This window comes from Meles meles, chromosome 18 (genome assembly GCF_922984935.1).
Source record: "Meles meles chromosome 18, mMelMel3.1 paternal haplotype, whole genome shotgun sequence".
Classification (NCBI taxonomy): domain Eukaryota; kingdom Metazoa; phylum Chordata; class Mammalia; order Carnivora; family Mustelidae; genus Meles; species Meles meles.
The window spans coordinates 16,275,298-16,347,131 of NC_060083.1; the positions used below are offsets into that span (position 1 = coordinate 16,275,298).

The window sequence follows — 71,834 nt, forward strand, 5'->3', positions numbered from 1 at the left end:
ACTCACACTTGTCTCCCTTCATTCTCGCCCTCCGACAGACCAGGAGCAGGTGCAGGGAGAGGGGACCTCTCGTAGCATGAAGGATCCCTGTGGAAGCGTCAGGGGCCAGCAGCCCGTCTGCCCATGGTGCTGGAGCCCCTTGGAGGCCCCATGTCTGCCATCCCAGGTCCAGGCATGGAGACAGGGCAGGTCTGTCCCTATGGCCGCAGAATATCAGACCAGATGGCCTCTCTGTGCTCGGACACACGTGACATTGGCTGAGCCCCGCGCCGGTAGTCAGACGGTCATGGCACTGATGGTGCCCCGCGTGTCCTTCTGTCCGGCCACATCGTGATGTTCCTGAACCATCCTGACCAACCCACAAACCATGGTGGAGATGTCCCCTCTGGGGCTACAAATGCCACTGACAGCGCGTGACCCAGACCGGTCCTCGAGAAGCCCAGCCGGACCCCTGCCTTCGCTCCACCGTGGGGGTCCCTGAAATCACTGTGGCCTCGCTCACCAAAGCAGAACACTGAAAACCACAGAAGTGCTACACAGTGGGGGAAGGGTCGCGAAAGCACCAGGATGTCTGCGTGAGGGAGCCCAAGATGGGGAAGGTTCTGCCCATGCCAGGACAGAGCGATCCCTGAGCCCGACCCACCGGGCGAGGAACAGGAGCTGCCCGTTCCCTCCCAAGACACTGCTCGGCAGGAACCGTGGCACCGTCTGGATGGGACGGGTGCCTGCTTCCACGGCCATGACCCCCTCTGGCTCAGGCAGCATGTTGGGGGCAGTGTGTCCCCCTCAGAGCACCGGGAGGGTAGAGTGGGTCACCCGCCACATGGGGCACCTCCAGGTTTGCAGATGGAGCGGCCAGGTCTGGTACAGCCGAGCTCCTTGGACTGGCGATGGCAGTGGGCACTCCCAGGGCTGCGGACTTCTGGCAGGTGTGCAGAAGCCCTGGGAGGGCCCGTGTAGCAGGTGCACACGGCCTTCCACCCACAGCTCTGCTCCCACGTGGGGAGCATGGGAACGCGGGCCTCAGCCGGATGCTGTGAGCCCCCAAGGACAACCCAGATACCCCGAAATGCTAGAGCCACAGAGAACCACTCCAAAGGCTGCTGCTTGGGCTGGAAAGTGCAGGAAAGGCTCCGTCTCTGCCCTAATGGGCGCATCTCAAGAGGCACCAGGTAGGGCAGGCTCCCTGGCATCCCGAGAAGCCCACTTCCACAGCTCCGAGCCAGCAGCGGGGTCAGAACCAGGGGGCCTATCTGGGTCCAAATCCCAGGTCCCCCACGTAGGGGATAGGTGACCTTGGACAGCATATGTGACCTTCTCCGCCTCTGTTTCCTCAGCTACAATCACAGCATGTCCCAGCACCTGCCAGACATGGCCGTTAGGAGGGCAGAGTGACTTCCTACATGGCGAGGGGTGTGGCTTCCACCGGATGAACAGGGACATATGTGCCACCATCACCAGGACGCTCCCGTCCTAGCCCCATACTGTTAACGTGGCCTCCGGTCACAGTCCCCAGCACATGGGAACAGCCCTGACCTCGGCCTACTGCCATACCCCGGGGCCCACATGTGGACCACTGGACCGCACACCAGACCTCAGCACTCTGAGGGTCCCGTTGCTTACCAGCCCCACCTGGCCTTGACCACCGTGTCCCACCTAGAGCTCTCTCACAAGGCCTGGACAGAGACCTCTGCACCCTGCCCGCCCTCTGCAGAATTACCTCCGAGCCCCGGCTGAGACAAAGGCACACGTGAGACCATGGCCCTTACGCCGGGTTCAGCGCCCAGCCCTGTCCATCGGCACAACTGATAAGCCGTCCACTCTCCCCAAGCCCGAGCCAGCACGTCCCTCTAACAAACACTCAGTTTGACACCTGCCATCGGGGAAAGCATGATCCTTCCAGCCTCGTGGCCCAGGGGACAGCACTCCGGCCAGCCTGGGGTGCCCACGCAAGCACAGACCACACGGCCATCCCAAACCTGCGTCCGGCCCGGGCTCCTGCCCCGTGCAGGGCACCGCACATGTGCACGCATCACAAGTGCCCTTACCTTCTGGGAACAAAACCCTGAGCATGCATCCACCATCATGTTGGCCTGCTCCGGGGAGTCTGGGAAGGTGTGGGTACCGTTCTCCGGCAGTTGGAAGCACCCACGGTACCTGACAGTCCTCCCTGTGGGGACGGAATGGGTCTCTGGTGAGACACGGTGCCCCTGGCTGTTGGTGGCTGTTGGGGGGAAACGGTGGGTTCAAGGTCTGGAAAGTGGCAAATAGAGTCAGTGGGGGTTTCAAGCCAGATAGCAGACCACTCTGGACAGCGTGTGGTGGGCCAGGCGCCTGAGACCCTGGGCACCCGAACCTCTCCACCACAGTCACCGACAAGGGGCCACGTGGCTGCAGCTGCTGACCTCAGGCCACTTCTGCCAGCTCCGTGGGATGGTTTTTGCCCCCTCTCTGTCCCTCCTTCCTTCTTCCACCAGCTCCGCAGGATGATGTCTGCCCCCCTCCATTCCTCCTTCCTTCCGCTAGCTCCCTGAGGATGGTATCTGTCACCCCCTTCCTTCTCCCACCAGCTCCTGGGGAATAGTGTCTGTCCCCCCTCTGTCCCTCCTTCCTTCTCCCACCAGCTCCTGGGGGATGGTGTCCGTCCTCGCCCCATCCCTCCTTCCTTCAACAGATCTGCATTTGGCCACCCAAGCTGCTGATATTCTGGAAAATTTTATGTCCCTGCCATGCAGGTACGAGGAGAAAAGTAGATCCAGAAATGTGAAATGCCACTGCGGCCCCTTGCTGTGCTCCAGGGTCCAGACCCGTACTCCCACCAGCCCCAGGAAGGCTCCCCAAGCCCACAAGCTGTCCTCTAGCCCAGGTGGAGTGGTACAGCCCCGAGTAGGGTCCTGGCTGCTGAGCCTTCTGGAATGTTCCAGCTCTGACAGGTTGTACTCTGGCCACACTCGTCAGGGCTGCTTAGGTGGGAGCCTTGCTGTCACGTGCCCGCTTTGCCCGCCCACCTCAATAGCATGGAGACCCTGTCACCAGCCAGTGCCCTGGGTGGCATCTCCATGCAAAACCGTAGAGCAGGACCAGGCCTGGAGTCTGGGAGCCTGTCAGGTGGGCCAGCACTCTGCAGTCCCGGTGCCAGTGGGCTGAGGGCAGCCCTGGGAGGCCGCGCTGAGCACCTCCCGCCTTCCTGCTAGGGGCCCCAGTCTCCATGAGCAGGTGCGTGGCCCCTCACCCTCTCCTGGGCTTCAGGGACTGTGTAAAGCTATGTAGATATGTACCAATGTACGTCCTCATACACGCATATACGGAGTTGGGTTTCGTTGTTCCTGTTTTTATTTTTGTTTTTCATTACATTGAATAACTCTGTAAAAGTTATCTTTAGAGAAACCTGGGTGGCTCAGTTGGTTAAGCAGCTGCCTTGGACTCAGGTCATGATCCCAGGGTCCTGGGATCAAGCCCCACACTGGGTTCCCAGCTAAGCAGAGATCCCGCTTCTCCCTCTCCCTCTGCCTGCGGCTCTGCATACTTGTGCTCTCTCTCTCTCTCTCTGTGTCAAATAAATAAATAAAAATAAGTTTTTAAAGTTATCTTTATAAGTTCTTACAAACTGGTACATTTGGTTCTACAGAATAGCTTTCTAGGAAAGGAATAGGTTTTTTTTCTTAGTAGGTATTGTCATATTCTCATTTTACAGATTAATAATACTGAGGCATTTTAGAACAGAAGGCTGAACTCAGTTAATTCACATTACATTTCAGCCAGCAATCTAAGCCTACCCTTTCACCTCCTGTCCATATCAACATGAAATCTGGAGCATTTAATCTTTCTCTTGGGTTAAATCAGTATATTGACTTCTATTTCCCTAGTAATTAGTCAGTTTCCTTTCTCCCAAGGGTGTTAGTCATTTGGATTTGCACTTGGTACACTGTATATTCATATCTTTGCCCATTTTTAGACTCTGTTTTTTTGTGTCTTTCCAGATTAATTTGTAAGAAATTTTTGTGTCTTACTGAAATGAACTCATGGCCCGTTATTTGCATTTTCATTTTTTCCAGATATATCACATCTATCTTGCTTGGTATATCTTTTTTTTTTGGATACAGATGGTTTAAATTTCATTTAATAAATGCTGAGTTTCTAGGTAGTCTAGGTGTCTAGCATTGCACATGAGCTATCTAGATTTTCCTGCACTATTGCCAGAAAACAATCAGTGTTTTAATTCAACTGGTGTTAATGTTTGTAAATAGTGTAAGACTGACAGGATCCCTTTTTAATTCCTCGTAGATCAATGCATTGCTGTTTCAGGACTGAATATGAAATTTGCTAGTCTTTTCTCATTGAATGCCTCTACCACGGTTGTTGTGTTAACTTTACTATTTTGACAAGGTATTCAGAGTCTGATGCTTATGGGACTGAGCTACCCAAGCGCCCCTCAATTCCTTTATTCATAACAACTGATTCTCTTTCTCTATTAACTTGTTTTGTCAAAAGTGAGAAAGACCAAGAAATATGTAGAAAATCTGTGATTTGTCTTCCTCATCCCTTCCATGCATTTCTGCCTTTTAATGTCTATTTCTCCTCTTTGCTTCCTGAGAACCTTCTTTCTACTTCTTCCCACCCTCCATTGGTATCACTCCAGCCTCCTGTCGAGCTCACCTTTCTTTATTCCTCTCAAATTAGTCATGTCCTAATGCCTTTCTACATGTTTTCCTATCATGAGATAGGTTGATATATAACTTTGTACTCCGTTATAGTTTTTACAGTGATCCCCCAAAGTAGGTATTATTATTCTTATCAATGTTACTGAAGAGGTTATACGACCTGTCCAAGAACCAAAAAATGCCAAGAAGTGGCAAAGCTTATATTCAAACACAGACATTCTGATCAAAAATGTCATGTGTTTTTTGCTGTCCTTTATTTGTAAATGACTGTTTTGTTTGATTGACTCATCTGAGTTAGGGTGACAGTGATTAAGAGTCAGTAGATAATTTTCCAAAGTTTATCATGTCAATTTTCTACATCAATTGAGAGGACCATGTGGTTCTTCTCTCCTTGATTTGTTCTATCTCATTTGTTGATTTGCACATGTTGAACCACCCTTGCAACCCATGGATAAATCCCACCTGGTCACAGTGGATAATCTTTTTAATGTACTGTCGGATCCTATTAGCGAAGGTCTTGTTCAGAGTCTTGGCATCCATGTTCATCAGGGATATTGGTCTGAAATTCTCCTTTTTGGTTGGGTCTTTGCCTGGTTTGGGGATCAGTGTAATACTGGCTTCATAAGAAAGTCCAGAAGTTTTCCTTCTGCTTCAATTTTCTGAAACAGCTTCAAGAGAATGGGTATTATTTCTTCTTTGAAAGTTTGTTAGGATTCCCCAGGGAACCCGTCAGGTCCAGGGCTCTTGTTTTTTAGGAGGTTTTTGATCACTCCTTCTGTCTCGTTACTAGATATTGGTCTATTCAGGTTGTCAATTTCCTCCTGATTCAGTTTTGGAAGTTTATAGGTTCCCAGGAATGCATCCATTTCATCTAGGTTGCTTAACTTATTGGCATGTAACTGTTGATAATAATTTCTGATGATGTTTCTATTTCCTTGGTGTTAGTCGTGATCTCTCCCTTTTCATGTATAATTTTATGAATTTGGATCTTCTCTCTTTTCTTTTGGATTAGTTCGGCCAGTGGTTTATCGATCTTATTGAGTCTTTCAAAAAACCAGCTTCTAGTTTCGTTGATGTGTTCTTCTGTATCTAGTTTCTATCTCATTGATCTCTGCTCTAATCTTGATTATTTCCCATCTTGTATGTGGGGTTGGCTTCATTTGTTGTTGATGCTCCAGTTCTTTAAGGGGCAAAGTTTAACTGATTTAACTTTGATTTATTTGTTCACAGAAATGAGTCTGTGTATGTGTGTGTATGTACATGTGTAAAGCAATTACTTTCCATCTCAGGTATTTTTTTTTCTTCAGGACATAGTTTTAAGTTATTACCTCTACCAAAAAAATCATATTTCAAAATGAGGCAAATAGGTTTAAATGTGGAAATATTTCACATGCCATAGGAGAGTGATTAAGAAACCAGAGTAAAGACTAGAAGTTGAAATTATTATTTATAGGAATATAATGAATAATAAATATCTATTATTTACCAGGGCCACCTACGGTACTCAGAATGTCACTGGACATCTCAGATGTACCCACACTTTACAATTCTAAATACTCAAATATTAGATACTACATTTCTTTTACATGGAACAGCATGCACTCTTTATGGCAAGGCATCATGAACATGTGCATTTGTATTAGAATCTCCATATGTAGCAAATAAAAACACAGAGGACACAGTTATATATGCTTCTCAGATAAAGGACAAATGTTACTTTTAGTATAAGCATGTGCCATACAATACTTGGGATTCATGTATACTAACATTATCCATTTTTATCTGAATTGAAATTGAACTAGGTATCATGTACTTTATCTGGCAACTATTTTTATGTATCTAACACTATACTCAAATCAGTGTTCATATTGATGTTCAAGACAACAACACCTGCTAACAGCTACATAGGATCATCACATTGCATTAACCTTTTTTTTTAATATTCGATAGAACCCATATAACATAAAGTTTGTTGTCTTAACCATTTTTAGGTATGCAGTTCAGTAGTGTTAAGTGCATTCGCATTGTGCCACCAATCTCCAGAGCGCTTTCCGTCTTGCAAAACAGAAGTTCTATACCCGTGGAAGAACCCGTCATTTCCCCCTCACTGCGGCCCATCAATCACCATTCTACTTTCTGTCTTTTTGAATTTAACTACTCTAGGAACCTCTTATAAGTAGAATCATGAAGTATTGGGGTTTTTGTTTTTGTTTTCCGGTGACTGTCTTATTTCACTAAGCATAGTGTCTTTAAGCTTTACACAGGTAGCAGGTGTCAGAATTTCCTACCCTTTTTAAAGGCTGAATAGTATTCTACTTTTAGTTCTCTATTCAGCTGTAAATAGATATTTGGATTGCTTTTACCTCTTTTGGTTATTACAAATAATGCTTCAGAGTTGGTGTCTTGGTCCCTTCGGGCTACAGTAACAAAAATCCACTGACTGGGTAGCCTATAAATAGCAGAAATGCATTTCTCACAGTTTTGGAGGCGTGTTTGGGTGAGGGCTCTCTTACAAGATGCAGACTTCTCACTGTGTCTTTCCATGGTAGAAGGGGCTGGGCAGCTCTGTGGGATCTTTCTTATAAAAGCCCTAATCCTGTTCATGAATATTCTACCCTCAACCTATTTACCTGCCAAAGGCCTCACCTCCTAACACCATCACATTGGGTATTACAATTCTAACATTTAAATATTGGGGGATCATAATAATTTAAAGTTATATTTCTTTTTTTATTATTTTTTATTTATTTGACAGAAAGAAATCACCACTAGGCAGAGAGGCAGGCAGAGAGAGAGGAGGAAGCAGGCTCCCCGCGGAGCAGAGAGCCTGACGCGGGGCTCCATCCCAGGACCCCGGGATCATGACCTGAGCCAAAGGCAGAGGCTTTAACCCACTGAGCCACCCAGGCGCCCCGGGATCATAATAATTTAGATCATAGGTTTGATTTCTCCTCAGGCTCTTCTTCTTATCCTATCAATGGCCATTTTCTCCTTGTATTGTCTGTCTACTAGGTAAATCTATATCCTAACTTCCTTTTCTTATTAAAACACCAGTCATACTATGTTAGGGCCAAACTCATTTAAATTTAATTATCTCTTTATGGGGCGCCTGGGTGGCTCAGCGGGTTAAAGCCTCTGCCTTCAGCTCAGGTCATGATCCCAGGGTCCTGGGATCGAGCCCCACATCGGGCTCTCTGCTTAGCAGGGAGCCCCCTTCCTCCTCCTCTCTCTCTCTGCCTGCCTCTCTGCCTACTTATAATCTCTATCTGTCAAATAAATAAATCTTTTTTTTTTAAAAGATTTTATTTATCTATTTGACAGACAGAGATCACAAGTAGGCAGAGAGGCAGGCAGAGATAGAGGAGGAAGCAGGCTCCCCGCTGAGCAGAGAGCCCGATGTGCAGCTCGATCCCAGGACCCTGGGATCATGACCCGAGCTGAAGGCAGAGGCTTTAACCCACTGAGCCACCCAGGTGCCCCAATAAATAAATCTTTAAAAGAAATTTAATTATCTCTTTAAAGACTGTATCCATATACAATCACTTTCTGAGCTACTAGGATTTAGGAATTTGGAGGGACATAATTCTGTTTGTGATAGGTATAAAACCAAAAGTGAAATTCCTAGATCCTGTGGAAATTTTGTTTTTATTTTTTGAGGAAACTCCACACTGGTTTTCACAGTAACTACACCTTTTTTAATATAACAGTAGTGCATAAGGATTCTCTTTTCTCCACATCCTTCACAACACTTGTTATTTCTTTTTTTGATAGTAGCTATCACAGTGGGTGTGAGGTGCTATCTCATTTTGCTTTTGACTTGCATTTTCCTAATGTTGAACAACTTTTCATGAACTTATAGGATATTTCTGCATCTTACTGCAAAAATGTCTATTCGAGTCCTTTGCCCATTTTTTGGTTTTATTTTACTTATTTATTTTTTAGAGATTTTATTTATTTATTTGTGAGAAAATGAGCACAACCAGGAGGAGCAACAGGCAGAGGGAGAAGCAGACTCCCTGCTGAGCAAGGAGCCTGATATGGGACTTGATCTCAGGACTCTGGGATCATGACCTGAGCTGAAGGCAGACCCTTAACCCACTGAGCAACCCAGGCTTCCGTGATCATTGTTTTAATTGGATTGTTTTGCTGTTGAATCGAAGGAGTTTTTATGTATTCTGGATATTAAACCTTTATCAAATATATGATATGCAAATATTTTCTATCATTCTGTAGGCTGCCTTTCACTCTATTGATTATGTCCTTTATGCACAAAAGTTTTCAATTTTGATGTATTCACTTTTTCTGTGTTTTTGCTGCCTGAGCTTTTCCTGTCATATCAAGGAATTCATTTCCACGTCCTATATCATAAAGACTTTCCCCTGTTTTCTTCTAAAAGTTGTATAGTTGTAGCTCTTACATTTAAGTTTTTGACTCATTTTGAGTTAAGTTTTGTATATGGTGTAAAGTAAGTGTACACTTCATTGTGTTGCTTGTGAATTTGTAATTTCCCTAAAAGCATTTGTTAAAAAGGCTCTCCTTTCCCCATTGAATGATCTTGGCACCTTTGCCAAAGATCATTGGACCATTTAGATGAGAGCTTATTACTGGATTCCCTGTTCTTTCCATTGACCTATAGGTCTGTCTTTTTTTTTTTTAAAGATTTTATTTATTTATTGGACAGAGAGATCACAAGCAGGCAGAGAGGCAGGCAGAGAGAGAGAAAAGGAAGCAGGCTCCCTGCTGAGCAGAAAGCCTGATGTGGGACTCGATCCCAGGACCCTGAGATCATGACCTGAGCCGAAGGCAGCAGCCTAGTCTACTGAGCCACCCAGGCGCCCTATAGGTCTGTCTTTATTCGAGTACTCCGTTGCTTTTAGTATTGTTGTTTTATGATAAGTTTCGAAACCAGGAACTGTGAGAACTCCAACTTCATTCTTTTTCAAGATTGTCTTGGCTATCCTTGTTCTCTTGTGATTCCATATGAATTTTACGATAGCCGTTTTTATTTCTGTAAAAAAAATGCATTGGGATTTTCAAAGAGATCACATAAGTCTACTTTTTGATGGATAGTTATTCTGTTCTTACTCCAATACAGTTCTTAGTATTTAGAGTCATTTCTAATTTTATTAGTTTGGATATTATCTCTCCATGGGAGGTAATGTTAAAGACACTACCAGGCAGCAAAAAGCAGCACTTCTGAGACAGGATAGCATAAAGAGAAAAATAAAAACCTTAATTTACAAGTAACAGAAGTTTAAAAAAAAAAGTGGAGATATATATATGTATGTATGTAAAAATCCATTCAAGCTACTTGACCTGTTTGGCACTCGAACACAACGCCCAACAAATGCAGAATACCCAAGGACGCAGGAAATAGTCATTGAGATCAACCACATTCAAGCCCAAAAAACAAGTCTCAAGAAATTTTTTAAAAAGATTTTATTTATTTGAGAGAGAATGAGTGAGAGAGAGCATGAGAGAGGAGAAGGTCAGAGGGAGAAGTGGACTCCCCAAGGAGCTTGGAGCCAGATGCAGGATGAGATCCTGGAAGTCGGGGATCATGACCTGAGCTGAAGGCAGTTGCTCAACCAACTGAGCCACGCAGGCGCCCCTCTCCAGAAATTAAAAAAACAAAACAAAACAAAACAGGGTAGGTGCACCTGGGCGGCACCCTCAGTGAAGTGCCCAACTCTTGGCTCTGGCTCAGGTCCTGATCTCAGGGTCTTGCAATTGAGCCCTGAGGCAAGCTCTGTGCTCTCTTTGCCCCGCCCTTCCCCCCTCCCCCACTCACGTGTGCTCTTTCTCTCAAACAAACAAACAAACAAACAAAAATCATTAACAAAAATGAACAATGGTTGAGAGTGGGAGGGGTGGGGAGAGAAGGGGGCGGGGGCTGGAGGAAGCTGCCCCAGGGCCCCGCTGGCTACTCGGCCACCACCGCCACCAAAGGGAGCCAAGGAGCGCCGTGAGCCAGGAGGATTGCCAGCCGGCCGCGCCCTGCTAGGAGCGAGGAGCGCCTCCAGCGCTGGCCTAGCGCGCTTGGTTGGTGGCCACAGGGCCGCAGGCCCGTCCAAGCAGGCAGCGAGGGCAGCCTGGGGGCAGACAGGAGGCATGGAGACCCCGGGGACTGACTGAGATGCTGCAGGGCTTTGCGCGGTGCAGGTGGCAGGTGGCGAGGCACCAGCCTGCGAACCTGCTGGAGTTCCCGCTGCTGCACCTCATGCGCCTGCAGCAGGAGAAAGGGGGCAAAGACGCGGGGACTTTGGCCATGAGGGTGGGACCTGGGGGGATGCCGGCACCGCCGCTGGGGGCGGCACCCCCAGTAAGGGGGTCAACTTGGTGGAGGAGTCCAAGCACACTGACTCTGAAAACCCGGAGGAGGAGGAGGAAGATGCTGCTGCGGATGCCAGGGCGTTCAAGGCACTGGTAATAAACCTATTCACAGGGGCGCCTGGGTGGCTCAGTGGGTTAAAGCCTCTGCCTTTGGCTTGGGTCCTGATCCCAGGGTCCTGGGATCAAGCCCCTCATCTGGCCCCCTGCACTGCGGGGAGTCTGTTTCTCCCACTCCCTCTGCTCTTGCACTCAAGATCTCTCTCTCTCAAATACTAAGTAAAATCTTTACATAAAGAGACTTTGGGGATAGCTCTGACTGCCCCAACTCAGAGCTGTTGGGAAAAGTGTGAAGACACAGGCAGGGCAGTGCTCATGCAAACAGACAGCTCCCCAGGACCCACCCTGCTTCCCTGTGCGTACGGGGTGGTGCTGGTATCGAGGGGACACTGGAGGCTCCCTGCCTGATGCAGGGGACATGGGGTCACATGATGGCACCGTTTCTCAACCTGAGGTGTGTGCTCCAGTAGCTTCTGGAGTTGAACGAAAGGGACACCTGAGGCCGGTGTTCATGCCCTATTTCCCTGGAAATAGTTAAAGAAGCAGCATTCAAATGACTTATATTCCTTCTATTTGTTCTCCAAGTCCACTGTTCAATAATATAATCGTAACTGGTTTGGTCGCGTGTTACCGGCTCCTGTTTCAGGGAGCCTGGGTGGCCAGGTCCACTAGCATCTGCCTTGACTGCCTGTCATGAACTCAGGGTCCTGGGATGGAGCCCCAGTTTGGGCTCTCTGCTCACCAGGAAGTCTGCATCTCTCCCTCTTCCGTGCCCCTCCTCTCTTGCACAGAGGCTCCCTCTCCAAATAAATAAATAGATAAAAAATTAGATAAATAAACAGATAAATAAATAAATCATTCAAAAAAGTAAATAAATAAAAGCTCATGTTTTGGCAAGCTTTCATGTTGGAAAGCACTAGAGAGAAATGACATGTTTTCATTACCATAGCATAATACCTTTTATTTTAAGCACCTTCAGATTTGGCTGGGGTATTAGAAAGGAAAGGATTCACAGAAGGAAAGGGGAGCTGCAAGAACTGTGCACTTTGACTGTGTTGGTCTCATGATGGGTCTTTGTGTGGGGGGGAGGGAGGGAGGCAGGCGCAGGTTGACCGTTTCCCACACTGTGTCATCTGGGCCACTGCTGCTCTTGGGGCTTAGGGGTACGACGAGCTTGTTCATCCTGAAGCCTAGAGGCTCCCCTTTCCTGCACATCACATCACTGTCCAGGGGACCAGTCCCTTGAAGTCTGCCCAACCAAATGCCTAGGTGAAGTCTTTCCTGGGGAACATTCATAGACACTCTCAGCTCCAGGAAGCACAGTGAGCTGAGACCAGCGAGGGCCCTGGTGCCCTGTGGCTCTGTGCCCTGGGGATGTCAGGGCCAAGGTCCCCTTCTAGAATCTATGGGGCCGCCTGGGTGCCAGACACCCAACCAGGGGGCCTCCTCCATCCGTCTCTGTGCCTCCCCCATCATTGCAGCACCTGTGTGTGCCTTCCAGGTTCTGGTTGGACAGCTGGGAAGGGGGGGGGCTGCAGTTTTTAAAATGGATGTGGGTCTTCCCAATCATTGAGACCTATTTTTATTCAGTATTTAAACCCTATTTTCTCTCCGAATTATTTTGATCACATCAGTCCTTCCATCTTAGAGTGGCTACTTTCGAGTGCCTTCTGCTTTGTTTCAGTCATGTCATGCCTTTGCTTTTTGATATTGATGTTTGAGTCATTTGACTTTCTTATTGTTCGTTTTCACTTTATTTTTGGAATTCTCTATTTTCAGAGGGACCTGCTTTTAGCTCTGGGAATGTAGGTTTAGTTAGTCAGTGACTGTTCTTCATTTCTGATTCTTTAGGTCCCCAGATACATGTCCAGAGGGCCATTTCCACCTTGGCCTACAGTTCTATCAGCAAATGTTCCTATTTACAGTCCCAGACAGCAGGCTCACGGCGGGCCTGGGTGAGTGTCACAGACTCCCTAAACTTGTCCTTAAATAGTAAATAAATAAGAAAATAAAATAAATACTAATTAATAATAATAAATAATAAAATAAATTATAAAAAATTAATAAATGAAAAAATTAATAAAATAAAATTAAAATTAACAAGAATAATAAATAAAATTAATAATAAATAAATTGATAATTGCCAGGTTTACAATTCAAGGCAGAATTTTTGGGACCCCTGAATGTCTATGTGTGTTAAGCATCTGCCTTTCCTCAGGTCATGATGCGGGGGTCCTGAAATGGAGGCCCGCATAGGCTTCCCTGCTCAAAGGGGAGTCTGCTTCTCCCTCTGCTGCAACCCCTCCCCCCTGCTCGTGCTCTCCATCTCTCTCTGACAAATAAGTAAATAAAATCTTTAAAAAATTTTGAGGCCAAATTTTAGAAATAACCTCTAAAAAGATGAGCTGCCCGGATGGTTCAGTTGGTGGCGTGTGTGATGCTTGGTCTCAGGGTTGTGAGTTTGAGTCCCACCCTGGGTGTAGAGATGACTTCAGGTAGGAGAAATAACCTCTGGAAACAAAGACACCTGTTGTGATAGGAGCAGCAAGATAATGGTAGCCTACATACTGTGTCCTCCCAGCTAGCTGAAATACTGTACACAACATGTAATGCCCATGAGATAGTGGGGAGGGTTGATCTGTGCTGTGTCCAGGAGGCCAGGATATTTAGTTTGCTTTTGACAAAGAGGATTTTACCAAAGAGCTCATACCTAGTCTTCAGAAAGTCAGAATTGCAGGTAGCCACCAATGCAGCTTCTCAGACCTTGCCACCTCTGGAAAAAGTTGGGGGAGCAGCTGAAGACAGTGGTTGGGACAAGGAAGGCTAATTTCAGTAGGAGGGCCCAGGCGGCGCCTCTCCCCTGCTGACCGCCAGGGGGCGTGCCGGCTGGATCGAGGCAGAGCCTTGGACACGTGACCACTCTCGGGCCGTCCAGTTTAAGGCTGCTGCCCTGGTGGCAGTTATCTTGGGGCGGGGCTTGGGGGTGACAACCGCAGGTAGGGAGCTCTGGAGGAGAAAACCTTGGTTGCCAGAGGAGTCCAGGCTATGGGAGGGCAGGGCCTTTGAGGCCATTGGAGGGCGCACTCTGTGAGTCAGGGTTGGGGGTCCTGGTGTGGGAGGGCCTGGTGCCCCGCGGGGTTTGGGGGCGCTCGCCCCACCCGGGAAGGGGCCCAGGGCGGCCACAGAGAGACCTAAGCTGGAGGAAGGAGCAGCACCTCCGCCTTTGTGTCCCCCTCCCCTCCCGCACAGACCCCCCACACTTTCCTCCCCTCCCTTGGGCCCCTGTTCGAAATGCACTGGCAAAGTTTGCAGTCAGAGCAGACCCTACAATCAAGGCCCTGGGCTTGAAATCTTAGCAATGCTTTTTCCACCTGGAGGAACCCAGCATTGGAGAGGTCTGCCTCTTTCCAGTGGTGTGAGCCCATTATGTCATTTCAACTCCCAGAGCCTCAAACCCCAGGTTGCTGAAAAAAATGAATGAGAGACTATGTTAGAAGGCTGTTAAACTTTGTAAACGATCGCTGCCTTTCTCAAGCCCTCTGCGGCAGCTGCACTGAACATTTTACATAGGTCAACTCAACCCCGGAATTTAGGGTTCTTGCTTTTATCCTGCCTGTGTGGAAATATGCACTCTGAGGGTACAGCGACTTGTCCAAGTTCTCAGAGCAAGTGAGTGGTGGAACCAGGATTGGGTGCTAGGAGAGACCGACTACAAAGCCCACGCGTTTAACCACTAAACCGCTGCTTCTGTCCTTATTTACATTATGAGAATTGTTGTTAATGCCTGGGTTATCATTTTGCTTGCCTGTGGGAATATGGATATATACAAAGTGAGTTAGAGGGCTCTAAATTATTCCTGGAAAGGTGAGAGGCCCTGGCATCACTATGCTTCCGATTTGGTACAGGCGTTCCCAGAAGTATGAAATTCTTTTTATTCCTGTGGAAAGGAACCAGAGCAGGTATTGCACTGTTCATTGATAGGTTCATGCACTAGGAAATTAAAATGGGAAACAGAGTGAACTGCTAATGGTTATGGTCAATATTTCTCTAAAGGAAACTCCGCAAAGAAGAATGTCAGGTGCAGGGGAGATACTTACCCCGACTGATTCCCAGTCAGTCATGTCAGGAACATCCCTAGTAAGTAGTAATTTTAAGTCATTCATCTATTCATTCATTCGTTCATTTGTTCTTTCATTCATTCAGAATCATGGAATGCTCACCATTTGCCATGCTATGGGGATAATACAAATAAGATACAGTCCATTTCTTAAGGAGCTCTAGGGTGTGTAGGGAGGTAGACTGATACATGAACACCATAAAACAATATCCTAAGTGCAGTGATTGAGTGATGCATGGGAGATATTTACAAAACAAAAATCAAGGACACTTAGCCCAGCTAGGAGGATGGTCAGGGAAGGCCTCCTGGGGGAGGTGTGCAGAGGAGCTGACAGAAAGAGTTCCTAGGGGTTAGTTGGAATGCACTTGTCTTAGAACAGAGTCAGCGTGATCATAGTAATGTAGGCTCTCCCCCTGAAGGAGAACTCAGTTGTGGTCCAAGGAGAAGTGACTGTGACTCGCCCATCCTTGGAGATGACCAGTGCCACTTAGAAGAAGGGTTTTGCTGTGTGGTTCTGCTCGGAGGCCAAGAATAAACTTGGCACATGCATGATTCATGTTATTTAAGTACGAAGTGTCCCACGCTCCTTTTAATTTTTTTAAATTATTACTATTTTTAAGATTTTACTTTTTTATTTGACAGAGAGAGTGAGAGAGAGCACAAGCAGGGGGAGAGCAGGAAAGGGAGAAGCAGACGCCCCACTGAGGAGGCAGCCCAATGTGGGGCTCCATCCTAGACCCCAGGATCATGACCTGAGCCAAAGGCAAACACTTAACCAACTGAGCCCCCCAGGCACCCCCCAGGTACCTTTTTGAAACAGATCAGAGTTCCAGTGTGAGGCGAGCACTAAGGCTGGCTGAGTAGGAACAGAAAGAAACGTAAAGGAGGGAATGAAGCAGCTCTGTACTGTCTTTGGAATCACAATCTTCTTTTATTTCTTTTTTAAGAGAACCCTTGGCGAGTCAAAGGATGCGTTAGAATCAGAACATTTGGAAACAAATGAGCTTTTAAGAGACTTGAGCTCAAAAGGAAAATTTCTTGATTTGGATCAAAGCGGTTCTGAGGAAGCAGAGATTAGTTTCCCTGAAACACAGCCCTCAAGCAAGCTTGGGGAGAAAATCGACCAGATGCCCCAGGATGAACTGGGACGGGAAAGAAGAGAGGTAAAAAGATGATAAGACTTAAGTGAGCGACGAGAGGAAGAATTCCAGTCCATAGAAGAGATCCCCAAGAAATCACTGGTGTCTACCAGCGAGGACATGTTGTTTGAAAGGATGACCGCGCCAACGTGTATCCTTTGGTAAGGGAGTGTAACATGGTTTTTCATGTCCTCTAGTGCTTTAAAAGCATTGTGAAATAAGGGGATTTTATGCATATGGAAGAAAAAAATACCACCAGAAATATCCTTTTGAACTAATAATAGACTTGTATGTTTTGAAGTTCAGTGCTCTGGCGGGACATGGGTCAGAGGAGTGCTGCGTCTGGGCCTGACATCTGGGTCCGACAGGGTTGCTTCCCAAGCACGAAATTCCGGACGTGCTTTGTCTGTTACCTAGGGTGCCCTTTCTTGTGGGAGACTCAAGGTCAATCTCTCCCTCTCCTCCCCATTCCCCTTCTTTCTCACTTCCTCCTCCGCTCCTCCATGCCTTTCCCCTTTCCCTCCTCTCCTCACCTCTTCTGCCTTAGATGGCTTGATACCTCTTCACAAGTTCCTAAAACTCTTATGGGCTTCTCAAAATGTGCATTCGGAGATGGACCAGAAAGCAAAAGGTATGAAAAAGGGAAAGGCACTGAGAAAGGCACCAGGGGCTCGACTGGCATCTGCCTTTGCCGCACAAATATTACCATTTACCAAGAGAAGGAAGAGGAGGAGAGTTTTTCCCTTCCTCCTCCACGTGGCACTGAAAATTGCTTCCTAGGATTCACCTCCCTTTTTTCCTGTAGACTCTGCCTTTGGAAGATTTGTAAGTGATCGGATGCACGTAAAGTGTTTAATGTAGTTCCTGACACATAGCGAGCACTGGACGGGTGTTCACATCTAGACGATGACGGTGGTGGTGGCAAGGATGGTAGTGATGAGGAGGATGATGGGAAACTCCTAGTGGGAGATGCAGACAACTGCCAGCCTCGTTTCTGTAAATGGGGTTTACTTTGAGCAGTGGATTTCAAGGTCAAAACTTGGGCTTGCCCAGGATGAAAGATAGAACAAGTTTTAGAGCCTGTGAAGACTTTTGGCTTGTTTAGCCAGTTAGCATGACACCCGGGGATATCGCTAATGAGAGCAAGTGTCCTGCGTGCCAGGGGTTTGGGCCCCTGTTAGCTTTGGGCTCACTGTAGAACTCAACTCTTCTAGATCACCTCCCTCCACAAATTTGTTTAGCACCTTTACGACACCTCCTTTCTGTTCCTTTCTCTTCCCGTTCCTGTATTGGTTTTCTCTCTCTTTTATTTTTAAAAATTTTATTTATTTGACACAGAGAGAGAGATCACCAGTAAGCAAAGAGGCAGGCAGGGAGAGAGGGGGAAGCAGGCTCCCTGCTGAGTGGAGAGCCCGATGTGGGGCTCAATCCTAGGACCCTGACATCATGACGTGAGTCAAAGGCAGAGGCTTAACCCACTGAGCCACCCAGGTCCCCCCCTTTTTTTCTTCCTGTTAAAAATAATAGGTGCTCTTTAGAACTACAGACCAATATCCTTGATGAACACAGACGCAAAAATTCTCGCCAAAATACTAGCCAATAGGATTCAACAGTACATTAAAAGGATTATTCACCACGATCAAGTGGGATTTATTCCGGGGCTGCAGGGTTGGTTCAACATCCGCAAATCAATCAATGTGGTAGAACACATTAATAAAAGAAAGAACAAGAACCATATGATACTCTCAACAGATGCTGAAAAAGCATTTGACAAAGTACAGCATCCCTTCCTGATCTACCATTGCAGTGTCCTACAGACTTGTGTCACTGCCTTCAAATCCCTCGTGCCCCACTCTCCATCCCTGCCTTCACCCCCTCGCTCCCCGGCCACCACTTTTCCCCCCTGTCTTCATAGTTTTGCTTTTCCAGAATATCATGTAGTTGGAATCATACAATGTGAAGTCCTTTTTTTTTTTAAGATTTATTTATTTATTTGTCAGAGAGAGAGAGAGAGGAAAAAAAAAAACACCTGTTGGGGGAGGGGTAGAGAGAGAGAGGGAAAGAGAAGCAGACTCCTGGCTGAGCAGGGGGCCCAATGCAAGGCTCAATCCTAGGACTCTGGGATCATGACCTGAGCCAAAGGGAGACACTTAACCAACTGAGCCACACAGGTGTCCCCACTGTGAAGTCTCCTTAGGTTGGCTCCTTTCACTTAGCAAAATGCATTTAAGATTTCTCCATGTCTCTTCCTGGCTTGCTAGTTCATTACTTTCTATTTCTGAGTAGCACTCTTTTTGTATGTATCCACAGTTTTTATAAAGTGTTTTCATCACATCCATGATTTTTTATAAAAGACTTTGCAAACAAAAAATATGCAGAAGTAAGCTACTATTGAATTAAAAGTAATAGATTTATAATACCTCTAATTTTTCATTTCAGAAAATTTTTATCTTGGATTTATTCCTGGGAATATGGATTTTTAAAAAGATTTTATTTATTTATTTGACAGATGGAGATCACCAATAGGCAGAGAGGCAGGCAGAGAGGAAGGGAAGCAGGCTGAGCAGAGATCCCGATGTGGGGCTCGATCCCAGGACCCTGAGATCATGACTTGAACCAAGGCAGAGGCTTTAACCCACTGAGCCACCCATGCACCCTGAATATGGAATTTTTTTTTCAAAGATTTTATTTATTTATTTGACAGATAGAGATCTCAAGTAGGGAGAGAGGCAGGCAGAGAGAGAGAGAGGAGGAAGCAGGCTCCCTGCCAAGCAGAGAGCCCGATGCAGGGCTCAATCCCAGAATCCTGGCATCATGACCCGAGCGAAAGGCAGAGGCTTTAACCCACTGAGCCACCCAGGTGCCCCTGAATATGGAATTTTTAATCATGCTTAGGTAATTTTGTCCCTTTGTGCTTCATTCTTCCAGAGGAATTGGTATATGAAGAACAAATACAAATATTCCCAGCTGAATAATTGTCTTTCTTATGAAGTTCCTTAGTAACTATACTGTAACTTCCCCCTTCCATATATTTTCATAAAGTAAATTGAATTTCACAATATTAAGTGCTCACTGTGTGTCAGGTACTGAGCAGTCTAGGTTCTGGGGATTAGGAGGATAGGACGTTCTTTCTGTTTACTGTTGACTTTCTTTTCTTTTTTAAGCAAGGTATAATTCAAATACCATTAAATTTACCTTCTTGGGGGCGCCTGGGTTGCTCAGTGGGTTAAGCCGCTGCCTTCAGCTCAGGTCATGATCTCGGGGTCCTGGGATTGAGTGCCGCATCGGGCTCTATGCTCAGCGGGGAGCCTGCTTCCCTTCCTCTCTCTCTGCCTGCCTCTCTTGTGATTTCTCTCTGTCAAATAAATAAATCTTAAAAAAAAAAATTTACCTTCTTAAAATTTAAAATTGTGGTAAAATACACATAAAGTAAAATTTACCATCTTTAAAAAAAAAAAGACTTTATTTATTTATTTGACAGAGAAAGACTCAGCGAGAGAAGGAACACAAGCAAGGGGAGTAGGAGAGGGAGAAGCAGGCTTCCTGAGGAGCAGGGAGCCTGGCAGGGGCTCGATCCCAGGATCCTGGGATCATGACCTGAGCTGAAGGCAGACACTCAATGACTGAGCCACCCAGGTGCCCCTCATATTTCTTTTAAATCTTTATTTATTTATTTGAAAGGGAGGGTAGGGAAGGGCAGAGGAGAGTCTTAAGCAGACTATTCCTGGAGGCCAATGTCGGGCTGGATGCCACAACCCTGAGATCACGACCTGAGCCAAAGCCAAGAGTCAGTTGCTGATCCAACTGTGCCACCAGGCATCCCTAAAATTTACCATCTTCACCATTTTGAAGTGTACAGCGTCGTAGTAGGTACAGTCACACTGTGGTGCAACCAACACCTGGAACTCATCTCGTGAGATGGAAACTCCCTACCCATTGAACAACTCCCCGTTCCCCAGCCCTGCCCCTGGCAACCACCATTCCACTTTCTGTCTCTATGGATCTGACTCCTCTTGGGACCATGTCCGTGGAATCCTACCGTATTTGTCATTTTGTGACTGGTGGATTTCGCTTACATGATGTCCCCAAGGTCCATCCACGTTGTAGAGCGTTGGTTGCCTTCCTGTGGAAGCCTGAACAGCACTCACATGTTGTTCATCCCTTCATCCGTCATGGGACACTTGGCGTCCTTTTACCTTCTGGTTTCTGTGAAGTATGCTGCTCTAAACATGGGCGTGTGACTGTCTCTTTGAGACCCTGCTTCCAGTTCTTTGAGCTAGGTACCCAGAAGTGTCATTGCTGCATGATACGCTAATTCTGCTTTCAGTGTTTGGAGAGCTCTCCCTGGGGTTTTCCACAGCAGCTGCACGATTTCACATTCCCACCAAGAGTGCCAGTGGTTCCAATTTCTCCACATCCTCATAAAAGTGACCCCTTTAAAGCGCACCATCCATTGCTTTTTAGCATGTTCACAAGGTTGTGCGGCTGTCACCACTGTCTGATTCCAGAACATTTTCATCCCCCACAGAAGAAATCCATATCCTCTCGCCGTCACTCCCCGACCACCTTCCCCAGGCCCCCAGCAGCCACTGGGCTCCTTTCCATCTCTATGGATTGGACTGACCCTGCACTGTGTGTGGCCCCTTTCACTCAGCATCATGGATTCGAGAGCCCTCCAGGCCCTAGCATGTGCTTGAGGATGTTCTTGAAGTGATTTCCCTCACTTTGGACTGATGATGTGAAATCCTTCCCCTCCAGAGACTGCACCAGGGGTGCCTGGCTTCACAGTTCTGGGTTCGGCACACTCAGTGTCTTGCTGGTCTTGCCTTTGTCTTCCAGACCATGACTTGGTCTTTCAGATGGACCAGTTCTCTTACCGTTTACTACATTCGAGGTGAACACTAGCGAGTCCTTCTGTGCGTCTGTGCTCACACTGTGGTCATCGACGATGTCTTCAAGAATACTCAGCAGCACCTTCAGGTATGCAAGTTCTCGTTGTTGCTTTTTAAGATTTTATTTATTTATTTATTTGGAGAGAGCAAGCAAGAGAGAGCAGTAGGGAGAAGCAGACTCCCCTGCTCAGCGGGGAGCCTGACGTGGGTCTGGATCCCAGGACCCTGAGATCAAAGCCTTAGCTGAAGGCCGACGCTTAACCGACTGAGCTGCCCAATATATGGGCATTTATTTGGGCATTTGACATATATTTTAATAAGGACCTTCCTTAAGTCAATGCGTAGGTCAAAAACATCACAGAGGGTTTCCCAAAAGCCTAGTCATATTCAGGGATCCATGCCACGTAGGTGCAGAATTTGCTCTCTAGATGTCCAGAAACACACACAGGCCCAGCAAGCAGCCCTTCTTGGAGCTTAGTTGAATGTGCAGCACTGAGCACAGTGCTGATGGGAGGGAGAGGGGGTAGTTTGTATCTGCAGAGTGAGGAAGGAGCAGCAGGCAGACAGGCTGAGAAATAAGGACCATGCCAGGCAGCTGTCCAGCCTCCTGCAGAGTCAGGTGGCTGGGAGTGGCTTTGACGATCCATCCATCCACCCATTCGTTCCTCCATTCATTTATTCCATAGGTATTTACCAGAAACTCTTTGTTTCAGATTCTGGGCATGTAGTCATGAACAAAACAGATCTAGCTCCCCCCCCCGCCGCCCCCCATGGAGCTTATACTCTCATAAATACACAATTATGAATTACAACAAGCACTCCAAAGGAAATGTGGGCTGCTGCAGGAGAGAGATCAGGAGTGAGAGATGGCCCTTCAGTGGGTTGCGCTGGCAAACATGCCCTTTGTGCCGAGATCTGACTCACTGAGGAGGATGAACCAGGGGCAGTTTGGGGAGAAGCAGTCCAGACCCAGGGAGCTCCAGGTTTGCAGGCCTGCCCATGGGGCCGAGAAAGAAGGCTGGTATGACTGACATGGAGTGAGCAAGGGGAGAGGAAGGAGGGAAGAAATGAACTATTTCCTGGCAGGGAGCACTAGCATCTTATTTGTTTCCAGAAGGTTCCTGAGTTACTGAGAAAGGATTGTGGGGGGATGGGAATGAAAGCAGGGAGACCAGCGAAGAGGCTTTTGCTCCAGATCTGCTCAGTGGCCTGAGTGGACACTGTTTAAGGGAGATGAGGCCAGCAGGGCTTCAAGGGGGCTGGAGGTGGGGCAGAACCCCAACATTTATTCCCCACCTGGGTTCAGAGTTGGGCACATGCCTACATCTGTAGGGAGCACTGTCCTTGTGGGGAGTGTGGCTTACACTTTAGGGGTTTGAGGGAGAGAAAATCAGAAAACCACTGGCTATGAAGAAATGCCAGGGGAAGGCCATCGGAGTGGAACTTTCAGCCCGATGAACCTGGAAGAGGAGCTTAGTTTTCTCTGTGGGGCTCCAGCCTCTCTGGCCATCCTGAATCTTTCAGAGCACTTTCTCTGCATTTCTGCAGGGCCACACTAACGCGATCTCCTGCCTCTGCATCAGTGAAGACAGGCGGTGGATTGCCGCGGCCGACAAAGGGCCCTAGTGCCTGATAATCATATGGGACTCCTTCAAGGGTAGGCGTGGCGCAAGCTCCCTTTTCCCTACTCAGTGTAGCATATCCGCAACAAATGAGAAATACCGGTCTGGGCATGCAGAAGCCAGCGGTGGGATGCCGGGAGAGGGTGAAGCGGCCTGGGGAGGCTGGTCGTCCTGTTGCCTTGAGGCCCGGTCGAGTGATATTACCTTCGTGAATTTCCCCATTTACAATTCTTGGCTCTTCAGGCTGAGAAACTTGGTTTGGCGATGTCCCAGAGTAGATGAGGGAGGTTAACACTAACGCAGCTTGGAGGCCCAAGGAAGTGAAGTGATTTTCCCCATCTACAAAAAAAGAGGCTGATCATACCCACTGTTTTAGTTTCCTTGGGCTGCTCTAAGAAATTACCATATGCTGGGGCGCCTGAGTGACTGAGCAGGTTAAGCCTCTGCCTTCAGCTCAGGTCATGACCTCAGAGTCTTGGGATCCAGCTTAGGTGGGAGGGCGCTCGTTTTCCTGAGAGCTGGGGTATTGTCCTAGGCATCTTTTTTTTTTTTTCCTGTCCTTCGTGCCTGACACGGAATCAGCGCTCAATAGTGGGTGACAGTCGACTTCATGAAGAGAATGAACAGCATGCTTGCATAATGCTGAGTTAGTTCTATTATTTATTAAAATGAGATAAAATTCACATAAGGTAAAATTCGCCACTGTGAAGCCTGCGAGTCAGTGGCATTGAGTGTGTTTACAATGCTGTGCCATCGCGGCTTGATTCTAGTTCCAACTGCTGTTTTAAAGTCATCTCTCTGCCCAACGTGGGGCTGGAACCTACAAACCCGAGGTCAGGAGTCACATGGTCCACCAGCTGAGCCTGCTGGATGCCACTAGTTCCAAAACCCCAAAAGAAAACCCCAAAGCCATCAGTCATCCCTACCATTCCCTCTGACACCACTGACATGCCGGTCCGTCCCTGTGGATTTTCTAATTCTGGACGCTTCATAGCAATGAGCTCGAACAACGTGTGGTCTTTGTGTCAGGCTTCTCTACTTCACGTGATGTATGAGGGTCCACCCCTGATACAGCAGGGGTCCGTGCTTCCTTCCTCTGTATGGCTGCATTGCAGTCTGTTGTATGGATGGAGCACATTTGTTTCCTCCATAGCTTTTGAAACGAGTCCCTCCGGGGAGCAAGGCAGACCTCAAATCGGGTTCCCTGGTCCTGTTTTGCAGCATTCCTGTGCACACAATATTTGACAGCTGCCCAGAAGGCAACGGCATCGGGGCCACAGCCATCACCCGGGATTCCAAATATCTGGCAACCATCTCCGATGCTGAAATCCAGGTATGGGGCACGTGGAGGCGGCCTCAGTGGGCTGGCTCGGCTTGGGCCACGTGGTGATGTGATGCTCTCAGGGAAGGACCGGACCCCATGGCCCCCCGTTGAGGGTTCTCTTCCTGAGGTATAGCTCTCGGTGCCATGTTCCCGAGCCACAGTTACATGGCTACCACGAGAGGTGTCGGGTTTGTCAACAGCCTTCAGGAACCTTCTCATTCTCCTCCATCTGCTGTCACTCGCAGGAAGTTTGCATCTGAAGGTGGACCTCAGCCGTGGAAACCCCAGCATGTACCCTCAACCTCCTCAAAGAGTATGGTGTTCAGGTGAGCTCAGTTTGAGTGTGTAAAGCTATGTCACCAGTCACACCGAGTCCAGGTCCAAACCTACTTTCGGTTTTACTGGCGTTCAGTTATGGTACACTAGTGCTTGTAAAAAAACACTGCCGTGTCCTTGATCTCACTTTAATCTTCCTGATAGTGAGTAATATTGTTCTGAGCATGTATTATGTGCCAGGTTCTGCTAAGTTTGTTACAGCAAGTATCTCCCGCAGTCCATGCAAACGTGCTGGGAAGGAGTTCTTTAGAAATACAATGGACTGCTACTGTTAAGTACTAGATAATTTGTCTGAAGTCACGGGCCAGCGGCCTTTCCTGTTCTAGACATGCTCTTAACTGCTCCTGAGACTCAGAAATTATTAGTCTCAGTTTGCTTGAAGCGACGTGTCAAGGGCACCCACCAAGTCTACTCTTCCATTCTGTGTCGTCGTACTCATCCTTGCACCCTTCGCTCACCACACGGCTGCTCGGTCCCTACGATGCACCAGACACTGTGCAAAGTGCTCACCTGGATGCAGGATCCAGAACCCAGTCAGAGGGCCCAGGTGACTGGGCTCAGCCGGGCACATGTCACGCTGCAGCTTCATGTCCGTGTCTCTCCTTCTGGCCCCCACCGTCCCTCTAGGTCTCCGCAAAAAATTTCCTCACAGCTTTTATAAGCTGAGCTGATACGGTAGCCACCAGCCATAGCGAGTTTTTCTGTTGCTGCCAGAAACCGCTCTGGGACATTTTAGAGCTTGCGTTGAATCTGGGGATTGCTTTGGGCAGTTGTCCTCTTAACAATCCATGAGCACAGTGGCGCCTGTGTGGCTCAGTGGGTTAAAGCCTCTGAGCTTCTGCTCAGCTCATGATCCCGGGGTCCTGGGATCGAGCTCTGCATCGGGCTCTCTGCTCAGTGGGGAGCCTGCTTCCCCCCCTCTTTCTGCCTGCCTCTCTGCCTACTTGTGATCTCTGTCAAATAAATAAAGAAAATCTTTAAAACAAACAAACAAAAAGCAAAACAATCCACGGGCACAGGCTGTCTTTCCATTCTCTTACATCTTCTTGAGTTTCCTTCAGCAGTGTCCTTTGCAGCAAACAAACCCTCCACCGAAGGTTTATTCCTAGGTCTTTTTATACTATCATAAGTGGATTGGTGTTCTTCATCCCCTTCGTGGGTTTTCATTGCTAGTCTTTAGAAACACAACTGCTATTTGTAGGATTGTGTGTCACGAAACTTTGCTGAATGCATGTGGCTGCTTGGATTTAAGTCGATTAGAGTGAGATGCAACTACAGATTCAGGTGTCTCTGTGGGGTAAGCTACTGCCTTTGGCTCAGGTCATGATGACAGGGTCCTGGGATCTGGCCCCACATCAGGCTCTCTGCTCAGCGGGGAGCCTGCTTCCCCGCTCTCTCTGCCTGCCTCTCTGCCTACTATGTGATCTCTGTCAATTAAATAAAATCTTTAAAACAAAACAGACAAACAAAACTGCAGATTCATTTCCTTGGGGTCACCACATTTCAAGTACTCCCCAGCCACCTGTGGCCAGTAGCTGCCATGTTTGACAACAGATGAGCCAATGTCTCGGTCACAGAGGAATGTGCTGTGGGCAGCGCTGCAAGGCCCCAAGTCTGGAAGCATTCTTCCTGCTCTGCATTCCTGCCACCCAGCTGGACTGAACCCTTCAATCTGGGCTTGAGTCACAAAGGGTGAGCGAGCTCTCAGCACAGCCCAGCTTTCTAGTAGGCTGGCTGTTTCATTTCTAGAGCGAACGGTCTCACACCTTTTCTTCTTCATCTCTCCCAGCCCTTCCTCTTCCTCTAGGCTGATGACCTCTCTCATTTTGCATTGAGAGAATGGGGGCCATCGGATACAAACCCCGGCCTGTTCTCACTCCCAGCCTACAACCTGCTTCATCCTCACCACCGTCTCCTGCCCTTCTGCGTGTAAGAGCAGCCACTGCCTGAGATGCCACTCCTCTCGGGCGCTCGAGGCCGTCTCCTGCAGCGATCCGCACCCCCTCTGCTGGGTGATTATACCCCGAGCAGACACACATGCGTTCCTTTCCCCCGTCTCTGGGACACCACTGATGATGCGTCTCCTTCCGACTCTGGCCCTCTGCGCCTCTTCACAGTTACATGTCTCTGAGGTGCTGTCTGTGCCTGCTTTCTGACTTCATCATATCTCATTTACTCTTTTGTGCACAAAATATTTGATCTCTTTATATTTTCATTGCTAAAGGAGGCATACATCCAAAATGTGTACATTTTAAGGCATGAAACAAAAGGTACAGGTGTGTTTACTGCCTGATCAAGAAAGAACACCACCCAAACCCTAGAAATCCCTTTGACCTCCTTCCACAATCCCATCCCCAAGTTAACTAGGGTTAACTAGTTAACTAGTGTCCCCGATTTTGTGTTACACATTCCCATGCCTTCCTGTATACTTTTGTCTAGCAAATATCTCTTGGTACTTTCCTTTTTTTTTTTTTTTTTCTGAGCGAGAGAGAGAGAGAGAGAGAGAGAGAATGTGAGCCGGGAGGGGCAGACATAGAGGGAGAGGGAGAGACTCTCAAGCAGACTCCATGCTTAGTGCAGAGCCTGATGTGGAGCTTGAACTCAGGATTCTGAGCTTCTGACCTGAGTCAAAATCAAGAGTCGGATGCTTGACCAAATGAGACCCCCTTGTCCCCTCCCCACCACCACATTTTTTAAATTCCCATGCTGGAACTCAGGACCCTGAGATCAGGAGCTGTGGGCTCTACTGGCTGAGCCAGCTGGTGCCCCTCCCCCAGTACTATCCTATTTTGTTTTACCTGGGTTTTTTTGGTGCATATGGGGAATCATAATTGCTTCATTTTGTCTGCCTTGTTTCTGAGATTCATTCATTTTGATTACTGAGTTATAATTCACTATTTTCACGCCTATCTAGTCTCTTCTTGTCTTGAGTATAATGTAGCTCATTTATCTATCCTACTGATGATGAACATTTGGTTCTTCTGATCTGTCTTCCACCTACCCACAGCTCTACCAAATCTATGCTTATCACAGTCACTGGCATTTCCAAGTGAAGCGAGCACTATTACATCGGCATGAGCACCATTCCCAGTGGGTGCTGAAGACACCTTTCCTGGGCTCATAGCCTTCCCTGGGCTCCTCTGTGGGCTTGTCCCCTTTCACTGCACACCTTCTAAATGCTGGCCGTCCTCAGGGTTGAGTTGTGGGAGCTCCTCTTAGGGCGACACCTTCTTCCTGGGTGTCCTCATCCATTCCCATGACTTTTAAGTCCTGTGCACTCCCAAGATGCACCCAAAATCCTTCCTCCCCTCTCCATTTCCACTGCCACCACAGCTCCCTGCATGACTACAACATCCTTCAGGCTGAGCTGTGTTCATTCTTGTCCCAGTCCTTCCCGCCTTCCTGCAGCAGCCAGAGTGATAGTTCTTAAGTGAGCCGGACAGATCATACCACTCTCTTACTTAAAGTCTTTGAGTGGCTTCCCTTTGTGATGGGGATAACCCTAAGCTTCCCCTTCACCCATCTCCCAGCATCTACCCTCCTGTTTATTAATGTCTGTTCCTTTGTATGCCCTGGAATTTTACAGAAATGGACTCTTTTTGTGGAGTGCGCTGACTTCTTTTATTCAATTTAATTTTTTTATTTGATTTAAATTTTGAGATTCATCTATGTATGCAAAAATGGTTTATTCCTCTTTATTCCTCTCTATGTGTCCTTTAAAATGTGAATGCTGAGTAGTCATCGAATGGATATGTCACAGTTTGCTGATTCACCTGTTAAAAGACATCTGCCCTGTTTCCTGTTTGTGGCTGTTGAAAACAAAGGTGCATGAACTTTCATGTACAAGTCTTTGTAGGATATATGCTTTCGTTTTTCTTGGTAATTATCTTTGTTTCTGAAGGCTATTTGCCCTAACTATAGGACTGTAGGGGGGTAGTTATTTCCATACTTTGAGGATATTATTGTCTTCAGACTTAACACCATTTCCCTTGAGAAGTCAACTATCAATCTTATTTTTCCCTCTTCTGAAAGTTACGTATGTCTTTCCCCTCCTGCCCCATTCTGGCTGCTTTTAAGGTTTTCTGGTAATTGTTAGCAGTTTTTAAGGATGTGTCTGTATGCATATGGATATGTTGTTGATTTTTTAAAAAATCCAAAACTGGTGCCTGGCTGGCTCAGTCAGTGGAGTATGTGACTCTTGATCTAGGCTTGTGAGTTCGAGCCCCATGTTGGACAAAGAGATTACTCCCGAAAAAAGGATAAATAAATAAAAAATAAAATCTAAAAAACAAAAATAAAAAAACATATCTTCTGGAGTTCTTTGAAATTGCAACATCATATCTTTCTTCAGTTTTGCAAAATTCTCTGCCACTACTTCTTTTAAAATCACTTTTACCACCTTTTTTTCTTTCCTGTCCTTTTGGTACTCCAATTATACAGACATTAGACCCGTCCTGTGCTATATGTGTCTTATTGTCTATATTGTCTGTTGTTTTGTGTCTTTGTCCTTCAGTCTGGACATTTTCTCCTATAATTTATCTTCCCATTGTACTGACTGATTATTTCTTTGGCTATATTTTATTTTCTGTTTAATCCTCTTTTGAAGTTTTTTAAATCAGGTTTTTTTTTTTCAGATCTAGATTTTCTGTTTGATTCTTTTTAAAAATAGAGTTACTGTGGAGATTGCCCATGTGGCCCTCTACTCTCTGGCACCTCGTGACCACAGTTCTTGTCAAGTCTGCGTGTGTCGATGTTATGCCTGCGTCTCCTGGGGTCCTTGCTGATGATTGCTTCCCTCTTGGTTGTCAGTCGTTTGGAAATGTCTCCTTCTTATGCCTGGTTGTGTTTCATCGGGTGCCCAGTGTCATGCTTTAAGAAGTTTAGGAATAATTTGAGTCTCAGGATGATACCTTCCTCCAAGGAAAACTCATTTTTGCTTCTTGCTGGCATCTGGCAGAGTTAACGAGATTAACTGATTAATCGCATCACAAATCACAGTGATTTGTCGCTGATTTCCAGCCTTTGTGAGGACTTGTCCATGCATTTGCTTCCAACAGTTCTGCCCACCCCTTCCCCCCACCACCCCATCCCCTACCCCTGCTGAGGCCATTGAGTTGTCCTGAAATTACTTCTCAAACATTGGCACTGGTCCTTCACTTTCCTGGAGCAGGCAAGGAGTAGGTGATGGTGTGGAGGTGGCAGGAAGGGAACTTAAGTCATGTTTCTAGAAGCTGTCTCCCAGGGCTGCCCCTTCACCTCAGGCCACCGCCACCCCCTCCCACACACATACCCCCACAGGACACGTGCCTCAGTCTCCCCAGGGAGCTCCATGGTGGTGTGGCTGTTTTTCAGCTTCTGCACTTTGTGGTTTCCTCACTTGCGTAGTTACCACAGGGTTGATTTATGGGAAGGGAGCCAGGCAGTCCAGGCTATTCACCGTGTTGGCAGGAATCAGAAACTCTTTCCAGTATCTGGCATTCACTCCAAGTTACCTTTTGGCCTTGTCAAATATAGATATGTGTATGCAGCAGTTTTTGTCCAAAAGGACACAGGGTAAAGGTTATTAGTGAATATTGTGCTACTTTTGCTTGTCCAATTTACAGATGATGAATTATAATAAATAAGACTAAAAATGGGGACACATTTGAGACCATTAATTTTAACACTCAGGGTTTCAATTCTATTCCTATTGCTTACAAAATGCTGTTGTCTTTTCTGTTTTTTATTCCTACTCAGCTATTTAATATAATATAAATATTATTTATTTTTAATGCTTAGCTTAGCCAGGGAGAAACAGAAAATTTGTCATAATGTAATATATTTCCATACTTTATATATCAGAACTATCTTACTTTTAATCCAGAAATATTTTGATTTGTCTTAAATGTAGGGACAAGTAGATGTTCATTCCCCGAGTAGAGATGTTTTGGTAATGTAACAGTACAGTATCTACTTAGGAAGCAATAAATATGTATTAAAATATTTCAATTTAATTATAGCATTTACTTTAATCTCATTGGAAACTAGTGTATTAAATCAGAGGCAGAAATTTAAATTTCATTTAATTTTTTTAAATTAACGAGTCAAATATTTATTTGAATGTATTTAACATGTTTAAAAAATACAGGGTTTTTCAAGACCTTGGTTTTTACCCCCTTTTAGAAAGGACATAGAAAAGAGATCAGCATGTATGTGCTGACACAGGGCAGAATTGTGAGATTAAAAAAACATCAAACTTAAACATAAAATTACCACATGCCTCAGCAATTCCTAAATCCAAAAGAATTTAAAAATTTAAAACAGGCATTCAGACAAACACAGACATACAAACGTTTGTAGCAGCAGAATGATCGTCAGTAACCAAAGGTAGAAGCAAACCACATGTCCCTCAGCTACTAAATGCAGAAACAAAATGTGGCCCATCGTGCAATGGACTATGATTCGGCCATACAGAGGAACGAGGCACTGATGCCCACTGCGACATGGATGAACCTCGTACACATCATGGTAAAGGAAAGAAGCCGTACACAACAAACCATGTGCTGTATGAGTCCATCGATGTGAAATGTCTGGAAGAGGAGAACCCATTGAGACAAAGTACAGAATGGTGGTTGCTGGGCCTGGGGAAGGGCATGTATGATAACTTAATGGAGGGGGTCTTCCTTTTGGGGTGATGAAAATGTCCTGAACTAGACAGAGGGGATGGTGCCCAGCATTGTTAGTGCACTAAGTGTCCCCGAATTGTACACTTTAAAATGACTAATGGTTGGAATGCCTGGCTGGCTCAGTCAGTGGAGCACGTGGCTCTTGATCTTGGAGTTGTTTGGGGTAGAGATTGCTTCAAAATAAAATCGCTATTTATTTATTTATTTATTTATTTATTTGACATAGATCACAAGTAATCACAAGAGGCAGAGGGAGAAGCAGGCTCCTTGCTGAGCACGGAGCCCGATGTGGGGCTCGAACCCAGGACACTGGGATCAATACCTGAGCCAAAGGCAGAGGCTTAACCCACTGAGCTTCCCAGGTACCTCTCAAAATGAAATCGTTATCATTAATTGAATTTAAATTTTAAAAATATTTAAGCATAAAATCTTTAAAAAATAATAAAATGATTAATGGTTAATTTTATGGTAGGTGAACCTTACCTCAATTGAAAATGGAAATTTTCAATGCAAAACAAAACCCAAGATTCAATCACCAATTTTCAGTGCTAGTTGTTACTTCTGGTACATGTTGTAGCTTTAATGCCTTAGAAATGTAGCATTCAGATTTTCATTTACTATCATTTAAACTCACAATCATTTGTGGCATTTTTTTTTTTACACATTTGCTTTTCTTTCAGAATGCTTTCAGATGTTCCTTGAGGCAGGTTCTCTTATCTGAGGAGGTTGCAAAGCTCTGCCCCTGTTTAGATGCATTCCTTTTGATTTTGTGGTTATAGTAGTTCTTTCTTTTAGAAACCAGGTCTTTTTGTAGTGGTGATTATTTTTTCTGTACCCCTCAGTATGAAGAGGGAGGTATACTTGCTCACAGTGCCCCACGTTGAACAGAAAAAGTGAGTATGCTTCCTGCATTTTTATATGCCAGATGCTGTGGAGAGTAAATATGTGTAAGCTTAGTCACTTCGGGCTACTCTTTGTTTGTCTTGATAGTACACCATGGTCAAATCATTGGACATTTTTACTTGGGTCCTTTACTATATTGAATTGTCAATACAGTAATGGAACCATTGTTCAAAATAAAATATTATGGAAGAGAAATTTGACTACCCTGAGAAAATACCCCCCCAAAAGTGATGGCTTTACTAATATGTGTGTGCATACGACAAGGAGTGAAAAGTTATTTCGGAGTGATATAATAAAGAGTTGAACATGAGTGGCTCATTTTTAGGCTAGCCGGTTTTCAGAATAATAAAACATGATCTTAGATATTGAGATGTTTCAGAGCCAGTACAAAGGTGGTGCGTCAGGTGTTGGAGGAAACAGGTTATCTTTCCTGCCTGCTCACCTGGAGCCATTGTCGCATCTGAGGTGGACCTCGGGTCTCGTCTCCTGCCACAATTTCTGCATTTGACACCCATGTAATCTGCCCTCAGTGAGCACCTTATGGTGTTTCTTCTGCTTCCTTTCTTCACTCTTGGTAGGATTTATAGAAATTTATTTTTAAGAGGACATGCAAAAAAAAAAAAATTGAGATGGATGAATACAAAGATGATTCTGTCCAAACCTCTTTTTCATAAATCAAAGTTATCAAACAATAAAGTCAATTCTCATTATGTGTGGCAGTTAAGTTGCACAAAATCTCTGCAGACCTCAGCGAGTACAAAATCATTGCTCCTAGGAGAAGTACAGGATTACGTTCCTGCCAGCCTTGGGTCATAAGTTTCCCCAACAGATAGATACATAACCTTGTCTTCTGTGTGTTTTCTTTTGAAGACATCGCATTTAATACATAATGTTGATGCATCAGCGCTGCCTCACAGCCAGCAGCTCTGAAACACGTGCCTGAATGACATTTATCTAACTCAGGTATATTCTCTGGAAGGTACATCACTAGACTGCCTTTCAGTACCGTGTTTGCATTAGCTTAAATACTGCCCTCACCAACAAAAGCACCTCAAAAACGTGACCCACGTGGCACTAAGCAGACCCTGGAAAGACACTTGTTTACAGTTTGAAAGCTGGAATAAGAAGGCAGAGCATGTCCTCACTGGACTCAGCTAGGAATGTGTGCACAGGGAGAATCAGATTTTTGCCACTCCGTATTTGCACATGTCTGCAGACCATCATGAAAAGGCCACAAGGGTTGATGTTGGGGTTATAAATTGTAGCAAGTAGGTGAGTTTGCAAATACACAACCCACAAGCCATGACAATGTCTTGTATGGAAGTAGAGCAGCTCTTGGGGAGAACTTGATGCCCTCCTTTGACCAGTTATTGTTTTTCTGACCCTCCTGTGCTCAGGGCAGAAGAGGTGAGCCTAGGGTCTTCTCTGTGTCTTTAGAGAAGGGGGCAGCAAACTTGCTGTATCACGTGACAAATGAAGGCATTTCTTTGTTTGATTCATTCGCTGTACATTCATCGTGGGGCTCCACTCACCACTCTGGGTTCTTTCTACAATTCGTCTCCAAGACACTGCCTAAGAAAGATGGCTCTCGGGCGCCTGGGTGGCTCAGTGGGTTAAGCCGCTGCCTTCAGCTCAGGTCATGATCTTGGGGTCCTGGAATTGAGTCCCGCATCAGGCTCTCTGCTCAGCAGGGAGCCTGCTTCCCTCTCTCTCTCTCTCTCTGGCTGCCTCTCTATCTACTTGTGGATCTCTCTCTGTCAAATAAATAAATAAAAAAAAATCTTTAAAAATACAAAAAAGAAAAAAAAAAGATGGCTCTCGTGCTTTTTTTTATGTAGCACAGATTTCATGAGGTGTCAGGGGCATGTCTGTGTATAGTACTTAATTTCTTCTGATGGGAAAATAGTTTATGGGAAAAGTTTATAGTTATAAGACTGGGATAATTATTTTGTGATATCTTACAACTGGAGCATGCTTTTGCACAAGACAGACATTAGTTTCTTTTATCAATCTATGAAACCTCGGTAAGAGAAGTTGAATAGGTATAAACAAGTGGTTAAACACTTTTTCATTTGCTTGAAGCAAACAGTTTCATGAACCCCGTACACAGTCCTTCACTTGCTCCTAGCAAACCTTCAGAGGTTCAGAACAGCCTGCACTATGGCAATTCACGGGGACGAGATTTCTTAGTGATTGGTTTTTTGATTTTGTCTTTTTTCCTACTGTAAATCAATGTAATATTATAAAATATGCCATACTGACAAATGCTTGTTTTATATTTATCACCAACGTAATGTGTAATCTGTCTTCTGAAATGCAGACCTTCAACAAGCTCGTGGGAAAATTTAGCCAGTCAGTCTTTCATTTGAATTTAACACAAATACTTTCCACGACAATGGAAGGGAAGCTGGTTGTCTGGGACATCCACCGCCCACCATAGCCTACCTCCGCCTCTGTGGGCTTTCCTCAAATCAAACCTTGTAAATTGGTTCATTTTCAGAAAGAGCGGATCACTGTGTTCATTACAGTTGATCTGTAATTAACTTAATAAAAAGGCAGCTATCAGTGATTATCAAAGTATATTACAACCCTTTTGGATGTATACACATATTTTGTATATGCAGTGAATATTTCTGGAGAAATTCCTTATTAACTGGGAATGTTTGGTGCCTCTGAGGAAAAGAACAGAGAAGCGGGATCAAGGGTGGGGGTGGCTTCACCTCTTCTTATGATCTCATTTGTACTAATTGGTTTGCTTTTTTAAATAATTTTTATTTTTATAAACATATAATGCATTATTAGCCCCAGGGGTACAGGTCTGTGAATCGCCAGGTTTACACACTTCACAGGACTCACCGTAGCACATCCCCTCCCCAATGTCCAAAACCCCACCACCCTCTCCCTACCCCCCTCCCCCCAGCAACTCTCAGTTTGTTTTGTGAGATTAAGAGTCTCTTATGGTTTGTCTGCCTCCCGATCCCATCTTGTTTCATTTATTCCTTTCCTACCCCCCAAATCCCCAACGTTGCATCTCCACTTCCTCATATCAGGGAGATCATATGAGAGTTGTCTTTCTCCAGTGGATTTATTTCGCTAAGCATAATACCCTCTAGTTCCATCCATGTCGTTGCAAATTGCAAGAATTCATTTCTTTTGATGGCTGCATAGTATCCCATTGTATATATATATATATATACCACCTCTTCTTTATCCATTCATCTGTTGATGGACATCTAGGTTCTTTCCATAGTTTGGCTATTGTGGACATTGTCGCTATAAACATTTGGGTGCACGTGCCCCTTCAGATCACTACATATCTATCTTTAGGGTAAATACCCAGTAGTGCAATTGCTGGATCATGGGGTAGCTCTATTTTCAACTTTTTGAGGAACTCCATGCTGTTTTCCAGAGTGGTTGCACCAGCATGCATTCCCACCAACAGTGGAGGAGGGTTCCCCTTTCTCCGCATCCTCGCCAGCATCTGTCATTTCCTGACTTGTTAATTTTAGCCATCCTGACTGGTGTGAGGTACCATCTCATTGTGGTTTTGATTTGCATTTCCCTGATGCCGAATGATGTGGATCACTTTTTTCATGTGTCTGTTGGCCACCTGGATGTCTTCTTTGCGAAAATGTCTGTTCATGTCCTCTGCCCATTTCTTGATTGGATTATTTGTTCTTTGGGTGTTGAGTTTGCTAAGCTCTTTATAGATTTTGGAGACTAGCCCTTTATCTGATATGTCGCTTGCAAATATCTTCTCCCATTCTGTCAGTTGTCTTTTGGTTTTGTTAACTGTTTCCTTTGCTGTGGAAAAACTTTTGATCTTGATGAAATCCCAATAGTTCATTTTTGCCCTTGCTTCCCTTGCCTTTGGCGATGTTCCTAGGAAGAAGTTGCTGCAGCTGAGGTCGGAGAGGTTGCTGCCTGTGTTCTCCTCAAGGATTTTGATGGATCCCTTTCTCACATTGAGGTCCTTCATTCATTTTTCATCTATTTTCATGTGTGGTGTAAGGAAATGGTCCAGTTTCATTTTTCTGCACGTGGCTGTCCAATTTTTCCAGCACAATTTATTGAAGAGGATATCTTTCTTCCATTGGACATTCTTTCCTGCTTTGTCAAAGATTAGTTGACCATAGAGTTGAGGATCTATTTCCGGGCTCTCTATTCTGTTCCATTAATCTATGTGTCTTTTTCTGTGCCAGTACCATACTGTCTTGATGATGACAGTTTGTAACAGAGCTTGAAGTCTGGAATTGTGATGCCCCCAACGTTGGCTTTCTCTTTCAATATTCCTCAGGCTATTTAAGGTCTTTTCTGGTTCCATATAAATTTGAGGATTATTTGTTCCATTTCTTTGAAAAAAAAAAAAAAGAATGGGATTTTTATAGGGATTGCATTAAATGTGTAGATTGCTTTAGGTAGCATAGACATTTTCACAATATTTGTTCCTCCAATCCATGAGCATGGAACATTTTTCCATCTCCTTGTGTCTTCCTCAATTTCTTTCCAGAGTTCTTTATAGTTTTCTTAGTATAGATTCTTGCCTCTTTGGTCCGATTTATTCCTAGGTATCCTATGGTTTTGGGTGCAATTGTAAATGGGATTGACTCCTTAATTTCTCTTTCTTCTGTCTTCTTGTTGGTGTACAGAAATGTACCTAATTTCTGTGCATTGATTTTATATCCTGACACTTTACTGAATTCCTGTATAAGTTCTAGCAGATTTGGAGTGGAGTCTTTTGGGTTTTCCACATATCGTATCATATCATCTACAAAGAGTGATAGTTTGACTTCTTCTTTGCTCATTTGAATTCCTTTAATTTCTTTTTGTTGTCTGATGGCTGAGGCTAGGTCTTCTAGTACTATGTTGAATAGCAGTGGTGATAATAGACATCCTTGCTGTTGTCCTGACCTTAGAGGAAAAGCTTTCAGTTTTTCTCCATTGAGAATGATATTGGCAGTGAGTTTTTCATAGATGGCTTTGATGATATTGAGGTATGTGCCCTCTATCCCTACACGTTGAAAAGTTTTGATCAGGAAGGGATGCTGTACTTTGTCAAATGCTTTTTCAGCATCTATGGAGAGTATCATGTTGTTCTTGTTCTTTCTTTTATTAATGTATTGTATCACATTGGTTGATTTGCAGATGTTGAACCGACCTTGCAGCCCCAGAATAAATCCCACCTGGCCGTGGTGAACAATTCTTTTAATGTACTGTTGGATCCTATTGGCTAGTATTTTGGTGAGAATTTTTGCATCTGTGTTTATCAAGGATATTGGTCTGTAACTCTCTTTTTTGATGGAATCCTTGTCTGGTTTTGGGATCAAGGTGATGCTGGCCTCCTAAACTGAGTTTGGAAGTTTTCCTTCCTTTATTATTATTATTATTATTATTATTATTATTATTGGAAGAGTTTCAGGAGAATAGGAATTAATTCTTCTTTAAATGTTTGGTAGAATTCCCCTGGGAAGGTGTCTGGCCCTGGCCTCTTGTTTCTTTGGAGATTTTTTTGACTGTTTCAATCTCCTTACTGGTTATGGGTTTGTTCAAGTTTATTACTTCTTCCTGGTTCAGTTGTGGTAGTTTATATGTCTCTAGGAATGCATCCATTTCTTCCAGATTGTCAAATCTGCTGGCTTAGAGTTGCTCATAATACGTTCTTATTATTTTTTGTATATCTATGGTGTTAGTTGTGATCTCTCCTCTTTCATTCATGATTTCACTTAATTTGGGTCCTTTCTCTTTTCTTTTTCATAAGTCTGGCCAGGGTTTTATCAATCTTATTATTCTTTCAAAGAACCAGCTCCTAGTTTCTTTGACTTGTTCCATTGTTTTTCTGGTTTCTATTTCATTGATTTCTGCTCTGTCTTTGTGATTTTTCTTCTCCGGATGGGTTTAGGCTTCCTTTGCTGTTCTTTCTCCAGCTCCTTAAGGTGTAGGGTTAGGTTGTTCATTGGAGATCTTTCTTGTTTCTTGAGAAGGGCTTGTATTGCTATATATTTTCCTCTCAGGACTGCCTTTGCTGTGTCCCACAGATTTTGAATCATTGTGTTTTCATTATCATTTGTTTCCATAATTTTTTTCAATTCTTTTTTAATTTCCTGGTTGACTCAGTCATTCTTTAGAAGGATGCTCTTTAGTCTCCATGTATTCGGGTTCTTCCCAAATTTCCTCTTATGAATGAGTTCTAGCATCAGAGGATTGTGGTCTGAAAATATGCAGGGAGTGATCCCAATCTTTTGATGCCAGTTGAGACCTGATTTATGACCCAGTATGTGATCTATTCTGGAGAATGTTCCATGTGCACTAGAGAAGAATGTGTATTCTGTTGCTTTGGGATGGAATGTTCTAAGGATATCTGTGATGTCTATCTGGTCCAGTGTGTCATTAAGGCCTTTATTTCCTTGTTGATCTTTTTCTTGGATCATCTGCCCATTTCAATGATGGAGTGTTAAAGTCCCCTACTATTATTGTATTATTATTGATGTGTTTCTTTGATTTTGTTCTTAATTGGTTTATATAGTTGGCTGCTCCCATGATAGGGGCATAGATATTTGAAATTGTTAGATCTCCTTCCTGGACAGACACTTTGAGGATGATATAATCTCCTTCCTCATCTCTTACTATAGTCTTTGGCTTAAAATCTAATTGATATGATATAAGGATTGCCACCCCAGCTTTCTTTTTTGAACATTAGCATGGTAAATTGTTTTCCACCCCTCACTTTCAATCTGGAGGTGACTTTGGGTCTAAAATGATTTTCTCATAGACAACCTATTGATGGTTTTGGTGTTTTTTTTTAATCCATTCTGATACCCTGCCCTGTGTCTTTTGATTGGGCATTTAGCCCATTATATTCCGGGTAACTATTGAGAGATATGAATTTAGTGCCATTGTATTGCCTCTGCAGTGAATATTACTATATATTGTCTCTGTTCCTTTCTGGTCTACTATTTTTAGGCTCTCTCGTTGCTTAGAGGACCCCTTTCAATATTTTCTGTAGAGCTGGTTTGGTGTTTACAAATTCTTTGTTTGTCCTGGAAAGTTTTTATCTCTCCTTTTATTTTCAATGATAGCCTAGCTGGATATAGGATTCTTGGCTGCACGTTTTTGTCGTTTAGTACTCTGAATATATCATGCCAGCTCTTTCTGGCCTGCCACGTCTTTGTGGATAAGTATGCTGCCAATCTAATATTTTTACCATTGTATGTTACAGACTTCGTGTCCTGTGATGCTTTAAGGATTTTCTCTTTGTCGCTAAGACTTGTAAATTTTACTATTAGATGACAGGGTGTGGACCTATTCTTACTGATTTTGAGGGGGTTCTCTGCACCTCCTGGATTTTGATGCTTTTTCCCTTTGCCATATTAGGGAAATTCTCTGCAATAATTCTCTGCAATATACCTTCTGCTCCCCTCTCTCTTTCTTCTTCTGGAATCCCAATTATTCTGACGTTGTTTCATCTTATGGTATCTCTTATCTCTCAGTTTCTCCCCTTGTGGTCCAGTAGTTGTTTCTCTCTCTTTTGCTCAGCTTCTCTGTCATTTGGTCTTCTATATCACTCATTCTCTCTTCGGCCTCATTTATCCTAACAGTGAGAGCCTCCATTTTTTTATCGTACGTCATTAACAGCTTTTTTAAATTTCAACTTGGTTAGATTTTAGTTCTTTTTTATTTCTCCAGAAAGGGCTTTTATTTCTCCAGACCGGGCTTCTCTAATATCTTCCATGCCTTTTTCAAGCCTGGCTAGCACCTTGAGAATCATCATTCTGAACTCTAGATCTGACATATTACCAATGTCCGTATTGATTAGGTCCCTAGACTTCGGTACTGCCTCTTGTTCTTTTTTTTGTGGTGAGTTTTTCTGCCTTGTCATTGTATCCAGATAAGAATATATGAAGGAGTGAATAAAATACTCAAAGGGTGGCCAAGACCCCAGGAAAATGTGCTTTAACCAAATCAGAAGGGACTCCAAATCATGGGGGGAAGAAAGTGGGTAAAAAGAAGTTCAGAAAAAATTTTTTTAAGTAAACAAATAAAGAAAAAATATATATATATATTAGACTGTTGAATAGAATAGGGTCTCCCACTTAATTTTGGGAGTATTTTGGTCTCTTAGAAGAAACTAAAGAAAGTATCTCCCAAAATTTTAAAGAATGAAAAAAATATATAATGGTAAACACAATGAAGTGATGGAATATGATTATAAAGATGAAAATTTTTTAATTTCTATAAAAGGAATTGATAAGGATAAATTGGTTGGGAGAATAAAGAATAAGAAATTGGAGACAATTTGCTGAAGCTGGAGATTATAACAAAGCCCTGTGCTAGTTATAGGGTGTATTTTGATCTATTAGAAGAAGTTGTAACCCAAAATTTTATTTAGAAGAAAAAACCCTATGTGTAAACAAAAAATTAAGTTAGATGCAATGAAGGATAAAATATGACTTTAATAATGAAGCCTCCAAAAAAATGTTTTTTGTTTTTTGTTTTTTGTTTTTTGTTTTTTGTTTTTTTTACGAAAGGTATTGTTAAGAGAAACTAGTTAAAAATGTTAAAAGAGGAAAGGGTAAAATTAAAAAAAATTTAGCGGAAAAAAAATAAAATTTAACAAATTTATTAACTGTGCAAGACTAAAGAATCATGGGGAGAAAGCCATGAATTCCATGCTTTGCTTTCTCCTCCTCTGAATTCCGCTGTTCTCTTGGTACGTGAACTTGGTCTTGGCTGGATTTCTTATTGACCTTCTGGGGGAGGGGCATATTATAGTGATTCTCAAGTGTCTTTGCCCAAGGCGGAAATGCATCGCCCTTACCAGGGGCCAGGCTACGTAATCCGCTGGGGTTCACTATCCCTGAATGCTTTCTGTAGAGTTCCAGAGCTCAGGAATGAAAATGGCGGCCTCCCAATCTCTGGCCCAGAGGAACAGAGTGCTTGGGGCCCCACTCCTCTGTGCGCCCTCGGAGAAAAGCGCTCAGTCACTCCCATCTCCCTGGCCTCCAAACTGTGACCAAGCTTCTCTGTCTCTGGCACACAACCCTGCCTGGAGTCTCTGAACCCCTCCAATCCCTGAGTTCTTCCAGGGGGGTCTCCCCGGATCTTATGGGGTCCCTGCTCACAGAGAAATGGCCTGTGCCACGGATCACGATAAGGTAATCCCAAGTTGAGAGCTCGCTCCCCGACTCCGTCTCTGTAGCTGGCTTCCCCACTCTAATACCTATGAGCTCTGCAACACTCAGACAGCCCCGATCCTTCTGTGAGCCTGAGCGACCTGAGGCCACGCTCTCCTCGCATGGGCTTCATCCCGGTTTAGCCTCTGGAGGGATGTCCCTCAGTGGAGCAGACTTTTAAAAGTTCTGATTTTGTGCTCCATTGCCCTGCTTCTTGCTGGGAGCGCCCCCCCCCCCGCCCCCGCCATGGTCTATCTTCCCATCACTTTGATTTCACTTCTCCGCTGGTCCTACCTTTCAGAAAGTGGTTGATTTTCTGTTTCTAGAATTGTTGCTCTTCTTCTATTCAGTCTCCTGTTGGACTTGTAGGTGTTCGGGATGGTTTGATAAGCTATCTTGCTGATCTCCTACTATCTGATGTTGTCTCAGTGGGCTACTTTTCTCCGCCATCCTGACTCCTCCCTGGTTTGCCTTTTTTTTTTTCTCTTTTAAATCATGGCCATGTATTACTTTTAAAGAACCCCTTTGTGTTGGTGAAACAAAAACTTGGTTTTTTCCTTCCACACTAATTAGAGTCATTTTCACCCTAAATAGTATGTACTTTAATTTTAAGGAAATGGCATAAATAACTATATTGTTTCTTCTGATTACAAAACAACACTTACCCAGTATGAAAAGATGAAATACAACAGAACTTTATAAAGTTTGCTGACTGAAGAGGCTGTGGGGGCTCATACAGTGTCATTAAAGGCTTTAGTCTCCGACAGAAAGGGGTTCACATTCCAGACATATCCCTTCCTTGCTGAAGGACTCAGGGCAAGGGACATAACTTGGCTGAGCCTCCATTTTTCCACGTGCAAAATGGGCATGACGACACTCTCCCTCAGAGTGATTTTATGAGAATTTTTGTGAGACAAGCCACGTAAAACTCTAGCACCTTGTCTGGCACAGGGGAGCTCTAGACGAAATTGTTGTTATCTGTATGCTTGAGAAGTTCCCGAAAGGGACGGAGGACTCTGCCTCATGACAGGGACCATGCACATGTGTTTGGAGTCCCTGTGCCAACTGCTTTCCAAAAGCCCTGCTTTTTTTTTTTTTTTTTTCATTTCTTTTAATACAGAGAGCGGTGAGGTCCTGGCATGTCTTTATAAAGAGAAATGCAAATTGTCCTCACTCAGGGGTGTGGAAAATACAGTAGAAGAATTGCAACTGATGGTGAATCAGCCTTTAATTAGTTGGGGGCTAGGGCCCAGTAAAGACCAGTCCTGTGCTCCCCACTCTCCATGGTAAATAAAACCCAGCCAGGACCAGGGAGCCCACCAAGGATCTTGAAAACACTTGGCCTGTTTTCCCATTTATTTCCAGCAGAGGGCAGTGAAAGATGTTCTCATCAATTACTCTGCCACCTGCCTTGCTGATCAATCAGAAACTGCATTTAATCACTTTGCATCTATAAGAGGAAATTCATCCCCCATTCTGCCCCCCCCCCGTGATTAGACTTATGCCAGAAGCTTATAAAAAAAAAAAAAAAACATTTGGGATGGATCTGAGAACTGGAAATAAAAGCCATTTTGTCACAGGACACTGCCTTTGGCTGTGACCATTAAACAAGGTTTTATATGGCTCTGAGGGCAGTGGATTGTGTGGTTTTGCCAAGTGTGATTTCAGAGGGCTGGTGGACAGACTCTTGTGTCCTCTGTGGTCTCGTGGCAGAGAGTGTCAATCAATGCCCACCGTCACTGCACGTGGCTAATGGGAGAGGCCGGGGAGAGGAGAGCGAGACAGAGCGTGTGCTTTGCATTAGGTACTCCTGGGTCCCTGCACAGTCTAGCCACCGGGCCTGATGGAGCTGCCGTGTGTAAGTCGGTCCCCAGCGGTATTTGGGACATACTTCTACTGAAAGATTACTGCTTGTTTCACTGAAATTCAAATTTCATTGGGCATCCTGCATTTTTTATTTGCTAAATCTGGCAACCCCAGGCTTTGTCAAATTTCTCAACTTCTCTGAGCCTTAGTTTCCCAGATGTAAAGTGGAACAAATGTAAAATCAGCCTCGTAGGACAGTATTAAAGTGAAATTTGTACAACACCTGGAGTCCAAAGCTGGACCCAAAATGAGCTGTTCAGGAGATGGTACTTACTACGGTTAGTTCCCAAACCGTTTTTCTCCATTTCAGCTATATTGTCACAGGTGATAATAGAGGTAACATTAAGTTCTACGATCGGACCCTGTCCATTGTTAACTGGTACAGCAACTTCAGACTGAGCTCCTTAAGGACACTGTCATTTTCCAAGACCCCAACATCTCCCCCACCGAAAAATCAAACTGTCCTCCAGACTGTACTCTAAAAGGTGACCTTTTATTATAAGGTAACTTGTTAATGAATCCAGGGCTCCTGGGTGGCTCAGGGGGTTAATCCTCTGCCATTGCTCTCTGCCTGCCTCTTTGCCTACTTGTGACCTCTCTCTCTCTGTGTCAAATAAATTGCAAAAATCTTAAATAAATAAATAAAAATAAATGATAAAATAAATTTAAAAATAAAATTAATAAAATTAAAAAGTAATTTACACATAAAATATTAAAAATTAATAATCATCTTCATAATAAAACTACTAATAAAATAAATAAATTGATAATTGCCCAGGTTACATTTCAAAGCAGAATTTTCAGGACACCCGACTGGTTCAGTGTATTAAGCATCTGCCTTCTCAGGTCATGAGGCCGGCATCCTGGAATGGAGTCCCGCATTGGGCTCGCTGCTTAAAGGGGAGTCTGCTCCTCCCTCTGCCTCGGTCCCTCCACCCTGCTTGTGCTCTCCATCTCTCTCTGACAAATAAGTAAATAAAATCTTTAAAAAATTTTAAGGCAGAATTTTAGAAATGACTTTCAAAATGATGAGCTGCCCAGATGGCTCATTAGGTGAAGTGTGTGATGCTTGGTCTCAGGGTTGTGAGTTTGAGTCCCACCCTGGGTGTAGAGATGAATTCAGGTATGAGAGAATACCTCCAAAAACAAAGGATTTCATAATTTTTCTCTATGGATAGATAAAAATCTATACCCACATATAAAAATATGTGAGCTGTGTTATGTTGGGACTCCCATTAATGAAAAATTGGAAAGCATGTTCAAATACAAAGGATCTTTGGTCAAAGCAAACTGTTGGACTATTACCGATGGGATTACAGTTCAGGATTTCAGAAACCCACCTCCCAGGCTTCCCACATGGGGTAGGGGGTCTTCTTGCTGCTCCATGGCCACAGACTATCCAAGAAAACAGCTGGCTCCTGGCCTGGGGGGAATCGTTTTCAGCAGAAAACCCCCAGGGAAAGAAATTCTCTTCCCAGGCCAAGTTTTCAGCCTCCTGAGCCCCCAGCAGCATGTCTGTGGCCTCGGGAGCAGTCATTGCTTAAAGTTTCTCTGTGTGCCCGTGGTGTGGGTTGGGCCCTGAGCAGATGAAAGCTCTGGTACTAGGCCAGCCCTGGACACAGGGGACAGTAGATGCTACCCACTCGTGCAAGCAGGAACAGGGTCCCACCAAAGTGCTATGCAGATGAGGAAGAGACTGACTAGGACACAGCGGGGGTGAGCTGCCCACTAGGGTCCTGACGTGCAGCCAGGAGGAAGGGCAAGATCTAGATGGCCTTACTGTATCCCTGGGTCGCTGCTCCTCCCCTCTTTCCTACCTGCCCTGTGTCTCTGTGTGTGCATGTGCATGTGAGTGTATGTGTGTGTGCGTGTGTGTGTGTGTTGTCAGTCCCCTCTGTTCCTCTCCCCTCCCACCTCCTCCTGCAGTGCTGTCCCTTCTCTGCGTCTCTGTCTGCTTGCTGCCCCATCTTTCCCAACCACCTGCCACTGCGTCCAGGACAGTCAGCGTCGTCTCTCAGCCCCCAGGCCACCTTTCTTGCATGCTCAGGCCAGCATCCTTAAAGCTCAAGCTGTACATCCTGGGAGAGTGGCAAAAGGCGGCCCTGTGGGGGACGGGGGTCCACCTGGCCTATGGGCCATACTGAAAATGTAGCTGTTGGGGTCAGGGCCAGGGTACAGGGAACGGGCCCCGCTCAGGCCCCAGTCCCAGTGTGGGGACTGCTCAGCACCTTCTCCCCCTTACCACCCTTCTCCAGCAAGCTCTCAGACCTATACGGATGAGGGAAGGTCAGGGCCTTAGTTCTAGCTAGGCCTGCAAGGCACTAGGACCCAGTTCTCAGCATGGACTCTGGCTGGCAGCAGCCTATCAGCTGGGATAGGTGGTGAATCCTCTGTGTGTCTCAGCGTCCCCAACTACGGAACAGGGAAGACTCCCTCCTTCTTAATGTGCCTCTGAGTGGGATAGGGATGGACGACATCAAGAACTTGGCAGTCCTTGCAGTTGCTACAGGCAGTGGTGAGAATTCGCTTCTGAGTGGCAGCAGCAGCAAGAGAGAAAAGCGCAGAGACCACCAGGATTGCAGCTGTAGCTGACCGTGGGGCTTACCACCGGTTGCCGTGTGGACCCACATGCGCCAGGGGACCGACCCTGGGGTCTCTGTGAGAGGGTGTTACCAGAAACAATTGCCCTTTGGGTTTCAGTTTGTGCTTGTGGGGATTGTCCGAGGAGACTCCACAGTGGGTGCTGGTGCTGTCAGAAAGTAAGGAAAGTTCTGTGAATGGAAAACAGTCCATGGGATCTTAGGGAGAGTAGAGGAGAGACTCAACTGTAGCTGTAACCCCAGACGTGGGTGTGTCAAATGTACACGAAGAGCATGACAAGGGCAGGACAGGGGCACTGGAACAAGAATGGTGGACAAAAGGCAAGATGGAAAGCCCACTTGGACCTTCACTCTGTTGCTTGATTAATCAAAATGGGAAAGAACCCTAAAGGTCTTCAGAGCGTCTCCTAGAGGCCAGAGTCGCACAACACTGTGAGTCCACTGTCCAGGATGTCACCCAGAACCAAAGGGCCTGACACCCAGAGAAGAAGACAATGCGGGCACTTGCCGAGGGAAGAGAGGATGCATGTAGCCCTGCAATGCCTGCCTGACGGGTCCACAGGGGCACGGCTGTGGGACCAGCTCCTGTCCCTGAGGGCTTGGGGCCCAGCCAGGGGAGATGGCTGGCACCCACTGCATTCCCATTCCTCTTCCTCAGTTCAGCCTTCAAGCCTGAGAGATCTGTGAACCCCCTGAGGGTTGGGAACAAGGGAGTCAACCCTTACAAGGCACCTCTGCAGGCCTGATTCATGCACTGGGCGGCAGCCCAACAGAAGCTGTGCGCGTGCACAGGGGTTCCTGCACGTGCGCTCATTCCTCAGGTTCCAGGTTCCAAAGCTGTGTCCTGGCAACAGGCCCTGCATTTTGCTCTAGGCCTTCTGCCGCGACTTGGCAGCTGAAGGAGAGTGCTGCGAGCCTAGTTTGGTATCCTCAGCATCTGGCCTTACCTGACTGCTCTATGGGCACCTCCTTGAGCAGGCCGTGCCCCTCCCCACAGCCCCGGTCTCTGTGGGGTCTGCACCTGCCAGGAGGGCTGGTCCACCCCAATCACGCTCACTGTGGCCGCAGACTACTCATGGCGCCCAGGGCTCGCCCGGCGGTCCACGCCCCGGCGTCCACTTGCAGACGGTCCTCCAAGTACCCCGCGAGTTGGCAACTATGCTCAGTGCTTGCAGCTTGCCTAAAGTATTCCATGATCCTGGAGATCCTGCGCTTTCTTCTGGGGCTCCCCGCCTCCTTCTGCAGGTGGGGCTGCCGGCTGATGGCGAGGCTGTCAGCTGCTGGATCACAGGTGTCCTGCCGCCGCTGCTGCAAGTCCATCGTGGACACGGTCACCCCCTGTCACCCCCTGTGTGGTGCAGAAGCAGGTCGTCACCGGGCTGTTGCCCCAGCACCCAGGAATGTCCACAATGTCTCCACAGGGGAGAGCGTGTGTAGAGACCCCAAAGACAGCGGCAAAGGGATGGTCCACCGAGAGACTCACAGAAGGGACCCTGAAGTAACTGGGGCCCCACAGGGGGCATTTAGGCCCCTAGGGGTCCACGGAGGCCTCTCTTCCTTTGTGCCCAGGCCTGGGCCTCTGCTGAGAGCCCTCCCCCGGGAAGAGAGCTCAGAAGACCCATGCAAAAAGAAGTCCCCCAGCTCCCATAGGAGCTCCTGCCCCACTCGAAATGCCATCACGAGTTCCTACAGTTCCACCAGGGGCTTCCACCTGGGGCAGAGGAGGAGGGGTCTGGCCACAAGTCAGGCCTCGCAGCCCCCGAGGTCCCCCAGAAAAGTCAGCCAAGAGGGCCCCGTGTGTCCTGCCGGAGTGCCTGCACTTTGCCAGAAGAAGAACCAGCTGGAAAAGGATGCCGATACCACCACCAGGCAGAAGGCAACGCAGATGAACAGCTCATCCCCAGCTGACTGTTCCAGAGCCCGAAAACGCAAGGTTCGTCTGCTGCCACACAGGCGAGGGGAGCCTCTGAGGCTGCCGTCACCCCCTGAGCTGGGGTTTCAAGTGACTGCTGAGGACCTGGACCGGGAAAAGAGAGCTGCTCTCCAGCGCATCCAAGATGCTCTTCGAGGGGACACAGAGGACACCTGCAGCTCTGGCCCAACTTGGACATCCAGTGCCTTGTCCCTGTCTGCTGCAGTGGCTGCTCCCCTGCCAGCCTCTGACACCCAGGTCACCCCCGTGGACAGCTCCCCACCTTCGCAGCCTGTCCTCTTGCGGTCTCACCCTGGCTGCAGTGGGAGCAACTGTGCATCTACCCAGGCCCCCTTGATGCCATCCAGGGACAGCATGGCCTCAGTCACAGTCCCCATAGGGCTGCCTGCACTGCCTGGGGGTAGTGGCAACCCGGGATCCACTGCCCAGACCGCATTCGGGGCTGTGGGTGGGCAGTGGCCCGGAGCCAGCACCCTTTACAGCTCTCCCCAGCATGGACGGCCGGCAGCTCAGGTTCCAGACCCAGTCCAGGCCCTGAGCACAGCTCTAGCCCAGCTATCCTTGGGCAGCGGCACCCAGGTGGGTTATGTGGTTCCCTTACCTGCATCTGCCTCCCAGGGCACCCATGCCTGTGCCCAGCCAGTTTCAACTGCCACCCCTGCTGTACTCGCCCCTGGAGCGGCTGCTGCCCCTGGCTTGGCAGCTGCCCCCCAGGTGCCCCGCATTGTGTCCCATGCTGGGCCCAACAACCAGCAGCCCCGCCCCACAGCTGGCAGCAGAATGGCGGTACCCATCAGGGTGGGGCTTTCGGCAGCACCCCCAGGTTTGGGGAGAGGTGCTGATATTGCAGATCTGTGCTCCAGCTTTGGGGCTCTCAGCATCACAGCAGGAACGAGCAGCGCCCCAAGTGGCCCGCAGAGCTCCAGGGCAAGCCTGGGCCTGAACACCCTGTCAGGGACCGTGGGAGCCAGCACGATGAACCACCCTGTGTCGGGAGCCCCGAGTGCCCCTCCCTCCAGTCACATCCCCAGGCACCTGACCAAGCAGACATCCAGCTCAGATGGCCACAGCACTGCCAGCAAGGCCGCCTGCGGGAGCGGGGGCGTCCCGGTCTCTCTTCCTAGTGGACCCAGCTCGCTGGTCAGCACGGCCCAGAGCAGCCTTGCCACCAAGACCAGCTCATCCCCTGCCCAGCGCTTGATGAGACGCAAACGAGCTGCACCATGCAACAAACCATCTTCCTCCACATCACAGCCCACTCCTTTGGGGCCCAAGAGGCGGAGGCTCGGCTGAGCCCGTAGCTTCATGGAGAAGTAGCCGGTGTTGCTTCCTTCCAGGTGACACCGGTAAAGAATAGGGTGGCACGGGAGACAAATCCAGCGGGTCCTGGAGCAAAACCAGGCTCCCAGCCAGCCAGCCAGCATTGGGGAAACTTCCCAATCCCTGACCCACCATTTTGAAAGAACATGAGGGCTTGAGGCCTCATGTGTGATCCCAGGAGCCATCGGCCTTGGGACAGTACACGGAGATCCGTGTCCCTTTGGCCTCAAGACCCGCACAGCTCCCGGGACTGTTGCCGCTGCCACAGGTTTCCCCTTCCCTTCTCCCCATGTTCTTCCCAGAACTTTTAGGTAGTGTTCATTCATTCATTAAAGCCTTGTTCTAGTTTCTCTGCATAGCTCTCCTGAGTCTCTTCTGTGGGTCAAGTGTGCAAAAGTTGGGAGTCGAGTGGGTGCTGGCATGGGAAGCCAGACGCCATCGTTTCCAGGTTCCCGTGGCCCAGCAGAGCGGGTAGGGCTAGAAGGACGGACCCTTGAAGAGTGGGAGTAGGTTTTCAGTTTCGGGGATGGGCCTGGGAGAACACTGGCCTGGGGAGGGCAAGTGGGGGAGACTCACCCTTCCCTATTGGAAGCGCCACTTCTCTCCCACTGGGGACCCCATGGAATCTTTTTGCTTCACAGCCCTAGGGCAATGTAAAGACACTCCTGGCCTAGAGTATGGGTCTGGCATCGAAGATTGAGGCTCCGGGCAAAGGAGGACAGCTTTGCCGTGAGGGTGTGACAGCTCCCTGAGCGCTGAGTGACATCCCACTTCACACAAGCACCAGGCCTCCCTCAGTGCGTCTCTTCCCTCTGCCGGGTTTTGGGGAGCTGCTTCCTGATGGCACTCAGGAGAAGAATGAGGTGCAAACAAGTCACCTGAAGAGGGAGCAGGACAACAGCTGAAAGGACTGTCACCCCAAAAAACTCCTCAGTCCCATATTTATTAGATAGAAGGTAACAACCAACAAAGGAGGAGGTTATACATTAGTCATGGGTCCTGTAGGCCAACCAGAAGGAATGGGAGTCCTACGTTGATCATAGTCTTGTAGGTCAACAGAGTAGGGTGTGCCTGGCCCAGCAGCATGGAATTTATAGTTGAGCAAGGGCACAGAAAGGGATTATTCTAACAGGAGGCTTTAATGTGGCAGGGGAGACAAAGGAAAAGGGAAACAGGCTATGTTCCACCCTGAGTGACCAGGTCATCCCCAGCTGCTGGGCTTCAAGGACGTGTATCCTCCTCTCCACCGGAGGCCTGCTGTTAGTACAGGTTTTCTCAAGGTCATCCTCAAGCATGCTTGCGTGACCAGTACAATTTCTCATTAGTGATATTTTAAGCAGTCTATCATTCTGAGGGACGGTTACATTTCCTCCTTTTTGTTAATGCAGAAGCAGCAAAATCCATTTTGCAAGTTCTTGAACCATTAGTCATCAGAAAGATTTCCGTGAGTATCTGAGGACTAAGTGTAAAAAGATTATAGCAGGGGCGCCTGGGTGGCTCAGTGGTTTAAGCCTCTGCCTTCAGCTCAGGTCATGATCTCAGGGTCCTGGGATCGAGCCCCACATTGGGCTCTCTGCTCAGTGGGGAGCCTGTTTTTCCCTCTCTCTGCCTGCCCCTCTGCCTACTTGTGACCTCTCTCTCTGTCAAATAAATAAAATATTAAAAAAAAGATTATAGCAATAAAAAGTGTCATCATTCCACCTATAATGCCAAGACCTGTTTTTTGATCCAAGCAAAGGGGTTTACATCAGACAGAATGTCATTAATCCTTTATGCGAAACTCACTCTTGGAACTGATTGTAAGGATCACGAGGAATGCCCTGAATAGTATCTTGAAGCTGTTTAATATCCACAGTGAAATTACCGCCATAATGACTATTAATATGGCGAAATCTTGTTCCAGGTATTTCTGATTCACTATAGGTGTAGGGAGTAACACAGAAGGAAGAAACTTTCTAATGACACAGAAGGTCAAGCCTTATATTTGGAAGATCCTCCTTCCTGTATATATTATGGCTTCTTCTAAATCAGAGACTCTGTCATGAAATCTTTGATCTAGGACTATTTGTTGATTCCAAGCCTTGCTAGCATTCTCGTGCCATTTTTGCACAAATTGTGTAGTTTGTACGGTCTGATGCAAGGCCAATCCCACAGTGGTAGCCGTAACAGTAATGGCTATAATTCCTAAAATAGGTCGGTCAGAGGCTCAGGTGACAACCCGGATTTGTAATTCTTGTCTGAAGTTTGTAATATGTGTGCGGTGGGGCAGAGGTTGGGGGGACAGTTTTGGGGGACTGAGCCCCTGCTATCTCCAGGTATCTATGTCCACAAAGATAGTGTCAGATTGGAGTTACATTGTAGCACACCTAGCTGGTGTCAGAGAATTGTTGGTGAGTGGAAGACCCGCTCCCACACCCGCGGTGGAATTGGGCACAGAACCCTTATGATTCCAAATGTGAGAATGTACAAAAACAAACGAAAAACCTCACCCTTTTTGCTAGTTTTGCTAAAACAGAAAGTCTAAAATCAAAGCCTGGTTTACAAATGCACGATGTTATGAGAAATGTTGTTTTATGAAGGTTTCATTTCACAGGCATGATTGATTACATTATTGACTATTGGCCATTGATCTTCATGTCCAGCTGTCTTCTCTCCGCAGAGGTCTGGCTGGTGGGGCTCAGGGGTCCATGCCTCTAAGCACAAGTTGACCTCACTGCCAACCAGCCCCATTTCCTAGGTGAAGTCCCAAAGCCACCTCATTAACATAACAAAAGAAACATTTACTGCTATCCTCACCGGAAATTACAGAGGTTTTTAGTTCTGTGCCTGAAATGGAGACACAGAACAAATATTTCTGTTATATTCTGTTCTATTTCTATTTCACAGAAATAGAAAGCAAAGGAATAATCTAAAGAATGTAAAAAAAAAAACCCTAGAACAGTGAATGAACTTGATGTAATTTTCTGAGTTATCAATAACTTTCTTTTTGTAGCATGCTTATAACATATTTTAAACATAAATATAACCTTATTTGGTTATCAGTGATATTTAAAACACAGGGATATGCAGACAATATTAGTTTAAATATTGTCTTAACTTTCCAGATATTTTAGTCCATGAACATCCATTTTTAATTATATATGTTGCTTTGGAAATTTAACAACTGAACCAAAAAAAAAAAAAAAAAAAAAAAACCCAAACCAAACCCACAAACCTTTGAGTTCTTTCAAAAGAGTGAATATTTTCTTGGAAAAAGAGACTATAAACGTTGTATAGTATTAGGGTGCTTGGGTGGCTCAGTAGGTTAAAAGCCTCTGCCTTTGGCTTGGGTTGTGATCCCAGGGTCCTGTGATAGAGCCCTATGTCGGTCTCTCTGCTCTACAGGGAGGCTGCTTCCTCCTCTGTCTCTGCCTGCCTGTCTGCCTACTTGTGATCACTGTCTGTCAAATAAATAAATAAAATATTTTAAAAATCTATACAAGAAAACAGAAAAACTGCATGCTTATCTCCCTTTTGTGACTAACACTTCTTGTATGAATTTAGACAACTCATCTGACCTTTCTACACTTGGTAATTCTATTAAAAAATGAGGGGAAAATATCATGTCTTGTATCCAAAAGGGAATAGGACTCTCTTAAGTTCCCTTCAAACATTAAGATGCTTATCATCAGTATAAAACATCTATTTAAAACTTCTACAAATTTCCAAACAAAAATGCTTTCTACAAATGTAATCCCTTATTGTATTGAAAAGAGACGACATCATCCAAAAAGAGCTATTCTTTGTTAAATATTCATAAAACCCAGTAATTTCTTTTTTTTTTTTTTTTAACCCAGTAATTTCTATACTGCCTGTGGTACACCAGCCATAAGGAAATACAATATTACTAACATGAAGGAAATTAAACATAAAATGCATTTAAAAATGCAAATTAACTTATTTGATTATGCAGGCTACACTCAGAGTACCTCAAACCTGCAAACTGTATAACAAGCGAGTTTACAAAGTGAGATTAGCTCTGTGCCAGTGACATGTAATTTTGATAAAGTATGTGATTAAATTCCTGACATTTAGTGGAAGAAAAGTTGTTCTGAAAATAATGGTTGGAATCATTGTAATCGTTACACATAAATTATTTTGTTTATAATAAAATGTAGTTGGAGCAAGGGAAGGCTGAATCAGTTACCAACATAGGTTCTCCCACCTCTTGGGAAGTCATTCCTGGAGGGTGATTAGCAAACTGGAATGTTTTAATTTGAAGTGGCCAAGTTTCTAAAATTGGATCATGAACGTATGCGGTCAAATGACGAGACAATCCCCTAAGAATCAGGATTCACGTATTCCAATTCTACCTTAACTAGTGTCTTAACAAAGTTGCACATCCTTTATGCAGTTTGCATTTTTCCAGAAGAATTATCAGAATGATAAAATTGGGGGGGGGGGAGTTTACATGGTCAATAGTCTGACAGTGACATTGTAAGAAAACCCATTTGTAGGGAAACACAGTAGACTGAGAGACAAATTTTACTTGATATGACCATTTCTAGCTGTGTGGATACTTTACTCTCTAATTTGTATATATAATTAATTACTAGACCGTCTTTTAGGGCCCTTTAGCTCCTCATCTTATGAGCTGTGATTTCATCACTTCTAAAAATAAGGAAACTCATTTTAGGATCTTGTAAAAAGCAAATGCACTAATAATAAATGTAACACACTTATCATAGCCTCTAATACGTTCTCCAAAATGTCACTAAATGTTAGTATAGAGACCAGTCACTCCATGAACAATTCTGTTCGCAACTCCATTACCTAGTAATCCCAAAATTTTCGTCCCTCTCCTTTATGTATGATATTAAAAAAGTATATCAGTAGCCTCTAAAGTTGCCAGTGACCAATGTATAAGATGGTACTTTACTTTTTGCTGTGATCATATTATTTTAAAGGACCCCAAGATCACATTATTTAAAAGGACCCCAAATTCTGCAGATTAAACCAGGAATGAACCATGAACTCAAGAAGGATCTATAAGGTTAAAGGAATAGATTTTATACTAAACAAACAAAGCAACAACAACAAAAATGAAAACCAGGTTGAAATAACCCATTTTTAAGCCTGTGAGGTGGCATTTCTTAAAAACCAGTTATTAACTTTTATGTCATGTAGATATTTTCACATTTGAGGTCCCATAAATGATATTTCATTTAACAAGTGTGAACATGGGTTTCTGATAAAGTTGTTGTTTCAACATGCTTTGGATGAGGTGGAGACTGGAATAGTCACCAAGAAAAATGGTGTCTTTCTTTGTTCGTTTTCACCTCCAATTGAGAAGAAAATCTACTGGTTACAGACCCAACCATTTTCTTAAATATGTAATTAAAAAATGGCTGCCTTGAGGTGCCTTGTGGCTTGGTAGTTAAGTATCTGCCTTTGGCTCAGGTCTTGATTCCAGGGTCCCGGGATCAAGCCTTCATCTTAGGTGCTACCTGCTCACCAGGAAGCCCCCTTCTCCCACTCCCACTGCCCCTACTTGCATTCTCTCTCTTGCTGTCTCTCCCTGTCAAATAAATAAAAATCTTTTTAAAAAATGCTGCCAAATGAAAAGTTTCTGCACAGCAAAGGAAACAGTCAACAAAACAAAGAGGCAACCCACGGAATGGGAGAAGATATTTGCAAATGTCAGTACAAACAAAAGGCTGATATCCAGGATCTATAAAGAACTTCTCAAACTCAACACACACAAAACAGATAATCATGTCAAAAATGGGCAGAAGACGTGAACAGACAATTCTCTAATGAAGACATACAAATGGCTATCAGACGCATGAGAAAATGTTCATCATCACTAGCCACCAGGGAGATTCAAATGAAAACCACATTGAGATACCACCTTACACCAGTTAGAATGGCCAAAATTAGCAAGACAGGAAACAACGTTTGTTGGAGAGGTTGTGGAGAAAGGGAACCCTCTTACACTGTTGGTGGGAATGCAAGTTGGTGCAGCCAATTTGGAGAACATTGTGGAGATTCCCTAAGAAATTAAAAATAGAGCTTCCCTATGACCCTGCAATTGCACTACTGGGTATTTACCCCAAAGATACAGATGTAGTGAAAAGAAGGGCCATCTGTACCCCAATGTTCATAGCAGCAATGGCCATGGTCGCCAAACTGGGAAGAACCAAGATGCCCTTCAACGGACGAATGGATAAGGAAGATGTGGTCCATATACACTATGAAGTATTATGCCTCCATCAAAAGGATGAATACCCATCTTTTGTATCAACATGGATGGGACTGGAAGAGATTATGCTGAGTGAAATAAGTCAAGCAGAGAGAGTCAAGTATGCATATGGTTTCACTTATTTGTCAAGCATAGGAAATAACATGGAGGACATGGGGAGATAGGGGAAGGCAGTTGAGGGAAATTGGAGGGGGGAGATGAACCATGAGAGACTATAGACTCTGAAAAACAATCTGAGGGTTTTGAAGGGGAGGGGGTGGGAGGTGGGGTGAGCCTGGTGGTGGGTATTAGGGAGGGCACGTACTGCATGGAGCACTGGGTGAGGAGCATAAACAATGAATACTGTTACACTGTTACACTGAAAAGAAATTAAATGAATTAAAAGAAATTAAATATATATGTATGTATATATACATATATATGTATGTATACATATATATGTATATAATATAAAACAAAACAAACACACAAAACTGGGTGCCTGGGTGGCTCAGTGGGTTAAGCCTCTGCCTTTGCTCAGATCATGATCCCAGGGTCCTGGGACCCAGCCCTGCATCTGGCTTCCTGCTCAGCAGGGAGCCTGTTTTCCCCTCTCTCTCTGCCTGCGTCTCTGCCTACTTCTGATTTCTATCAAAGAAATAATTAAAATCTTTAAAAAAAAAACCCTAAATATTCCTGTTGTTCATTAGTACCCCATGTGTCTCCATTTTATTTTTACTTATTTGAATTATTTATTTATTTATTTGACAAAGAGAGAGACAGTGAGAGGGAGCAGAAGCAGAGAGGGAGCACAAGCAGGGGAAATGGGAGAGGGAGAAGCAGGCCATCCCTTTCTTCCCCACGTGTGTCCCCTCTCTTAGTCCCCTCTCTCTTCACACCGCCACCATGTACCCGGTCACCACACAAGAAACTGTCCTCACCCTGCACGTGTCTTGGCGTCATCCCAGTGTGCTCATACTCTCCTCATGTCCCCCTTCCCTGGGGGCCTCCTTCTGCTGGCGCTTCCCCACCTCCAGGGCTGCGGCAGCTTCCTTCAGCCTCTCATTGGTCTCACCACCAACATTCTCAACCCTCCACCCAGAAGTCACTCGACCACGAGGGTTTCAGTCCCCAGAGCACACCTTACCTTGCCTCTCTCCTGCGTGAAGCCCCATCACGTGGGAGTGAAGTGCAAGTTCCTTGGTTGGCTCCAGGAGGCCCCTTCCCAGCCCTCCAGCCTCACCTCCACCAGCTCTGTGCCTTCCCTCCCACCCTGCCTTCAGTTGGGCATGATTCCTCCATCCTTCAGCCTGAGCATCCGCTCTTGCAGGAAACCTGCCCCCGTGAGGCACTTGGCACCATCAGCTGGCTTTATGAAAGATGCGGATTGTCTGGGTGCACATCTGGCCTCCTTTAGCCGGCAGTAGGTCCTTGAGGGTGGAGGGCTGTGTCTCATTGCTCGGCCTCGGGGCCTACACACAGCAGTCACTCCAGTGCCGCTCTAGGCCCTGGCTTCTTTGTCCAGGTGGAAAGAATAGACAGTCCCTGAGTCACACCACTGCCCTGGCCTTGCCCTGGTCAGAAGCTTAGGGGGAGCCGTGGAAGGTGGAAGGGGACCTGGGTTTTCAGGTAGCTGACAGTCCAGGTGAGCAGAGCTCCATGCTGCTGAGCTCATACAGTGTGTGCCTTCCAGGAGTCTGTACCCCTGGGGCGCATGTTACCAGCTCTGTGCAACCTAGCCCCACAGTACATGCACAGTGAGCAGGCTCAGCATGCCTGTCCAGGAGCTCGGGCGCTGGATCTTGGAGAATCTCATTGGTCCTTTATGGCCGAGAAAGCTTTGAGAGAAAGTGAATTGGGGTGTGGTCGGGGTGGGCAGTTAGGGATCCTGTGCTGATTATTGTAGTGCAGAGTGGAGGGAACTAGAAGCTGATGTCTTTTGGTTTCAACAAGTAAAAAAACTCTGAGCACTGGCTGAGCTTCAGGATCTCAGGCCAAGGCTGCTGTATGAGGAAGTGAGAACAGTGGTCAGAAGGTCCCCAGGTTTTGCTGAGTTCAGAAGTTTAAATCCACACTGTGCGGGGCTGGAGCCGAGGGCCAGAGTTGCACTGCAGAGTGACCAGTGGACCCTCTGCTGGGCCTGCCAGCTGAGCCTGAGTCCTTCGTGCTTGGAGAGATGGTTTGCATTTCTAACTCCTAGGGTCAAACGTCAGAACCACTTGGCCTCTCCCTCTCCCTGTTCTTAATTCTAGAACCATATGGTTTAGGAGTGTAGAGGCTCAGGGAGCTTGGCCAGCTGAATCAGAAAAGCATAGGACTCTTGATTTCGGGGATGTGGGCTTGAGCCCCATACTGGATGTGGAGATTAGTTTAAAAAAAATTTTTTAAAAATATACAGAGAGGGCCGCCTGGGTGGCTCAGTGGGTTAAAGCCTCTGCCTTTCGGCTCAGGTCATGATCCCAGGGTCCTGGGATCGAGCCCCACATCGGGCTCTCTGCTCCGCGGGGAGCCTGCTTCCTCCTCTCTCTCTGCCTGCCTCTCTGCCTAGTTGTGATTTCTCTCTGTCAAATAAATAAAATATTCAAAAATATATATACACAGAGAGACTTTTCAGAGCCATCATTCTATAGTTGGGAGACTGAAGCTCTGGAAATGCAAGAACCCTGACCAAGGGCAGTCTAGAGACACAGGGGACAGCGGAGAACCACTCGCTCTTCCTGGCTCACACCTGCTGCTGTAGCCCTGTCTGGCAGACAGACAGCCTGCACTGAGGTGCCACTGCCCTGCGGGATTCCTCGGGGGAGACCTAGCCCTCCCCTGAGGAGCTAGGTCCAGTGGAGGATCCTGATTAGCATGAGGTATGAGAAGGGGTGTCCTGGGTCCCCAGGACAGGCTGGGGCATGTGTGAGCCAGGGGACCCAGGTCATTGATGTCGTGTGCTGCATGGCATGAGGAAATTGACAGCTGACGCAGCCTCTGCCAGGTGGCCCAAATCCTACCATCAGGCATCTACCACAAGCCAGGGGACTGCCTGTCCTGATCCCCTCTCCTAAGGACACTGCAAGTACAGGGACGGGGGACTGCCATTCCCATGCAGCTTGAGTAGACAAGGTCATTGAGTAGACAAGATCATTGGTCATTGGCCAGATGTGTGTGTTCTCTGGGTCCCGCATGTTGGCTGGGCCATCCAGGTTTGTGCGGTGGCTCAGAGGCATACGCAGAGCTTTCCCCTGTCCTCATCCTGGGGATGGGCGTAGCTCATCCCTCCCCACCAGGCAGGGTTTGCCCCATGGCAACCTGTCCCTGGCCCCCAGCAGCAGCTTCTTTGTCCTCACCACCCACTGGTACACTAGGCCTCCTTTACGGAGTCATGTCGGGTAGTGTGCTCTGGGGACAGACTTCTGCCTCCATCTCCTCTCCTTCCTCTGCCTCTCACCTTTGGACGCATGCCTCCCTTGGCGTCCTCACCACCTGGCACAGTTCCTTTGCCAGATAATCTCACCTGTGGGCCCTTAGACCCTGAGACCCAGCTCCCTAATGAGGTACGGACTTCCTCTGGGCTGACTTAGAGCAGAGGTATTTAGAGACAGTCCATCCAGACTTCTTTCTGGGGTCTTCTCTGAACAGAGGCTTCTGAGCTGCCTGAGGCTTCTCTTCCAGAGCTGGATGGAGAGATTTGGTGGTTCTCTTTCCCACTCTCTTGTGCCAGGACGGGCCTTCAGGATGTTTGGGGCACAACTTAGCACAGGTCTTTCAGAGGAGGTGGGATGTAAGCAGGAGTGGGTGTGGTGGGGTGGGGACTCCAGCTGAGCTGGGCCTGATCTTTCCCCCTTCTCTGTGTTCCTGCCTTGCAGTTCTGCCCCCCTGTCTCATTCATCCTGGCTCTGCCATCAGAGTTGGGGAACCCAGCCTACTGTGCCCCGGCACTCACTTCTACCACCGATCCCGTGTCCATATTCGCCCCTCGCCTCTCTTCCCTTGGTGTCTTTTACATGGCGACACATCTGAAGGACGTTGCATGCTTCCTGCTGAGCTTCCGTAAGAAACCCCAGTGCAGGGGACACATTCCATCATCTGTCGGGGCCGGCCTCAGCCCGCCCCGAGTCTGCAGCCCTCTTCAGGCTGGCGCAGGAGCTCACCGAGCTCTGGTCAGTCAACAGTGCCACCGTGGCAAGAACCTCTTCCCTTGAGGCCCCATCCTGCGGGCTCGTGTCGCCAGTTGACAGCAGTTGACAGCAGCTGGGCCGCCTGCACCTGTCTGTCATGCCCCCGTGCCCCTGGGGCCCTGGAGGGTGAGGGGACTTTGTGCAGCAGTCTTTCTTCGTCTCCTAAGTAAAGCTCTGAGAGGGGTCTTCGGCAGACACAGCAGGACCAAGGGGGGTGTACTGGCCAGGGTACCACGACCACCAGCCCACACCCGCCTCCCCCAGCCCCGCCATGCACCGGCCCTGAGGGAGTGCAGCCCTGGGCCCTGCTCTCAGCCGATCTTCATTGTTTGCCCTCTGTCCACGCTCCCCAAGGAGCCTCAGGCCAGCATCCCCTGGAGGGTAGCTTACCTGAGGAGAAGTCAACACAATGCAGTCAGAGACCTTCCTGGAGACTGAAAGTGGGGCTTCCTGCTGGGGAACAGCAGATACGCACACAAATGCCCCAGTTTGAGAGAATAACCCCAGGCAGAGTAATGGCCTGTAGACTTGCTCTGCATTTCTATAGTGATGCTGTGGAAGCAGGGCTGGAGTGGAGCTCCGGCCTCCCGGTCAGGTGACTGTGTGTGCAGGAGACGTGTTTGGCCCAGACCAGGGCTCTTGGTTGTGTCCCTCCTGATTGCCTGTCCCTCTCCCCCAGATAGTGCTGGCCAGTCACAGCTGTGCTTCACTTCTGCAGTCGGTGGTGGGAGCCCCGTGATCACACGGTGGGGAGATGACCCACTTCTCTGAGGTCTCTTAGAGCCCTGGTGTCCCTGCCTGCTCTGCTTATTCCCCTTCTGAGCCTGGCAGACCCAGCCTGGCAGGGCTCTCTTCCTTCTGCCCCTTGCTCCCAGGAACATCACATATGATTCCACTGGTTTCTGGAAGCTGTGAACTTTCATCTGGGGCCCATTTCCCTGTGACTCAGTGTCAGAAGGTCAGTGGGGTCTCTCCAGAGAAGAGTTGGGGATCTCTGGGCAGGCCTCCGCTCCACAGCCCGATGCTGAAGGTGTTTGGATGCCCCAAAGGGAGCAGGGAGGGAAGCCTAAAGCTTTCAGGGCCCCTGTAGAGGCCGGAACGTAAGACCCCATATCTGGCCTCATTTCTCTGTGGCCTGAGGGAGTTTTGGATAAAATCAGTGGGGTGAGGAAGCATTACTGTGCCGTGCCCTGCCCTGGGAACTCAGGCAGGAGCATCCACACGGTCCCACGTGAACAAGGATGTCTTGAGCAGTTGGGAGTTCCGGTCATAGACAGTCGGCTCATTGAGTGCTTTTCTGAGAGCAGGCCCTGTGGGAGGATGAGGGTCAGGCTGCAGGGGGAGCAGATAGCCTCTAGACTGGGGGCAGGGGTGCCAGCGGAGCCAGGACACCAAGGAGGCAGTCTAGACGTGGCCTGGGCCTCTGAGGCCTGAGAGGTGTGGTTTCCAGAGCTGCTGCTTAGCCGAAGTTTACTCTAAGAGGGAAGACTTTCCCTGATACTGAGATGTCTAAAGAGGAGGAGGAGATTTACTCTGGGTGTGACTAAGACAGGAAGAATGGAGATCTTACACCCTCTCCCCAAATCCCAGACCTGGGACTCTGACAAAGTCAGGGGCCGCCTGTCTCCCCTGCCAGGTGTGTGGGTTGGGAGGCTTGGTTCATTAGGTGGAGCTCAGGAATGCTGGTTCCTCCCCTCTCCCCAGCCTCCCAGGCTGGGCCCTTACTTCTCGGCCTTTCTTCAGAGACCTGTAAAACAACAGACATCTCAGTGTGAGCAGAGGCAGGCCGGGAGGAACGTCCCTCCTGGTCCAGTACCCTGCTGCTTCTCAGGCTCCCCCATGTGTTCTGATTGCTTCCTCTTCTCCAGCGTCGTGTTTTCTACCTGGGCGCCTGCTGCTAGACCCACTCTGGGCCGTCTCCCTCCTTTGGGTTGGGCCTCTGCTCAGTTTCTGTGTCCAGAAAGTAGAAAGGAAGGCTTTCTATAGCCCCTTCTAGAGAGGGCGTCTGCTTAGCTCACAGGCAGAGGCTAGAGAGGCTGCTTGGCCTGGGCCTGCCTTCCTGTCCTGTGTCCTCTTTTCCTCCCTGCTTTGAAAAACGCTTTCTCAGCAGCCAAATAAAGAACACAGACCTCACAGCAGCATCGATCGCCCTGAGCTGTGCAGGTGTCCCAACCATGCAGGACTAGCATGTAGGGGACCTGGCACTTCTCCCTCCTTCCTCTGTAGTGGGCACCTGGGGTCTCTGTCGTTGTGAATCCCAGCCCCGCCCCATCACAGTGGTGACCGTGTGGGGAGCAGAAACAGTGCCGCATAGCTCCAACCTGGCCTGTGCCAAGTCTTAACTCACCATACATCTGCTTTGGAGAAGAGAAGCAACTTTACCCAGAGATCAGGCTTCCCTGTGTCACCCACCCACCCCCTCTCCTGGAAGCCGGTGTGGCTTTGTTCCTGCTGCCAGACTGTTCTTCTGTCTCCACTCATGCGGCAAGGCTTGGCATAGAGGCGGTAGAAGGCAGAGGCTCTGAAGGAGAGAAAGAGAACTGCCTATGGACCTCGGCTACCATTCAGGGCCATCATTCTCTGGGACAAGTTCTCCAGAAGTGGGGAGCACAGAGAGGGATCTGCGGGTGCAGCCAGCCCCGCACAGGTTGGGAGGCCCCAGGGCCAGAAGTGGGTGTGTAGCCATGTGGTGCTGAGAAATGTATTTGTTTCCCAAGTTCCCTGTCATGGCTCATTGGATCTTAGGCCTAGAATTTCCTCTGCCTCTTGGGGATTCCTGCCAGCCCACCCCCTCACTACAGGGGTCACCCAGGCTCCAGAAAGGGGTATGCATATGCCGTGGGCACTTGACCCACAGCATGGGGCTAAGGGCTCTGGCAGCCTAGGCCACCCCTCTCTGAAGCACAGCCACCTGGCTCTTCCTCTTTGGTCCTTTCTGGCAACCTCTACCTACCCTGGCGCAGCCTGTCTTCCACAGAGGGGACGGATTCACCAAGACCAGTCTTCATGTCACCCCACGCAGCTCTGTAGGAGGAATCCCAGCTCTGTCCCGAGTCCACCAGAGCATGCCCAGCCTCTGGCTTCTGGTCTTTGAACAGAAGACTCCTTTTTGTTGGAAGGGGTCATGGCAGGGGGACCTGGAGTGACTTCTGCTTGAGGGAAGCATTGCTGGGACATGGATTGAGGGCAGTATGCTGACTGGAGGTCCAGGTGATCCTAGGGTAGCTCTCCTGAGATCATGAGTGCCTGATTGTGTTGGAGACTTCAGGAAACTGTCCACAACCATTGCCATTATATTTCAAGAAGTCCATTTCTTGCAAAGTAGGTCAGAGCTATAGGGACTCTCCTGGGAGCCAGGTCTGTTGGTGGCTCTGACCAAATGGGCAGTCGGGCATGTCCTGGGTCTGTGGGAAGAGGCTTCTTTTTCTTTACCCCATCTCATGAGGCCTAGAATCCTTGTAAGGCTAAGGGAAGTTTTGGACCTGATAAAATGCCTGTTTTTTTCCCATTGGGATACCTGGTGCCATGGCATCTCAGTGGGTCCTTTAGAGTGCCCATCCAAAGCACCCCGGCCAACCCGTGCCACTCCTGGGGGTGTCAGGTGGTAGAAAGGGCTTGAAGCCTCAGTCTGGTGGGTACGTCCTTGTGGGCCTGGATGGGCTGTTCTCTCAACCCAGGCAGCCTCCCTTGCAGGGTGTGTTGGGGAGGATGGGATGGTGCAGTGATGCCCCAGAGCCCAGCACACAGTCCGTGCTCAGTGGCTGTCAGACAGCCTGCTGGTTGATACCGGGTCTGTGCGGGTGATTCATGGACACAGAACCTGTGTCAGCCTTGCCAACGGCCCCTACTCAGAATTGGGTGAAGGTCGGTTTCTAAAACTGAGGTTTGGCCACCAGGATGCAGTGGAAGGTGAGGATTTGTATATTATCCCCAATGTTTAGTGGAAGACAGCTCTAGGACAGGTCTTCTTCTTCTTCTTCTTCTTTTTGTTTTTTATGACAGCGAGAGATAGCAAGAAAGGGAACACAAGCACAGGGAAGCTGGAGAGGGAGAAGCCAGTGCCCTGCCGAGCAGGGAACCTGATGCGGGGCTCAATCCCAGGACACTGGGATCACGACCAGAGCCAAAGGCAGAGGCTTAATGTTTGAGCCACCCAGGTGCCCAATTTTTGAGAGGCCTCCAAGCCCTCTTGCTGGCAGTGCCCTCTGCAGCTGGCATCCTGTACCCTGGGCCAAGCAGGGGGGTGGGCCCAGGGTGTGAGGTAGTACTGTGGGGCAGCTGGGATCCCCCATGGCTCACTGTGCTGGGATCCCAGCCTTGCCCTAGTCTGGACTCTTGGTTTGGGCTGTTGAGTTAAGGTTCTCCGCATGCTCTGAAATGGGCTCCTGTATCTGGCCAAGTACCTCTGCATGAATGCTTCTCCCACAGAGCAGCACCGGCTCGGATCTGGGGAGAGATGGGATGGACACCGTTCTCATCTGGGCTACAAGCTGCCATCTAGTTTGTGCGACTGAGCAGGTGGGAGGGCGTGAGTATAGATTGGATGTTTGGGGTATATCTGATGACTCTTTCTTTCACATAGTGTCCCAGGTGTTGCATTTCAGCCTTCCCAGACCAGAAGGGGGAGGTGGGGACGGCCAAGGGCTGACTCCGGCCTGGGGTCTATATGAACACCTGCTTTGCATTCACCCAGCAGGCCATCTCAATGGTGTGTTCTTTCTTTACCCCGTCCCATCTTTCCTGACTCATGTCTTAATTACCTGTAAGTCTGGAAATGACGAACTCTGAGCCAGTCACTTGTTATTTCACCTTTAATGCCTGGTCAGCTGCTCTGGACTCTGTGGTTTTGTTGGCAGGGAGAGCTTGCATGTGTCTGGCATCAGAGGTCCAAGCAGAAACCCTGTACATTCGCTCCATGTATGTGCTGAATTTGGCCTGAGGGTGGTGGGACCCGGCACTTCGGGCATACGGACTGGGGCTGTGGAAGACAAAAGGCCACAGGGCCATCCAGGTGGAGATTGCCCTCACCAAGCTATCTCTGACTCCCCTCTTCTGGGGATTCCAGGCCACTGACATGGTGTAGTTGATCCTGGCCTCCCCCACAGCCAGGTGCCTACACAGCCTTGACCTGTGTACCAGCCCAGGCTGTGTGCCCCAGGGCTGCACTCACACACACACACACACACACACACACACACACACACACCCCTCTACCTCTCTCCCTTAGGAACCAGGGCCGGCCAAGGTGGCTGTCACCAGCAGCAGCAGTAGCAGCAGCATTCCCAGTGCTGAGAAGGTCCCCACCACCAAGTCTACACTCTGGCAGGAAGAAGTGAGGGCCAACGGCCAGCCCGATGGGAGCAGTCTCAGTCCCGCTCAGAGTCCCAGCCTGAGCCAGCCTCCTGCTGCCAGCACCCTGAGGGAACCTGGGCTGGAGAGCAAAGATGGTAAGTGGGAGCCGGAATGGCTTGTGTGCACGCCTGTTCTGGTGGCCAGCCTCACAGCGCTGGAGCAGGCCGCCGTCCCAATGCAGCTGGCACTGAGCCCCGGGCCTCAGGCTCCTTCACCTGTGTCCATCAGCACTTGGCAGGGCCTGGCCTGGGTGGGGCTGGGATTCCTCGGCTCCAGCCTTGGCCTTGCCCCTCTGGCTCTTAAGTCCCATCTGTAAAGGAGGAAGGTAGTACCTGCTGTCTCAGCCCCAGGTGGGTGTTGTGAGAATCAAACCCTCTGGAATGAGGCTTGTGGAGGGAGGCCTCTGGTTCCTGCCCCCACGGCTGCCCTGTGTTCGCGGCCTGGAACCTGGAAGCTCAGTATGTCCTGAGCGCAGCCTCATCCTTCTCCTCACTGTGCCATCCTGCCAGGCCCCCAGGTGCTTAGGAGGCTTTGCTCTGCTCTCTCCACTTAGCACTTTGGAATCGCCCGAGCAGAAGCAGGGCAGCAGTCTCCGCCTCCCTGCTCTGGGCCCCAGAGGGCTCTGCATGACATAGGCTGGCTTTTCCTATTTGCATTTTGTCCAGCTCATTAAAGACAAGGGGGCAGTTGGGACTGACCCAGTTCATTGAGGCCAAAATGCATTTAGCAACAGCTGGGGGTGAAGCAGCCCGAGTCCTTCGTGGGTAGTCCCCTGCACTCCTCTCGTTCCCGCAGAAGTCCTCTGCCTCTGCCCTCCCCAAATGCCCTAACAGGCTGAACAGCCAGTTAGTTAGCCCTTGATTTCCTCCTTGATGTTTGGTAAGAAGCGGTTGTTAGTGGGCATCTCTCCTGGGCGGGGATCCTGCTCTCCCAAACTGGCCCTCAGACTAGAAGCTTGGGGACCCCCTGACAGTGTAGCAGATGCAGCCAGCTTAGAGTGAGATGGATGAGGCGCATGTGTGGGAAGGACATTTCGTTTCTGTCCCATGATTCTGCCCTTGGGTGAGCCCTGTATGGGTGGCTGCAGAGATGGGAGGTAGAGAGATGGCCCCTGTTTGGATCTACAAGGGCTCTTTAAAAAGTCCCCAGAAGGGGCACCTGGGTGGCTCAGTGGGTTAAAGCCTCTGCTTTCGGCTCAGGTCATGATCCCAGGGTCCTGGGATCGAGCCCTACATCAGGCTCTCTGCTTAGCAGGAGCGCCTGCTCCCGCCCCCCCCCCCCCCCCCCCCCCGCTCGCCTGTCTGCCTACTTGTGAGCTCTCTCTGTCAAATAAAAAAAAAAAAAAGTGCCCAGAAACCAAAGGTGGCGACAGGCTAAGTACATCTCCTGCCTCCCCCTTCTCTCTTCCAGAGGAGAGCACCATGAGCAGCGACCGCATGGATTGTGGCCGCAAAGTCCGGGTAGAGAGCGGCTACTTCTCCCTGGAGAAAACCAAGCAGGACTTGAAGGCCGAGGAACAGCAGCTGCCCCCGCCGCTCTCCCCTCCCAGCCCCAGCACCCCCAACAACAGGTATAGTGGCCCCGGACCGCCCTCCCAGGAGCTTGGTCATCCCCTTCCTTCCCCAGGTTCTCGAACCCCCAGCCGAATGGTCTGCAGCAGCTCTCTTGGCTCCCTGGATGTGGCCAGCCGGCCCCCCACCCACATGGACTCCGGCAGCGCTGGGGGGCGGGGAACAGAGAGACCGGGTGCACCTTTGCCTTTAAAGCCAGCAGGCAGTATGCCGCCCTGGCCGACGTCCCTAAGGCTGTCAGGATCAGCTACAGAGAAGCCTTCCAGGTGGAGAGAAGGCGGCTGGAGCGTAGGACTCGGGCCCAGAGCCCTGGCAGGGAAGAGGTGGCCCGTCTGTTTGGCAACGAGAGGAGGTAAGGAGTGGGTTATGGGGCCACACGTGCCATGGACACACTCCCCCACCTGTACGCAGTCTCTCGTGTATACTCACATTCTCCCTTATACTACCCGCTCACTCTCTCCTGTGTCCTGATAACATGCTTTTTACACTTCACACACACACACACTTTGATATACACACTTCCATGTTCCCTAAGCCTTCCTTGCAGGAGGGCACTTGTCCTCCCTTTCCATTCAGAGCATGTGGGGAAGTTTTCCCTTTCGACCCTAGATTCTAGTCACGGAACTCTCAGGCCCCATTAGCCAGAAACATAGCATCTCTGGGCACCCAGACCCCTGGGCCAGAGGCTGTCTGTTTCCTCTGAGTGCCTCTTGGCACTGAGATCTTAAGAGCCCCCCGGTGTGTTCTCAGCCACCTGGGCCTTGTGTAGCTGGATCTTTTCCTTCTTGGCCCATGTCTGTCCTCTGAGATGACCATGGAGGCGGGAAGAGCCTGGAGAGGCAGATGGTGGCAGAAGCGCCCCTTGCCCCTCCAGTCTTGGGCACGGGTGAAGGGCATGAAAGGCGGTGGGGTGGGCAGCACAGGGAAGCTGGGCAGCCCTTGACATTCCCAGGTGCCCTGGAGCATCACTGCATCCAGGCTTGGCTGGAATGTGAAACGGGGAGGCTGGAAGAACGCAGCTTCCTGGAGAGGCACAAGCCTTAGGGAGGAGACTTAGGACAGGAACTGGGATAAGGGATGGTCTGAAGAGAGGAGTGCTCTGTCCTCCCTTCTTGTTCCACTGGCCCTGTGCTTCCCAGAATGCTGGGGAGAGAGCTTGGTTCCATGTCTGAGGCCCTGTCCTGGACCGGAGTGCTAGAGTGCCCCCCTTCTGATAGGAGCTTCCATCCCTGAGTCTCTAAAAGGAGCCTTTGCCCTGACAACAGGGTTCTCACCCGGGTCCAGGGATGAACTGCTAAAGGTCCACGAACCCCTCTAAATGATTCAAGAGTCCATATGTACATTTTTCTGGGAAAAGAAAAGCCATAATTTTCATTAGGTTTCCAAAGAATTTCACTTTGGGGGCCGGGGGGAGATTCAGACCTAAATTCCAAATGCGTTCCTAGTGTACCCTCCACCCTGCTGAAGCCTAAGTAAAGCTCAGCATTGGGGCATGCTATGGGGACGGGGCAGGGTGGCAACGGGCTTCCCCCATTGAGGGGCTGGCCACAAGCAGGGTGATTTTCCTTAATACACACCTGCTCTCCCAAAGCCCCGGTGGCCCCCTCCAGAGTAAGGAAGAGATGCGCAGAGTTGTTCGGTCTTTGAGAAGAAAACAGATGTGCCTAATTCCTAGGCAGAGGGAGAGGGAAGCTGACCTATTGCCTGGGAGGTGACCTCCAAGCACTTGGCTGTCTTCTTGTTTGGTTCGTAACCGAGAGGTCCTGTGTCACATCCCAGTGTGTGGACATAGAGATGGGAGCTCCGAAGTGGGGAGACTCCTTAAGTCAACAGCCTGTACAGCAGAGCCAGGACATACCTGCACTCTGGGCCTTTACCTGGGAAGAGCCCTCTCCCTGATGTGACCAGGAGAGGGCCAAGACTGTCCTTCAAGCACCTGAGCAAATATATCAGTGGAGGGGCTTGCCGACACTGAGGAGCCCCGTGGGCAGGGGAGACTTCATGCTGGCCAGCGGGCAGACCGCAGGTCCTGGAGGCTCCTGAGTGGGCAGCTAGGCCCTGGGGTAGCAGCAGACCAAGGAATTAACATTCAGCACACCTGCTTGGCTTTGAACTTGTTCTTGTCTAGCCTCCTGGGGTAGACGTCATCTCCGGGACTTTACTTTCTGCATGCTCCTCACAACCACGACGTGGGTTTTCACTGGGTACTGGCACCTCTGGAGCCCAGCAGCTCTGCATCCTAACACCGTAATGTCACTTTCTTACCCTGATGACATCTGACTGGATGCTGTCACTTTGTGAGGCCTGTGCTACTTGGGAGTAGCCCTCCCTGTGCTTGATTGGATCCCTGGGTCCTGGTTGAATAGAGCAGAACCACATATTGGCAGGACGTCCGCCGCAGCTATCCAGAGTGGCCACTGGGCCTGGCTGCCCGGGAGCCCGGCTGGGGAGACAGTGGGGGCTGGTTTCCTGACAAGCTGTGGCCCCGAAGGGAGCCTTTATGGGCCGATCCTCTCTGCTCTTCGCATTTGCTCCAGAGCTTTTAGAATGTTTCCTGGATGGGGAGTCACTGCTGAACCAGCCTGGGGAGGCTGTAGCCCTTGTTGAGTTCTTGGTGACTGACACCAGCCCTGGCTCTTGTGCGGTCCTTACGTCCCCTCGGCTGGGAACCTGGGGAGGGGAAGCGGAGCCGAGGCGCAGGTGCCTCCTTTCTGTGCCATCAGCCAGCCCAGGGAGACCTCTGCAGCCACGCCTGCAGTACCTCGGGAGCCAGTATACAGGCAGCTCGCTTGCTTTGCCAGATAAGCCGAAATAAGCCATGGCCCACCAGCCCAGAAACCCCCGCTGTGTGCGAGGCTGCACTAGGCGCCACTTTCCTTTCCTGGGCTGACTCCTCTCTCGCCAGCCCTGCAGGCCTGCAGCATGCGAGCCACGTGGGCCTCTTTCTGGGTCGGGTGGAGGGGCTCTCATTCTGCGAGTGATGGTACCTAGCTCTGTGCGTGGGCCTGGAACCTTCCCCAAAGCCCTCTAGGATGGCGGGGCACGTGACACCCTCTGCCTGACCAGGCAGAGCGCTGACAAGAGCTTCCTGTGGTTCCCAGGCTCTGCCACTGCTGCCTGAACTTCCCGCGCTGGCTTGCCCTCTGCTCTGCTCCCTCAGCTGCGGCCCCCGCCATCCTGGGAACAAGCTCTGTGCCTGGAAGAGATTCCCCAGAAGCTAAGGGCACCAGAGTTCAGAGAGGAGCAGAGGGCCCAGGAGCCCCGGGTCTTCTACACTTGGGCTTCAACCTTCTTTGATGCAGAAATCCTCAGAGATCCATTTTTAATGGTAGCCCTCTCTGAGTAAAAGCTGGTCTCCTGGCAGGGTCTCAGAATTTGAGCCCCTTTCCTCTTTTTCCTTATAGAGTTAGATGTTAGTCTTCTGTTAGATTTTAATCTTTTGGGCTCAGAGGCCCTTGCTTCCCCTTGACTCTCTGCCTTTAGCCCAGAATGGAAGTAAAACCCTTCCTGTGAGGTGACCTTGGGGCATTTGCCTGGGTGTTCCTGGGAAGACAGGCCTCTGGTTTGGTGACATGTTAATATTGTGTAAAAGGAAGGAAGGAAGGAGAAAAGAATAGAGAAAAGAAAAAAAAAATCAACTGAGTAAATTCTAAAGATCTTCTTGGCTTTATTCAACAATTCATGAATCAGGCAGCATCCCATCTGTCAAACAGAAAGGAGCTCCAAAGAGCTATACAAAATAAAGGACTTTTATAGGCAAGAGAGGCCAGAACAAGTTAACAGTAGCAAAGAGTGCATTGTTTCGGACAAGGTCACCTTCCTTTGATGGCCAGCAGAGGTCTCTCAGGTAGATTACCCAACTGGTGCTGGCTAGTAATTCCAATTTGATTAGTTTAAGATTCTACTCCTGGGAGAAGTTGAAACTGTGAGTTTGGTGACTCATTTGGTGACTTGGGCATAAAGCACAATTGACTTCTATTCTGGGCCTGTTACCTTTTTAAAATTTATTTATTTATTTATTTATTTATTTATTTATTTATTTATTTTAAGCAATTGCCCCCAACCTCCCCTTTCTTAAATTTTATTTACCTATTTACTTAAGTAATCTCTACCCAGTGTGCAGCTCAAACTCATGACCCCGAGGTCGGGAGTGGCCCTTTCCTCTAACTGAGCCAGCCAGCTACCCCACAATCCCCCCACTTTTGTTCAGATTCTCAGCTTAACTGAGTGGCATGATCAAAATTTAAAACCTTAGCACCACTCCCAGCTACTGCTCAAATTCTTGGAGTTTTTGCTGTTTCTCTGTGGTAGACACAGGTCATGACGTTTTTTTGCTGAATCTCTATGGTACTCACAAGTCACAATTTCACGTTCACATTTTTTTAAGTCAGTTATCCTCTTCATTGCATTCTGATGGTCTAGTCTTAAGGAGATCATTCGCTTTGTGCTTAGCGGCTGCAAACATGCGTTTAAGAGACTGTAGTGCATGAGAGAGACTACTATGGTTATTTTAAGCAGGATACTTCCTAGTGTCTGGAGTGTGTTTTGGATCCATGGTCCCCAAGACCCAAACCGACCAAAATCAAGTAATTCAGAGAAAGCCCTCCACTGAAGGAATCATTTTTTTTTTTTTAAGTGAAGTGTCTTTTTCAATGATTTTCACGTAGCTGGGTTTCAAATTTCCCAGAAGTATCTGTCTAGGTGCGGTAAGTGGCACCGACCACAGCACGGACAGTTCCTTGTTGAGCTGCAGGCTTATCAGGGTAGAAAGGTGAAAACAAGGCACTAGATGTTCTGCCTGTAAAAGTCGGATTGTGTGAGTGACTCCTAAGGTCAGGGAGTCCATTGGGAATAGAAGGGAAATTGGTCACAGGGAGGGCCAGGGCGTCTCTAGTATCATGGACTGGTAAAGAGCTCTTTTAATTATTAAATCCAGCAATCTGAGAGATTGTCCAGCCCCCTACTCTCCCTTAGTAATGGCCTGAGAGATACGGGTGGTGGCTTTCTTTCCAGACCCGTGCCAGAGTAGAGTAAAGGAAGAGGAAAGAATTTCATTTCATGTTTAAAGAATGAAGTCTTGATCCAGCATCTTGGGTGGCAGCAGTCCACTTTGATGTCAGCTACTTCCTCGTCAGTTTGGTGTTGAGGTCTCCAGCTGCTCTATAGCTCCTAGAGTCTGAAGGGGCCCTTTTTAATTGGGAGATGGGGACCCAAGGTTCAGGTGCCTGCAGTTCGGTTGCCATCTGGGGAGTGAGGAGGACTTGGAATAGCCCTTGAGAACTGTCTTTGTTCTTAGTGATTCCAAATCAGAAGGATGGCAGAAACTAGGAAACATTAGTTTGGAGAGTCCTAGCCAGATATTTGCAAAAACTAGAAATCAGGAGCCAGTCCAGGTTATTTATAAGCAGGTATGGAGCAAAACCTCAAAGACATTTACTGCTTAGAATCTAATATCTACAAAGATGCAAACACAGTTTTTCTCTCTATAGTTATTCCTATTATTTTAAACATCAACACAATAAAATTACTTTGTTTGCTTTAAACTTACCCTGATTTTATAAGTGCGGCAAGAATAACGATTGACCAT

General features: G+C 47.6%; 1 pseudogene; it reads left to right on the forward strand.

Moving 5' to 3' along the window:
• The first annotated feature begins 16,280 nt into the window (after positions 1–16,280).
• Positions 16,281–43,587, forward strand: LOC123930010 (annotated as a pseudogene).
• Positions 43,588–71,834: the final 28,247 nt, after the last annotated feature.